The sequence below is a fragment of the Cornus florida genome, unplaced genomic scaffold (genome assembly GCF_030987335.1).
Source record: "Cornus florida cultivar Cherokee Brave unplaced genomic scaffold, ASM3098733v1 CherokeeBrave_3.0.0_Hap2_Chr10, whole genome shotgun sequence".
Lineage (NCBI taxonomy): Eukaryota > Viridiplantae > Streptophyta > Magnoliopsida > Cornales > Cornaceae > Cornus > Cornus florida.
This window is the reverse complement of record NW_026775580.1, coordinates 28,412,804-28,484,892: the sequence shown is the minus strand read 5'-3', so window position 1 is coordinate 28,484,892 and position 72,089 is coordinate 28,412,804. Positions and strand designations below refer to the sequence as shown.

The window sequence follows — 72,089 nt, the reverse complement described above, 5'->3', positions numbered from 1 at the left end:
AGTGGACATATAAGTGTAAATGAAATAAAACAGTGAGAGAGGTTTAAGGGTGGTCCTGAAAATCGGGTAGCACTCTCTTACTAAAGTCATTGTGATGTGCCTGATGAAATCAAACATACAGATATTAGAATATAACACATGGCATCCATAACAAAAGTATATATAAAGAAAATAGAGTACTGGATACATCAAAAGATCAAAGCCGACAAACCGGCTGCAAATATAATAAAGTAGCAGACTAGTAACATAGATATAGAACATAAAAAGATAGAGAGATAGGGAGTCTCAGGCAGAGGATGCAGGACTAGCAGGGTGATCTCCGCGAATTTCCCTGGATAAGTCAGCAAGTGCAGCCATGATCTCTACACAAAAGGAAGCAATGTCAGCTCTAATGGCAAGTAGGGTATCCTCCAAAACCTGCATTTGTGCTTCAAGGCTAGCTATCTGATCAAAAGCCTCAGATGCAGGTGGAGCAGAAGAATGGGCAGTCTGAGCTTGGGAGGACTCTGCAGGCTCATGTGTCCGAACATACTTTTGTTTAGTCATATCCTACAAAAAGGAAAATGAAACTTGCAATGGGAGTTAGTGCTAGAATAACGAATTGAAAGCACAAAACAGAGACATGCATGTCAAATGAGATAGATAAAACAGATAGATGACATGAATCTATGCAAGTGACAGGATATGAAGCATGCTAAACAATGTAAGTATGAAATGCATCCAATGTGGAATATCACAAGCATTAGGCATATATGAGATAGCATGAACATAATACATGATGAATGAAGTGTGTATATAAGGTCTGTGAAGTTCAATCGATCACAAAAAATATAAGATCGATCTCAAAACTTCGATTGATCTGAGAAATTGAAAAGGATGAGTTCGATCGATCTCTCAAGATCGATCTGAGATAGAAGTTCGATCGATCGAACTATGCGAAGATGAAAACTGAGAGGTCACAGATCTGTGACTTTGATGGCACGGGGGCCACACGAACAAGGTCGTGGGCCCATCAACTCATTAAATCATCAATCCTACTCACATAGCGTGGTCCATACTCCCAAAATGGATTCAAAATACAAAAATATGTATACGTATATATATAAATCTATATACACATATATATAACATGCTTCAAGCTTCATCAATGGAGGATTTGAACATTTAAGCAACCTAGATCTAGAATATAAAACATTTATGCATCAATTTGAAGCTTAGATTTAAAGACGGGGTTCGAATCTTACCCAAAATCGAGGAGAGAAGTGTAAATGCGAAGGGGGTGATGGAAACTCAGATCCGAGAGGAGAGAGAAGAGAGAGAGAGAGAGAGAGAGACGAAGCTCACTGGATCTCATCAGAGATTCGCCGGAGATAATGATGAAGATGGTTACACAGTGGCAATGGGAATGAAGGACTGAGGGTTTGGAAAAGGGTTGGATCGATCTAATGAATCGATCGTGAGACTCTCAGGTTCTATTTTTGTAAAGACTTTTCTCGTTCAATTCGATCAATCGAACAGAGATTTTAGATCGATCGAACTTTGATGATCTCTCTTCAAAGTTTTTTTGGAATTTTTGAAATTTTTGAAAAATTAAAAACCAAAATTAAAAATTAAAAATTAAAATTGAAAAATAGAAAATATTTTTAGATTGTTGAAAAATAAGAGTATTTTTGGATTTTTAAAATAAATAAAGTAAAAATCTTTCTCTTCCTTCTTTTTTTTTTTTTTTTTTTTTTTGAAAAATTAAGTAAATAAAAGAAAATCTTTTTTGTATTTTTTTTTTTTTTGGAAAATAAAATGAAATAAAGTAAAATAAAAATAAAATAAATATTTTTAGATTTTTGAAAATTAAAAAGTCAAAGATGGTGAGATGAAGAACTGAGATCGATCTGAACAAAATGTTTGATCGATCAGACAGAGAGCAAAAATATGCAGGTTTTTGGTTCAAAAATTTAGTTTAGTGTTGGAACTTGCAGATCGATCGAACTTTGAAGTTGGATCGATCGAAGAACTTCAGATCGATCTTGAAATGTTTTAGATCGATGAGACAGAGAGCTAAAAAATGCAGGTTGATCCAAGCTCAAAATTTTCTAAATTTTGGATCTCAAGATCGAGCGAACTTTGAAGTTGGATCGATCTAAGGTCTTCTGATCGATCTGAGAATAAGTTCGAACGATGGGACAAAGAGGTGATTTAGATACAGGTAGATACAGGTTGAAAAATTTTTTAAGTGTTGGATGCAGATGGAAGTTCGATCGATCGAACTCTCATTTGAGATCGATCGAACTTATGCAAAATGTTCAATCACAACATAAAAATTCATGCAATCCTAATCACAATTCCAGGCAATGCATATGAACCAAAAACAAGTATCTAGACTTCGCAAGAAATGAAATTTAAGATAGAAATGAGGGGGGAATAGGGTTTTGACACCCTACGAAATGTCGTACTAGTCTTTAACGTCTCTAGCAAGACGTTGAGCTCTTTTAGCCTGGATCAAAGATCTTGTTGTGCATCCCCTCCTTGTTGGGGTGATAGATGCTTTGAACTCCACCCAACAAATGGTTCTTTGAAGAATTTGTTGGATTAAGTTCAAAAGAAGCTTTTGGTCCCTTGTTAATGCAATTTTCTATGTTTTTATACGCTGGGTCAACTAGATGTGCAGCTTCCGAATGTCTTTGAAAGACTTGACCCTCGATGTAAGGTTTTAACCTCTGTCCATTAACCTTAAAAATGTTTCCCTTCTTCAAATTTTTGATTTCAACCGCCCTATGAGGTGCAACAGAGATGATTTCATAAGGACCCTCCCATTTGGTAATCAATTTCCCAGGAAAGAGTTTCAGTCTAGAGTTAAAAAGCCAAGCTTTTTGACCGGGTTCCAAAGACTTTTTCACAATATGCTTATCATGAAAGGCTTTGGTTCTTTCTTTGTAAAGTTTAGCATTATCATAAGTATTGTGTCTCAATTCTTCTAACTCACTCAATTGAAGTAGCCTATTCTCTCCGGCTTTATCAAGGTCAAAATTGAGCTTTTTAACCGCCCACAAGGCTTTATGTTCTAACTCAACCGGAAGATGGTAAGGCTTTCCATATACAAGCCTATAAGGAGACATGCCAATGGGAGTCTTATATGCCGTCCGATAAGCCCACAAAGCATCATTTAGCTTCCTTGACCAATCCTTCCAAGTGGTGCTAACCGTTTTCTCAAGAATATGCTTAATTTCCCGGTTAGACACTTCAACTTGTCCACTTGTTTAAGGATGGTAGGGAGTGGCTACCTTATGAGTGACGGAGTATTTAAGAAATAAATGCCTTAAGAATTGATTGCAAAAATGTTTTCCTCCATCATTTATTATAGCCTTGGCATACCAAAACGAGCAAAGATATTGGATTAAATGAATTGAATGACCACGGAGTGGTCATTTGTTTTGGTAGCACATGTTTCCACCCACTTGGAAACATAATCAACGGCAAGAAGAATGTATTGAAAACCATAGGACATAGGAAATGGACCCATTAAATCAATGTCCCATATATCAAAGATCTCAACAACAAGTATATTGGTCAAGGGCATCATATCTCTTCTAGACATTGTCCCCATCTTTTGACATCTCTTACATGATTTGCAAAAATTGTAGGCATCTCTATGAATAGTGGGCCAAAAGAGCCCACTTTGAAGAACCTTCAAGGCGGTCTTCTTTGCACTAAAATGCCCACCACATGCAAGAGTGTGACAAAACACTAGGACACTTGGAATTTCACTCTCCGGAATGCATCTCCTCACAATTTGATCCGGACAATATCGGTACAAGACAGGGTCTTCCCAATAGTAATTCTGGATGTTGGCAAAGAAATGATTCTTTTCGTTCTTCGACCAAGAAGTTGGTAGCTTGCCTACTGCCAAATAATTCACAATGTCAGCAAACCAAGGCATTTTTCCATTGGAAATTTGAAAGAGTTGTTCATCCGGAAAAGAGTCACAAATTGGTAGACTAGAGAAAGGCTCTATCGATAACCTAGAAAGATGATCGGCAACCAAATTTTTAGTGCCTTTCTTGTCCTTGATTTTAAAATCGAATTCCTGAAAAAACAAAATCCATCTAATTAACCTAGGTTTTGTTTCCCTTTTTGTCAATAGATGCCTCAAGGGGTCATGATCAGAATAAACAATAACCTTGGACCCTAAGAGATAAGAACGGAATTTATCAAGAGCATACACTACGGCAAGTAATTCTTTCTCGGTAGTGGAGTAATTCAATTGAGCTCCCGAGAAAGTTTTGCTTGCATAGTAGATGGCATAAGGAAGTTTACCCACTCTTTGTCCTAAAACTGCTCCTATGGCATAATCAGAAGCATCACATATGATTTCAAATGGCAATGACCAATTGGGAGGTTGCATGATAGGAGCAGATGATAATAATTCACGCAATTTATGAAAAGCATCTAAGCATGTTTGGTCAAAGACAAAAGGAGTTTCCTTGGCAAGAAGATTGCACAAGGGTCGAGCAATTTTGCTAAAATCTTTGATAAAACGGTGGTAAAAGCCAGCATGACCTAGAAAGGAGCGAACCTCTCTCATCGTTGAAGGTGGAGGCAATTCAGAAATAAGCTCAACCTTCGCTTTATCTACCTCTATTCCTCTCCTTGAGATAACGTGACCTAAAACAATACCCTCTTGAACCATGAAATGGCTCTTTTCCCAGCTAAGTACAAGGTTGGTTTCACGACATTTCTTAAGCACTAGATCTAAATTTTTGAGGCATGTATTAAATGAAGACCCAAAAACAGAAAAATCATCCATGAAAACCTCTAGATACCCTCCACCATATCCGAGAAAATTGACATCATACACCTTTGAAATGTGACGGGTACATTGCATAAACCAAAAGGCATCCGTCTATAACCAAATGTGCCAAATGGACATGTAAAGGTGGTTTTCTCTTGGTCTAATGGGTCGAGGGCTACTTGATTGTACCCCGAATAGCCATCAAGGAAGCAATCATATTGTTGCCCGGCCAATCTCTCTAGAATTTGATCAATGAATGACAAGGGAAAGTGATCATTTCTAGTGGCGGCATTCAATTTGCGGTAATCAATGCATACACGCCATGAATTGGCAGTACGCTTAGAGATTTCCTCACCTTTTGCATTCTCAACCACCGTAATCCCCGATTTTTTGGGAACTACTTGAGTTGGACTCACCCATTTGCTATCGGAGATTGGGTAAATGATTTCGACATCTAAGAGTTTGATAACTTCCTTCTTAACTACCTCCTTCATGTTTGGATTAAGTCTCCTTTGGGCATCCCTAAAGGGTTTTGCATCATCTTCTATAAGTATGCGATGCATACAAATAGAAGGGTCAATTCCCTTAAGATCCGCCACACTCCATCCTATGGCTTCCTTATTTTCTTTAAGCACACTTAAGAGAGCATCTTCTTAGTCTTTTTCAAGACTTAAAGAAATGATAACCAGAAGAGTCTCTTTTGGTCCTAAGAATGCATACTTGATATTGGAAGGTAGAGTTTTAAGCCCAAGAATTGGTGGAGAGACTAAAGATGAGACCGGTGGAGTGCTAGAAAGTGGAGGAAGAGGTTCTATTAGAGTTTTCTAAGATGGAAAATCTAAGCTTGCAACAGATTCCATGAGATTGCTTACTTCATTCATTGATTTTTCATCATCAAATCCACAACTTCCATACATTTCAAGAAGACAAGAAGCAAGAGGATCATCGGATAAAAGAGATGACAAACTATCCTCAATTGGTTATTTCATTACCATCGTTGGAATCGATTCCTCAATAACCTCATCTAACACATCAACAAGGCAACACTCATCTTCATCTATGGGATATCGACTTGCATGGAAAACATTAAGTTTGATCATCATATTGCTAAAAGAAAGGTCCATAATCCTGGATCTACAATTAATTATTACATTTGTGGTGGCAAGGAATGGTCCCAAGATGATTGGGATGTGGTTGGTGGGATTAGCAACCGGTTCGGTATTAAGAACTACAAAATCAACCGGAAAGTAGAATTTATCCACTTTGACAAGGCTGTCCTCAACCATGCCCCTGGGTGTTTTGACGGATCTATCGGCCATTTGAAACACCACCGAGGTTGGCTTCAATTCATTCAACCCTAATTGGACATATATGGAGTAAGGAATCAAATTAACACTTGCACCTAAGTCAAGAAGAGCTCTACGAATTTCATGGGTTCTAATTACACAAGAAATAGTCGGAGCACCGGGATATTTGAACTTAAGTGGAGTGTTTTGTTGAAGAATAAAGCTCACTTGCTCTGTGAGGAACACTTTTTTAGGGCTTGGTCCCTTGCTCTTCCTCTTTTGTGTGCAAAGATCTTTCAAGAATTTTGCATAAGGTGGAATTTGCTTAATGGGATCTAAAAGAGGAAGATTGATGTTGACTTGCTTATATCTTCCATCATGTCATGTATTTTCCCTTCTTGCCTCCCATAAGGCAAAGTTTCTTTTAAAGCATAAGGGAATAGAGCTTTTGGCTCACAAGATTTTGTAATTTGAGAGGATGATGGAGAAGATTGAGAATTCAGGTTAGGAACATTTTCATTCAAGGAAGTAGGAGTAGAATTAGGAATTGGATGGGTGACAACTTTAGGTTGCACCGATTCACTATCTTCCTTTGGTAGTTCAACCCTATTATCCACTTGCTTACCACTTCTCAAGCTTTGATATAGATTGAGAGTGGGAATGCAATAAGTTGGTATCCTTTTCTAAGCTACCCAAGGCCATCAAAACCTTATCTTCAAATGTAGAATTACTAGAAAGTGTTTGAGGATAATGAAAGCCAACTTGGGAATCATACATTTGAGGATATGAGAGGTCATTCATTCTTTGATAATGGAAAGAGGAAGAAACAAACTCTTGAGAACCTCCATTACTTTTATGAGGTGGAATGTATTTTCTTTGAAAAAATTTAGCTTGATAAGGGCTTGAGCTTTCATTCCATAATGGAACATATGCATTTCAATAAGGGTGAGCAAATGTAGCATTAACTTGTTCAAAGTGTTCATTAACAACATGTCCATGGGGACAATTAAAAGTAGTATACAAAACACTTAAACATGTCATACAAGGCTCATAAAGATGAGTTGTATGATGAAAAGGAGATGAATTGATAGCCAGCTTTTGATTCAACAAGAATTGATCGAGTTTTTGAGAAAAAGTTTTAACCTCGGCTACAATTTCCCTTGAACTTTCAATTTGACACACTGTTACACTTTTCTCCTTTTTATTAAAACCATGATCAAGCCGAAAAGTGTAATATTTGTGCAAAGAGTTTTCACTCATTTTTTCAAAAAGGTGCCAAATGTCATCTTCATGTTTTCCAAAATACGAACCTCCACATGAGGTATCAACTATATCCTTTTACATGTCGGATAGGCTTTCATAGAAGTATTGGACAACTTGCAATTTTGGAATACCATGATGTGGACACTTTCTTAGCAAGTCATTCAATCTCTCCCAAGCCTCATGCAACAACTCTCCTTCCCTTTGAGAAAATTCTCTAATTGAAGCACACATTACATTGGTCAAACTTACGAGGTAAAATTTTTTAGAAAACTCATTTTGCATTTGTGCCCAAGATGTTATTGAATTTACCCCTAAAGTATTAAACCAATGCTTTGCTTTATTTTTAAGCTTGAAAAGGAAGAGAAGTAATTTAAGAACTTCCTCCGGGACATCCATGTACCTCTCACGGTGGAACATAGTTCAAGAAATTCATTAAGATGCCTATATGGTTCCTCTTCATCTAAGCTATAAAAGAGTGGACACATTTGAATGGTCTCGGGCTTGATTTCATATTGATTAGCCTCAAAATTAGGCAACACAAAGTAAGTAGGTGCATGATATGCATGAAGATTATAATGATTATGAAGGACTATTGGAGGAATTGGAGCTTGAACTCCGGGGCCATGTTGATTAAGGGGTGGGTTTTGCATAAAACGTGGGTCTAAGTAGCCAAGATTACCCTCAAGATTTTCATGTGAATGCCTAAAATGTATGATATGATAAGGTCTATATAAGACTACAAGCAACACACAAATCACAACAAAACAAGCAAGTACTCCTCATTCGCAACAAATCAACAATCAATAAACTTCCTCCACATACAATGATCCCATACTCCCATGCTCAAACAATATGCAAGAAAAGTAAATTGCCTCCACGCGGGCTCACGATTTATCTAAGAATTTAAAAACTAGCCTCCACGCGGGTCAATGATTTAACTAAGGGATTGAGTAAAGAAAGTCTCACAAAGGTCCTTTAGCACTTCAACTCTAAATTTATAGCTTAGCTTAGCAATTTTTTTTAAAATTTTTAACACTTTTCCTTGCTTGAATGCTTCTTTGCTTGCTTCCTAGCTCAATGCTTCTTGTCAAAGATGAACAAACACAATAAGTAACAAAAGAAAAATAAATTAAAAAAAATAAAGTAAAGACACGATCAAAAGAGTACTAATTCCTAATGAATTCCATAACTACGACGTTGCCTAATCCCCGGCAACGGCGCCAAAAACTTGGTGGGTGTTCATGTCGTCATCCTACCGCACCACAAGCTTAAGAGACTGCGCATTGAGGTGAGGGCCAAGTTTTACATTTATAAAAGCTACTACTACCTTTACTAAAAATATACTTAGGCTGAGTAGGGATCGTCCCAAGGGATTAGAGTCGAATTTGGTTATGGAATCACAATTAGGGTTAGTAGGTCGAGTGATCAAACAAATAGTTGGTTGGTCGATTAAACTAGAGAGCAAATTAAACTAAATAATTGAATGCATAAAGTGTAAGTAAGAGAAAGAGATCTTGGGGTTTAGGGTCACCACCAAATAATGCTTTAATGCTTTTCTACACCCTTAACAAATGACTAGTAAGGGAAATGTGTGTTGCAATATTGATGTGTGTGTTTGTTTGGTTGATTCAATTAGCAAGGGTGACCAATTAAGCATACACTGTCTATTCAACATGTGAAAAACTCAATATATCTAGCAATTAAGTATATATTGTCTAAATAGCATGTGAAAAGCACAATATCTAGCAAGTCATTAATCCTTTCATTAAGCTCACAAGCCAAATATACCACAAGGTTAGAGACATATGCTACTTGCATTCAAAAGTATGGAACATCGAACAACAAGCATAGATTATCTTCCAATCTAACAACTATGTTACCACTACACTATAATTAAGCTAATGACATAAAATTAAACTAATTAAGCTAAGGGAGAGGCACAATCCATCAAGAAATGAGCATGAACCATTTAAAAAATTACAAGAGTATTCCTTTAAGCACAATGTTTTAACAATCTCTAGATCTATGGCATTAATACACATAGACATGCACCAATAACACAAGAAATAGAGACAAATACATGAACATCTATTCCAGCATACATAGAAATATGGATAGAATGAGATGATCAATTGGAAGCATTAAACCACATAACTCATTGAATAAACAAGATCTATATTTATATAAATGTCAAAACATGTATTACAACACTAATCCCTCAATAATACACAAAATCAAGATGTAGAAAGTATGTTTGGGGCTAACTCTAGCCCCAAGAGGATGTCTAGCCACTCATGGTAGTGCTTCTCCAACCCTCAAAGGCTAACTCCATGGTAAAGATTTGCTCATTGGTTGATGAAGAGTCTTCAATGGTGTCTCTAGCCTCCTCCTCCTCTAAACTTCCTCTCCAAGAGTTCTACAAGGTATGAGATGATATGATGTGATATGATGTAAAAAGTAATCATTATCCTTATATAGGTAGGTCAAATGACACCCAAAATAAGCTGGGGTCGTACAGCAAATATTCCTCAATGATTGGATAAAGGACAACTTTTTGTAAGCTGGAGATTTAACTTTTTCGCACTGGAGGAAGTTCGATCGATCGAACCTTGCACTTAGATCGATCGAATATAGCTGAGATCTATCGAACTTAGGTTGCATCGATCCTCAATAGCGGCGCTTTTTGGATAAAAACAAATCTAAGATATTTTGAAGATATTTTTGGGAAAAGGACAAAAGTGGTTAGTAGGGTGGTACAACTAGATAAGATCAATCATTTGGATAAGGACAAGGTAGTTCAATCGATCGAAGAATGATGTTGGATCGATCGAACTTTTGAGATCTCTGAAAATGTCATCATGGCTCTAATCCATCTTGAAGTGCTGAGATCGATCATGTTGGATCAATCGAACTTTGATCTGAGATCGATCGAAGATGTTGATTTTCACCTTTTTCTTCCTTTTGCTTCCACTTGGCTCCTTTCTTTGATGCATCCCAGAATTGCTTCATCTCTACTCTTATTTGGCTGAGTTAGCTTACTTTCGGGATAAGTGCCTGAAAATGGAAATAATACGAAATCAATCTAAAATGGTAAAGTAAGATAGATAAAGGTACTAGAATGCCTAAGCTTAAGGGGTTTAAATACGCACTTTTCAATGCTCATCAATCACCATCATCTTCTTCTTTTTATTAGTGCAAATCCTAATCATCAATATCCATTCAAACCACCATCTCCTCTAATTGTAAAATAACATTATCTCATACTCTTCTAGAAAAAAAAACCCAAAACCCTAAAATCAAAAGCCCTAAATTAAAAATGGTCATTACATGCCAAATATAGAGGATGGGGTGTGAATCATTGGAAAACTAGCTCAAAACCATTCAATTTAGGCTCAAGAATGACCTAATTCAGGTTTAAAATGAAAGAGATATGGCCATTTGAAGAAAAAAAAAAAAAACAATATGTGAAGTGATTTAATGAAAGCTTGAGCTCTGTAAAAAAATGCTCGAGCTATGAGAAAAATGCTCGAGCATAAATGGAGATATGGGAGATGAATTTCTAAAAAAATGGGAAGCTCAAGCTCAGAGAGCCATTGCTTGAGCTCCTGAGAAAAATGCTCGAGCTCAAAACCCCAGAAAATTCAATAGCCCAAAATGAAAAATGCATAAGGTCATGGGCACCTCCTTGGTACCCAATAAGGTTATAAACAAGTCCAAAATCCATCATAACCTTCATGAAAACATAAACCATGGCATAGGTATTGTAACAAGAATGTGCATGGAAATATATACAAGTGTGCAATTAATGATGAAAAACATATATATTAACATAAAAATGGCCTCGTGACCTCTTTACATTACTTGTTCAAATGAAACTATACAATATAGCAGCAAATATACGTATACATCAAATTAATCCTTCCAAAATAAATAAGAGATGTGTCATCCTTAATAGTCTTACCTCAACCTGAAGAAGGAATCAATGAGGGGTGAGTTTACAATGGTTAGTAAGAACTATGCTAGGTACATACACAAACTATGTTCCTTTGGCCTCACAAGAATAGCTCATGTCAACAATGTAAAGGGGCATGCTCCCTAACATCTAATTTCGGAAAAAATCCTAAAGGGCATCATTATAATCAATATATGAACCTCATCAAATATACAACATCTATTTCATTTCTATTAAGCATGTACATAATAAATGAAATAAAAAAGGTACTCAAGTCGCAACTACACATGGATGCCAACTTAAAACAAAATCGGGAATTGAAAATAATAACAATAAGCCAAGTTTCAACTGCATATAGATGCCAACTTAAAAATAGATTTGAAATCAACAAGAAAGAGATATCTCGATACATGCACCCTCGACCACACATATTGCATGAACCGGTAAAATGGTTCTTCTGGAATAAGACCACTGGTAACCAACCATAGTTGTTTTTGGGCTATTAACCATAGGGAACCACCCAAGTGGCTACTATAAAGTTGCAGAGCCCAAGCTCGCCTACGAGCATCAAGCCCTAGCTATCACGGATCAAACCGTACAAAATCCTCAAGAATGTCCCAAAATCATCATCCTTTTCCACAAGGTAAGCATATACCGATATATAACTAAATTGCACTTCACAAGCATACATAAGCTCATGCTATCATACAAATCATGTCCTAAAGTCCAATGCTATCATGGCATACTCATTAATGCAATGATTCCACATTAAGCAATATATCATTATACTTAAATCTACATAATTATTAGGGCATTTTATCAAATCTACTACAACATAAACATTAACATAATTATAATTCCAAAAGTAAGTTCAAAATATCATCCATATTGTAATGACCTGGTCATTTTCCTTCTTTTCTTTTTTTCTCCATTTTTACGGATTAATTTTTTTTGTTAAAATTTCCTTTCGCGTGACCTCACTCTTTGTGGTCAGAGTTGATTTTTGACTTCCTATGCTTTCATCCCAGTTGGTTTCCTTGTTATGCGTAGCTTTACTTTTAGAGAAAAACTCGCCGGTTGTTTCTTTTTCCCATAGGGACGTGGATGAAAAGATTCTTCAGAAATATTTTCGTTTCTTAGGGTATTTTTCATAAATATCTTTTCAAGGTATTTGATTTGGGAGTTTTTAGGAAAATATCTTTTGAAAGATATTTTCATTTTGGTCACTTGCGCAGTTATCCTTTTGTGTAGGGGCCTTTGTGCAATTAATGAAAGTTAATTGCAAAGTGTCTCCTTGGGGCTTAGATCCTCGTACGGGATTTAATTCCATATTTCATTGAGTCGTGTACTCTTAGAATTGTCTTGCGGTCGATCTCCCCAGTTTTTGAATTTTTTACGCCGATTGCTGTCGAACTTGTTCGGAGCATATCTCTATGCTCGGGACTCAGTTTTTGACACGGTTTCTTCCATTATTCATTTTTTCTCATTTTGGTTCTTTTTCGTTCACCGTGTTTTACCGTTTGAGCGTGTATGCACAAATTTCACTTTTCCGAGCCGGGCGGGACCCGTTCGAGGCACTTTTTAAGTTTTTCTATAAATAGGGGATGAGTGGGATACTTTTCATCATCCTCTTCCTTTCTTGGCTGGCAGCCATGGCAACCTAATGGCTGCCACCTTCTTTTCTCTTTTTGGCCTCTTTTCCCTTGGAATTTTTAGTTGATGCCTTAGGCTTTAATGTCGGCCTTGGCAAGGCCTTTGATTCCAACCAATTGGAATCCTGTTTTGGCCATTTTTTGAATTCGCATTTAAAGCCAAGTTTGGATTTTGGTGTTACCTCCTTAGGGTTTAATGTTTACCTTGTTGTCCCCAACAAAACCCTAAAGTTTCGTAGGATTCGGAGCGGTTCCGTTTCGGTGGGATTTGAGATTTCATCTCAAGTGAGGTAGGGGTTGTTATACATTTATTTCCCTAGTGTTTTAGTGTTTTTGGAGCTTACTGTATATTGTTTACATGTTTACTAAACTATTGTCTTGTATGTAGATTGTGAATCCTTGAAATGACTTAGGGTTTAGTGTTTTAAAAGCATATTTGGTGTATATATATGTATTGTTTGTCAAATTATAGTTTATATATATATATATATATATATATATATATATATATATATTGTATAGCTTAATTCATGATTTGAAGCATGCTTAGCTTATATATATATAATGTGTAGAGTTAACATGACAATTAGTGGCCTTGAGGTTATAGCTTATATGTTTAGTATAGCTTGTTTCATAATTCAAAGCCTTGGGAACATGTTTATCTTGCCATGAGTAAATCGTTTCATTTACTAAATTATTTGATTTTAGCGACATTTCATGTTTAGATGATAATATCTTGAAATGTAGTACATTTGGTTACCTTGAGAGCATGTTACTAGACTTGTGTAGAATTAGTACTTGTGGCCTCTTAAAATGGTAATTGGACTTAGCATGATATAGGATATCATTGTCTTACAAAGCTTGTTTAAATATATCTTGTGTAGGTATATGGCTTGTTTAGAATATTACAATTATTACCTTGAAAACTAATTACTAAATTGTAGCTTATTTAGTACTTGTGGCTTAGGATTGTAATTTGGCTCAATTGTTGTAAAATATTCTTGTTTTGTGTATAAATTACATATTGAAAACTTGACATGTCGTATGCCATTTAAACTTGAATTCTAAGATATGGTTTGTGTGGATTCAACCTTACTTGTGTATGGAAGATGGTTTTTATGCATTATTTGATTTTGTATAAGTTTGGTCTAACTTATTAATTTTGCATAAGTTTTGAACTTATTGATTTTGAAAGGCCTGTAAGGACAATTTACATGTGATAGCTAGAGTTTGGCTCTAGTACGGAGACAAGAGTTTCCTTAGTCATATAAAGTGTACAATATGTAGTACCTTGTGGGTTGTAATTGCCTATAATAACTTATACACGCACACACTAGGTAGTACCTTATGGGTCATAATTGCCCAGAATAACTTACTTGGTCCATGATCAAGTATCCTACTATTTCCACTATCTGATTTTTGCATTAAATTCCAAGTAGTTAATTATGAATTACTTGTAGTTTGTGAATTGGTGCTCGCTTTGCATATTTAAATCTCATTTAGTACACTTGAACTCATGTACTTGTTTGTGTATTTAAATCTCATTTAGCACACTTGAACTTGTATATTTGCTTCATTCATTTAAATCTCATTTAGTATATTTGAACTTGTATACTTGCTTCATTTGTATAAACCTCACTTTGTATATTGAACTTGTATACTCATTCCGTATCTTTAAAATTACATTTAGCATACTTGTGAATATGTGTGTGTATATATATATATATTGCATTCCGTTTCAATATTGATTTGTGTACTTGTGGACGTATACTTGCTTATATTGAATATTTAGCTTCATATTGTCTAGTGTACCTAGCATGTATACTTTTATATTGATGATGTAGTTTAAAGATAGCCTAGTATACTTGTACCGTGTATACTTGTCTTGTGCGTATTTCATTTAGCTTAGTATACTTGTGCTTATATACTTGATTTACGAGGTTCTCCATATTAATTGTATACTTGTGTATGTGTGCTTAGATATTGCATATCTCATTTTAATATGGTTTAGTATACTTGTAAGTGTATGCTTATATGTCGTGCATTGTGTTTCAACATTATTTTGTGTACTTGAGCATGTGTACTTGTATGTTTTCTTTCATTTCAATTGCTAGCGTAGCTTGAGATGATCTCCTAGTTCACCTTGGAATATAGACGTTAGGAGGAATGATCCCTTATGACGATCTATGTTGGACTTGCATGGCATTTGAATCTTCAGGGTATACGTATGCACTTCTTTCTACAAGTAACTTATTTACAACATCCCTAGGTTACCCTGTTTATTTTGATGCGTTTTGATGTATTTTAACAAGCATGTAAGTGTTAGCATGCATTGTTTTGTTATTTTAAGTTATATTGCATAGTTAGGTCAAAATGTCATTTTTACCTTGAGACTTGTAATGTGTGCCTAAGCACACTTTTTGAAATTCATTTCATGTATATAATATGAGGCCAAGGGCCAAACTTGATTTGGAATCACATGTATGCCATAAATGTTGAACTTTGCCTTTAAAGGCAATAATATGAAAATTAAAGGTTTTGACATGTCATTTTTGCATCAGAATGTGCATTGTGTATGAAAAATTTACTTTTTGGCATTCATTTAATATGTATGAGTGTGGCCAAGGGCCGAACACTATTTTATTTTCGTTTATGTGCCATGATGTTGTATTTCACATTTTTAAGCAATTTTCCACAAAAATGAGGTTTGATAGGTCATATTTTGCATTAGGATTATTCTAGAGCAGTAGGTCATTAGAACACGTCTTAAATGTCTTTTTACGTTTGCGTGCATATCCACATTTCACAAAAATATTAAAATTTTTGCTTTGGATCTATCATGGGGGCGATTTATGACTTTTTATGCAAAATTCATGCATTGGAGTATGAATTAAAGTTTCCTCTTGGTTTATCATGTTGTGGATGCTTATATGAGACCATGGAATGTTTTTAAAGTTGTTTCGGGACTTATAGAATGCATGTATAGCATTAGGTTTTGACCGAGTACCTTCCCCACACTTGAAAGCAGCTGATTTTGCTACTATCTGGTGCATCGGTCGGCTAACAACTTCTGTCAACCGGCTGATAGCCTTTCGTAGTCAATTCTAGTGAGTTTGCAACCTTGACAGGGCATTTCGGCCTACTGATCCTTGCTGTCAGCCGGCTGATGATTGAGTTTCGGCTGGCTGATCCTTGCCGTCAACCTGCTGATCCTCCCTGAAGCTTGATTTTTTTTTTCAATTTCTTAGACAGCTTTCTTGAGCCAACTTCAGAGGGTCATATCTCCTTCATTTCTGAACTAAATTGAGTGATTCTTGAGCCTAACTTTAAGAACTTGAAGTTAGCTTTCCAATGGTACCAATCACATATAAAAAATACAACCGTAGTGAGTGTTATGACAGTTTTAGTGAGATAGGGTCGTAGTATCTCTTAATTGGAAGGCGCCATTTTGTCCTATCTCCATATCTTTTCCGTTCGGACTCCGCATCAGGCGATTCTTGAGTCTAACTTTGTTCATTTTTTATTATCTATCCAATGGTATGCATAGTGGCACCCATTTCAGTTTTGAATGGCCATTTTGTCCTTTGTCCATTCCTTGGAGGGTTTTGAAACCCTAACTTCGGTCTTACTTCCGTTGAGTCACGAGGCTCCTCGAAAGGCCATTCTTGTGTCATAGGGATGATATACATCTCTAGAGACTTGTTTTTGTTTTGCTTCCGCATTTTTGGATCCGTTTTGGGTCATCACAGACTTGTAAAATTCAGGGTCGTCACATATATGAAATCTACAAAATCAATTAAACTCATTGTCTAATAACTTTAATCATAACAACGTGCCCAAGAAACATTCTAGGCATATAATTAAATAAATACGTCACTAATTATATTTTCTTAAAGCCTCTTTAACCCAAACATAGAATTCTAAATACACACACACACATACATGCGTACACAATCTAAACTCACAAAACACAAAGAAATCATAGCCTTACATACACAACACACCCCTACCTCAATTAGGATGAAAACCCCAATAATCACCAAAATGAAAGTGTTTCGTTTGACCTACAACTTCGAAGGGTCGAAGAGGATGACGAGGGGAACGATAAACTCTCCTACGGCCACCTCAAAATCTAAATCCGAACTCATCCCAAAATCCCAAAAATGCTTTGAACTCGAAACAAATACAAGGGTTTTGAAGCCCTTGGTGTCCCCGTTATAAAACCCTTATACGGCGTCGACAAAATCCAACTGGAATGAGCTCTTGAAGCTAATATCCAAAAAGGAAAGAAAAGAGAAAAGAGATGATGAAAAAGGAGAGAAAAATAATATTTCTTGCAATATACATATATTTTGTCCAAAATATCTCCCATGGGTCCCACCAATTTTAAAAAATTGTAAAAAGGCCCAAAATCAAAATATCTCAACAAATAACAATGCAAATGCCCCAAAATAAAATATGTCAACAAATAACAATGCAAATGCCCCAAAATAAATTATGATTTCCAATGTTCCCCAAATGAAATATATATGTCCATTAAATTTTAAAATAAATATGTGATACCCCCCAATTTTCGAATGTGGCTTGATCAAGTCCTCATTTAAAAACCAGGGGATATCAATGTTGGGATTTTATATGCTCGAGCATAGTAATTCCTATTTAAATTATATTAAAATATGTTCCTGACATATCTGAAATATTTATGATTTATATAATTGGTGAATTCAATGTATTTTGTTTCGATATTATGGAATTGATATTGTCTGCTTGATTATCAGAAATATTTATATATTTATTTGATGGCGATCAATATATTAATATAAATAGTAATCATAAATTATTCATAGTCGGTAATTATGGATGGACTTATTATTAACTAAAACTTGAACTGGATCCGCATTAGGTTGAAATATATTACAAGAGCTGTCATATGCAATTGCTCCCTATCACTGTCATGGCATTTGACTCTTAAGCATGAGAAAAGTATAGACTCTTTTATTAATTAGTAATTACTTTGATTTATTCGGCGGAATCTTCGGAATCCATAGACTGATACTTTGGGTAATTATGTAATTAATAGTTAGAGGATTATATTATCAATATTTGCATCATTACTACTTGTATTTATTTTGTATTAATTATAGTTGATCACAAAGTAAATTCGAAGGCCTTTGTGTGTTTTCAGACAAAATGATTTATTATATTTATTTATTTAAATTATTATTTTTGTCAAACAAATGTTTTATTGTGATTAAGGCGGAAATAATCAAAGGTACCAAAATAAATATATTAATTAAGTAGTCAGATTGATGACTTCATTTATCTGACAACTAATTATACATAGAGGGGTCAAAGTGAAACATTGACTTAAAGGCTATTTTTTATTTAATTGGAGTTCAATTAATTTCTTTTAATGGAGTAAAAATTAATTTTTGAATTAATTGAATTGGGTCCATGGACCGTACCAATTATTAATTCATTGTAACTAAAAAAATAATAAGCCTAAAGGATTCTCACTCATAGTCCAACTTGATATTGGAGACCTATTAGATTTGAGATATCACGTTAGTTTTAGAGATTGAGAAAAATATAATGTCTTTAATTATTATTTTTATGTTGCCTATATATACATGGAGTCCATGTATATTTTAGGTTACGCTTTGTAAAATAATTTTAGAAGACAAGAAAATATTTTCTCTTTCTAAAATTTTAAGGTTAGTGTTCTCATCTAATGGGCCACAAACTTAGCTTTCCAAGATCATTCATGGAAGCTTATGGGTGATTCCTAAAGGCAAGACCACTACTAAGAAGATGGAGATCCAAGGAGAAGGCATCTAGCAAGGGGATCTACAATAAGTGAGAACATTCACTTTAGATGAGAGATTTAAGGTTTACTCAAACCTTAATGTAAGTTTTCTATCCCTAAATTGAATGTATCATCATGTTCTTCATGCATAAAACTTATCTCTACACATGAATCAAGATCTTTATTTAAAAAACCCTCATAAAGTTTTAAAAACTTTCGTTTCCCCAAAAATCAAAACAATTAATATTTTAAAACAAGTATGGAATACAAATGGAATGAAATAAATATCGATGAAAGAAAAACTAAATAATAAATAATTATCCTCTAATACCAATACTCCAAACAAAGCTAATAAACCATAAACCTCCAAATTACAACTCGGGAATCCGTATATCAAGGACCCTAATAAAAATCCCATCACTGAAAGTAACGTCTACTAAAATAAAAAGTAACTTCTAAGTTTGAGAAATAAAATAAATATGAAATAATGTCCTACATCGATGATACGGAAGAGTAAAGATGAACTATCTCTGATCTCCACGAACAACTCTAAGACTGGTACTACTAAGGACCTGAAAAATAAATAGTGGGTCAGACCCACAAACAAGTTCCCTTTACTACGACTTGATCAAAGAACCGACAATTAATACATCTGTAGCTAAACTCATGCAATATCTACATTTAAGGGAACTTGTTTAGCTAGGGATGTATTTATCAAGTAGCCTAACTTATTAGCTATCTCAAATGATCTCATCACATACAAGGATAAATCTCATTATAGCTACATCTAACAATGGCACAACAACCACAAACACATACATACGGGAAAAGAATGATTAAAATCACAATACTATTTACTCATATTTAACAATGGTAAAATAGATAATTACAGTCATGTATTATGCTTGTAAATCATAAATACAAGAACAACAACAATGATTATACTCATAAATCCAACAATTACATTTAATTACCCAAATTAAATATTATGAAAGATTAATTTATCTGTGTTAGTTAATTTAATCCTTTCCATCAAACATCAAATCCCGAGAGTCTAATACAATTATATATATATTAGACTTGTGTCACTGTTCTCAATATTTATAATCATGCTCAGGATCAATTATATTCAAATCGGGGTCATTTGGAACACTTTTGAAGCAAATAAGCTCTAAGAGCCTAAGCACAACCTCCCTGAATGTGCTCAAGCATAGCCCTGTGCTCGAGTATAACCCTTAGTGCTCGAGCACTAGGTGTCAAAACGATGTTGTGCTCAAGCACAAAGTCACGGAGCAGTTTTGCAGATTCATTTTTTGGCCTGTAAATACATAGTTTAGGTCCTAAAAGCATGGTTTCTAAGTTTCATATGATTACCACTGATTTATATGATGAAAATACAAAAGACACATCAATTAAAACAAATTTCATGCATTAAATCAAAGAACTCTTCAAATTGAAACGAACACATATACACATGAAAACATGCAGTTGATGCAACTCATACATAACAATTAATTATCCCATTAAATTCTCTGATTTAAGCCTTAAAGTTTAGCATGTTATGGAGAGATTATAGATTCAAAGGGAAAGAGATAGATAAAGAACTTATCTTATGATTTTTGGATTAAAAATCAAACCCGAAGTTCTATACAATCGTTTTGGTCTTCTTCTCCAACTTCGGCAACCCTTGTCACCTTCGTTGTCCTTCTCCGGTTACTTTCTTCTTCATCTTCTCTCTCTCTCTCTTTCTCTCTCTCTTTCTCTCTCTAGATCTCTGCCTCTTTGTAACTCACATATATACAAAAACCCCTCTTCTTCTGACTAACACACACACACATATATATACTAACCCACAAATCCTAACATAAGTCTAACTAAACTAAAAATAAAAAATAATAATAGATAATAAATCCCTAAACAAATTATTTTACCAAATCAATATCCACTTGATATATACATACATACATATATATATATATATATATATATATATATATATTAACATACACATATAAATATATATATATATATATATATATAAATTAATATATACACCTTCTAATGGACCATATTAATTCTATATAACTTATCTAGGCCTTCTCCAATTAGCCCAAACCCATTCCTTTGGGTCAAATAACTCCAAGCCCAAACCATGATTAATTAAAATATATAAAATAAACCAATTAATTAAACAAGCAAATTGCACATAAACAAATAATGATAAGTAAAGCACATTAAATAATTTAAAATAACCTAATTAACCAAATAGCCATTTAATTCAAATAATTAACACTTAGCCAAATAAAATATTTAAAATGCAATTAAAAATATAAAATAAATGCTCTGAAAATTAGGGGTATTACAAAATAAATGCAAATTGTTGAAAAAATTTTCCCAAACACTTAACCCAGTCTGGTCCCACATGACCTGAAACTCAAAAATGTCAAAAAAAAAAAAAAAAAATGGAAAAATGGAAAAAGGGACAAGTCCTTAAATGGCGTCTGACGTGGCCGAGCGACGTGGCAGCTGATAGCTGGAATCTATCGCGCGTGGGTATGGAACAAACTAATTTGATGCATTGTGGCCGTGTGAAGAGTGTATACAAATAGGGGAGATTGGAGCTAACGTGCCTCAGCACGTATGGGCGTGTGGGAGCAAGTGTCAATGCGTGTAGAACCGAAAAGGATAGAAGACGCTTATGGCAGTGTGTGGCGGCACGTGCGGGCTTGTGTTTCGGCCTTTTTTGGTGGCGTCGTGACAGTCAATGTCTATACAATTGTTTGATATGATCAGAATGGCCATATGACTTGTAGATGACCAATTTCAGATGCTAGGCTGAATATGTGTTCCAAGGGTATTGGAGCTTAACCAATAATTCAAAGAAAATAAAATAAAAGGGAAGAAATAAGAGTGGATGGCTTTGATACCATGTTAAAGTAGAGAGAGAAAAATATGATTGTATTGATGTGTATAATAATGAACACAATAAGGATTTTGTAATGTTTCCAATTTTTACCATTTTTCATTTTCTGAAATTTTTTATTTTTTGAGGGTATTTTTGTCTTTTCTCGTTTTGCGTGCTGGACACCGTGGGGTGTGCTGGGTGTGTCAGAGTGTTGATTGTGACATTTCCTTGAGTTCAGGGCTCATGGATATGCACCGGTTGGACCGGAAAGTCCAGGGTGGAACCCGCTATCGGAATTGTTGTGTACAGGAGTTGCATCACCGGTCCATTGCATTTTATGCATAATTATTTTGTGCATAATTTTATGTTGTAAGTTAAATTGTGTTGTTTTAATATAATTAGAACATATACATATGTTTTGTGGTGGGAAATTAAAAACGAAAATATCTTAGTGGAGGGACCCACCCCTACTCACTTTTTTAATGGCCAAGAAGCCATTTGTGGCCTCATTTCCTCTCTCTCCCCAGCAGTCTCTCTCTCCCTCTTTTCTTTTCTTTTTTTTATTTTTCTTTTCTTCTAAATTTCAAACCTTGATTACTCTTCAATCGATGGGAGTTTGCTAGTGTTGTTTGCGGTAAGTCGGAGAACTCGTTGAGATCTATGCTTTGATAGAAGCAAATCCTTGTTTAGACAACCCTTGGAATTTCAAAATTTTGGGGCTTTTTGGGGCTTTCTTTAATTGGTTGAGGTAGGTGTAATGACCCGGCCTTTTTCCCCCTTTTCCATTTTTGGCGATTTTCTTTTTTCGTTTTTTCCCGTTTCTTTCATTTTTCCATGCATAACCTCATTTTTTGTGCTCGGATTTGATTCCAGTTTTGCATACGTCTATGATATTTAAATTCCATGACATCTACATTTTTACTTTTGTAGAAATGCATATTAAATGCTTACTTTCTTTGTAAAAGCCATGAAAACAAGACTTTTTGTAATTATCCATAACTTGAGGGGTTTTGGGTAATTAAGTAAAGTAATTATTTTTCGTCTTAAGGACCATTTTACAATTTAATTTGGAAGATATTTTTAAAAAGGACTTGTTTGCAATTTTTGAAAAGTGTGACAAGTGTCACACTCTCATTGGTCCACTTGTTGACATTTGTGTGGACATACTTTGATGCTTTGGATGATGACATGTGGAGGGTGGAGATTCACCCACTTGTTGGCCTAGGATTGGTACACTTGTTGGCATGGATGGTTGACAAATGTAGGTTCAATATTAAGTCTTGGAAGTTTACATAGGATGGTGACAAGTGTAGGCTTGAGATTAAGCTTAGGAATGAACCATAGATTCATGACAAGTGTAGATTCACCATTTAGTCTTGCATTGTGTGTGTGAGAGAGGTAGTGTAAGAGCACATAGTGAGTGGAGGATTTCTAACCCTTCCACTCACCACTTTACACTTTATCATTTTCATTTTCATTTTCACTTGTCTTCAAGAACCATAACCTAGCCACCATTGAAGAAAATCTTGGTTAATAGCTTTCTTCTTCATTTTGGCCTCCTTCCACTCACCTTAGACATAAAACCTTGGAAGACAAAAGCTTCCTCTCACTCCCCTCTTCATTAACTCTAAACTTGTTTTCCATTTTGAGCTTGGTTGCTTGGATTATAGAGATTCAATTCTCTATTGAGGTAAAGGGTGTTATCATTTATCTTCCAAGTGATTTTATTTGTTCCTATAGTGATATCTAAGTTATATGTTTGTCTTGTATTAAAATGAGAAATAAATGATTAATTGTGACTTGTATGTAATTCACTTTAGACTTGATAAATAACATGACCATGGCTTGATTCATAACTTATGTTAATTTGAAGTCATTTAGAGTTGTTTTAAAATCTAGAGGGATTAATGAATTAATTTAATTAATTTTTATTTATATGCTCCCATGACTTAAATCAAGTTTTAAAGTGATTTATATAATAACCATGACATGTACTACAACATATATTAAATTGAGCATGTTTGGATGAGAAGTGAAATCTAGGGAATTTAGTTGTTTTATTTAATTGTTTAAATTACGATTTTAAACTTATATCATACTTGTGAGGCTATGTTCTTATTGTTGAATGATATTGTTGTAATTAGTGGCAAATTGCATAATGATCATTCAATATTCTTCATGCCATTTTAGTTGAGAACTTAAGGCATGTATTGTGTTTCCAAAATTGATTTGTGCGTGTTGATGGCTTTACATTATATATATATATGTTATGTTGATACATATATGTAATGTGCACAAAATGTTAATTTTGGAAACTTGGGGATGTCGTTGTTATGACTATGGCTAGGGAATGATTCTAGTACGGGGGAAAGTCCCTCTACAAGTCTAGTGCGCACATAAGGAGGTTACCCATGGGCTAGTAACCCTAAAGTAACCACATTATCGTTTTGATCCGGCGTGACGTCCAAGTATCCACTTTGTTTTGATTTTGCATTTAAATTCCAAGTTGTTAACTTTGTAAAATTACTTCTCATTGTGTTATGTTGAAAGTTATATTGTCACTTGATAGCATGAATTAAATGGTATTGGATTGTAACTTGGTACAAAGATAAACCCATGCATTCCCTACGAGTAAACTTATTTACTCACCCCTAAGTTAATGGGTGTTTTGCAGGTAAAGAAGCCTTAGTGTGGGATGCACCCAGATATTTCTGGATAATTACGAGTTTACCCTTTTAGCTTTATTGCTCGTTTTTCTTTGTTTTGTCGTTTTTCCTTCGTCCGGAATCCGGATAATGAAATTCTTGAGTCCATCATCACTAGTTTTTCATTGTCTTCCTAGTGGTGTGCTCGATAGCACTTGGATCCATTTTTTTTGCAAAATGACCATTTTGCCCCTAGGTTCCTTTTTGTCCTTTTTGAAACAACATTTTCGCATTTGTTTTCCTTTAGGTTCCATGACCTCATTGAGGGTCACATTGGTGTCTTAGAGATGCATTGTATCTCTAGAGACCGTTGTTTCACCTTTCGCTTCCGCATTTCGGATCCGTTATCAGGTCATCTTTTGGTCATCACTGACGCACCGGGTTTACAAAACTTGGGTCGTCACAAGTGGTATCACAGCTCCTAGGTTAGAAAACCTTAGGACGATGAGTTTTGGGTGCATAACATGCTTTTGTTAGTGTACTTTGATTTATTAGCATACCTTTGATAACAAGTTTTTGGCATTATAACATGATTACATGTTTCTTGGTGACATACTTGTTATTATGATATGTCTTTATGTTTATATGCTTATATGTTTAAGAAGCATCCTTGTTTAACATATTGCTTAAGTGCTTAACTATTTAAACAGCCTTCCTTGATTGCCTTATCATGACCATATGTTACGTACCTCATCTTGCTTCGTATTTCTTACTTTCATAGTACGAGTTGCATTCGATCATAATAACTTGTGTTATTGTTGACCTCTTTCATTGCATATGTTTAGCATCATGGTTGTCACACGTGGGGAGTCTTCACGTCAGGGCGTTGAAGAGCAGGTGGATGACACCGAGTTTACAAGGGGTCCAGGGAGGCTTAGGATTCCAGTTCGTGGCACGGGTCCAAATCCACCACGAGTTCCGACTTACGAGGAGCAAATTGCACAGGGAATGGCTCTGGGGATGTCAGAGTCCATTCAGGCGATGTTTCGCCAACAAATGGCCGGGATACAGATTTCGGTACCGGCACCAGCACCGGCACCAGTTGCTAATGAGGCATTGGATTACTTCATGAAGTTACAGAGGGTAGATCGACCAGTTTGTAGGGAGTATGGATCCGCTTGCTTCAGAGGCATGGTTTGATCTCATGGTACGCAAGCTTGATAGCATGGCAGTACTTACAGACCGATTGAGAATCTCCTTGACAGCCTCTATGTTCATGGGAGATGCTGATATCTGGTGGAGGTCTATGACCAATATCCACGATGTGGAGGTGATGACTTGGGAGGAGTTCAGGACATTGTTTTTTGACCGCTTCTTTCCAAGGGCTATGAGGCATGATATGAGAGTGCAGTTTATAGGTCTCTATCAGGGCAAGATGAGTGTCATTGAGTATGAGACATGCTTCACTTCTCTTTCCCGCTATGCACCGGAGATAGTAGCCACCGATGAGCTCAAGGCGAAAAAGTTTCAGGATGGGTTACATCTTGATATTAGGCCACGAATTTCAGTGTTGGATCTGAGGACTTATGGGGAGGTAGTACAGAAGGCTATACTAGTTGAAGCAGAGGATCGAGATCAACTTAGGATCAAGGGTTCATATAAGCAGCCACGTGGAGAGGCTTCATCAATATCCGTTGGGGGTCAGTGGAAGAAGGCTAAGGTAGGGGACAGTTCACGCACTCAGGGATAGTCACAGCAGGCTTGGTCTGCATTTGCAGGTCCAGTATCTTCGGGGTCAGCCCGGGGAGTCATTTGTTACCACTGTCAGCAGCCGGGGCACATCAAGCCTCGTTGCCTATAGTTGCAGTCTTACGGCAGTCGTTCTCAGACTAGTAAGTCTTCAGCTTCGACGCAGGGACTTCAGGGGGTTTGTAATTACTGCAAGCAGCTTGGACATTTCAAGAGGGAGTGTCCACGCCTACAGAATAGGGCACAGAGTGGCGCAGGCCCACAGGCCACACCGGCACAGTCGACAGTTGCACAGTCAGGTTTCAGGGTGCCTCAAGCACCACAGCCAGTTGCACCAGTCAGTTCGTATCCGGGTAGGAACCCTACACCTACTGCTTCTAGACATCAGTCAACTTAGCAGGGCAGTTCACAGCAGTCGGGGGCTCAGGGAAGAGCTTACGCACTGCCACAGGTCGATACCTCGGTAGGGACTTCTACAATTCGAGGTATCTTTCCAGTTTTCAATTCTTGGGCTAGAGTTCTTGTTAACACGGGTGTATCACATTTATTCATATCTGCATCATTTGCATATTCTTTGGGTCTGGAGGTCACGCAGCGAGATGGTTTCCTTTGTGTTGACACACCAGTTGGTGGTCCAGTGTTTTTGGACCGTGTTTATCGGGGTTGTGCTATCGAGATAGCTGGACGGACGTTGGAGTTTGATTTTGTTGTTTTTGATATGACGGGTTTTGACGTCATTCTTGGGATGGACTGGTTGTCTTTCTTTCGTGCCACGATTGATTGCTTCCGTGGGTGAGTGTCTGTTTGCACTCCCGCGGGGGATTGTTTTCACTTCGTGGGAGATCGGAGCGATTCCCACCCGACGATGATTTTCAGTATCGGTGACTGGAGTCGCCACAGGTCCTACTTGGCTAGCCTGTTAGTTAACGAGGGTAGCAGTCTGGGCCGTGTTTTTCCGACAATTGTAAATGAGTTTCTGGATATCTTCCCAGAGGAGTTGACAGAACTCCTCCTCTTTGGGAGGTTGTCTTTGCCATTGATGTCATTCCCAGTACTGCACCTATTTCTATGGCACCGTACCGTATGGCACTAGCAGAGCTTGATGAGCTGAAAGCTCAATTGGATGATTTGAAAGCTAAGGGCTTTATTCGTCCTAGTGCTTCACCCTGGGGAGCACCAGTTCTTTTTGCGAAGAAGAATGATGGGTCTTTGAGACTTTGCATCGATTATCGCAAGCTGAACTATGTCATAATCGAGAATAGGTATCCTTTGCCTAGGATTGATGACTTGTTTGATCAGTTGAAGGGAGCGACATGCATTTCGAAGATTGATCTAAGATCGGGTTACTATCAGTTAAGGGTTAAGGATGAGGATATATCTAAGACCGCTTTCCGCACACGGTATGGCCATTATGAGTTTCTAGTGATGCCATTTGGTTTGACCAATGCTCCAGCAACTTTTATGGACTTAATGAACCGTGTTTTTAGTGACCATCTTGATCAGTTCATTGTAGTCTTTGTTGATGACATCCTTGTATACTCAGCTTCGGTGGAGGAGCATGAGTATCATTTGAGGACAATGTTGCAGATCCTTAGGGATAATCGGTTGTACGCCAAGTTCGAGAAATGTAAATTTTGGCTACCAGAAGTGAAGTTCCTTGGACATGTTGTGTCAAGGGGCAGTGTTGCAGTGGATCCAACGAAGATTGAGTCAGTGATGGATTGGGAACGTCCAAAGACAGTATTTGAGATTCAGAGTTTTCTTGGCCTAGCCGGCTATTACCGGAGATTTGTTAGGGATTTCTCTCGTTTAGCGGCACCTATGACTCGGCTTACCCACAAGGGGGTCAAGTTCGTATAGAACGAGGCATGTGAGTTTGCTTTTCAGGAATTGAAGGTCAGGTTGACATCGGTTCCAGTTTTGATCATTCCTGAACGTGGTTTAGGTTGTGTGATCTTTTGTGATGCTTTACGAGAAGGTTTGGGTTGTGTCTTGATGCAGACAAAGTGGGTGATTGCTTATGGGTCTCGACAGTTGAAGACTCACGAGTTGAACTATCCAACACATGATTTGGAGTTAGCAGCAGTTATCTTTGCCCTGAAGGGGTGGAGACACTATTTGTACGAGGAGAAGTTTGAAGTTTTCTCTGACCACAAGAGTCTCAAGTATCTCTTCTCTCAGAAGGATTTGAACTTGAGACAGCGCAGATGGGTTGAGTTTATGGAGGATTACGATTTTGAATTACAGTATCACCCGGGTAAGGCCAATGTGGTGGCCGATACATTGAGTAGGAAGTCACGGGGAACTCTTGCTAGCGTTTCCCTTCATAGATGGAAGATGCTAGAAGAGCTTGCAGATCTTGGTTTACAGTGTTATGAGGATGTTTCACTGGCTGTTTTGTTTAGCCTTGTGACTCAACCGGCACTTGTTAGCAGAGTTATTGAGGCACAGTTGGAGGATGAGGAGATAAAGGCCATCCATGTTCGGATTTCAGGCGGCGAAAATGTAGAGGGTTGGACCTTACATTCAGACGGTGGTCTCAGGTATAAGGGGATGATGTTTGTTCCATTGTCTTGTCGTGAGGATGTTCTTTGGGATTTCCACCACTCTAGGCTCGCGGTTCATCCTGGTGGTACAAAGATGTATCACAATCTGCGACGACAGTTTTGGTGGCAGGGCATGAAATGGGATGTTTCACAATTCATGGCTCGATGCCTTACTTGTCAACAAGTGAAGGCAGAGCATCAGCGACAGGCAAGATTGTTTCAACCATTACCAGTAGCTGAGTGGAAATGGAAGCATATCACTATGGATTTCGTGACGGGACTTCCGAGGTCTCAGGCAGGGAATGATGCCGTTTGGGTCATGGTTGACAGGTTGACTAAGACGGCTCACTTCTTACCGATGGCAATGACAGATAGTGCAGAGAGACTGAGTGGACTGTATGTGAGACAGATTGTCAAGCTTCACGGGGTTCCTGTATCCATTGTTTTGGATAGGGATCCGCGGTTCGCCTCTTACTTTTGGCAGAGTTTTCAGGAGGCTCTTAACATGGGGCTTCATTTTAGCACGGCATTCCATCCTCAGACTGATGGACAGTCGGAACGCACCATTCAGGTATTGAAGGATATGTTGTGGGCTTGTATCTTGGATTTTGGGGGTAGTTGGGAGGACTACTTGCCTTTGGTTGAGTTTGCCTACAACAACAGTTACCAGGCCAATATTAACATGGCACCTTTTGAGGCATTGTATGGCAGACCTTGCAGATCTCCAGTTTGTTGGACCGAGGTCGGTGATACTGTTGCCTTAGGTCCCAACATTGTTATTGAGACTACAGAGAAGATCAAGTTGATTCGGCAGCGGTTGGCTACCGCACAGAGTAGACAGAAGAGTTACGCTGACAAGAGGAGGCGATCATTGTCTTTTGAGGTAGGGGATCATATCTTTCTTAAGATTTCTCTGCGTAAGGGGCTCTTGAGATTTCGGCAGATTGGCAAGTTGTCGCCTAAGTTTATTGGACCATTTGAGATTTTGGAGCACGTCGGTGAAGTTGCTTATAGTTTGGCATTGCCGCCAGACCTAGATAGGGTTCACGACGTCTTTCATGTCTCTATATTGAGGAAGTACGAGCCGGACCCATCGCATGTTCTGCGGTAGACTGATGTGGTTGTTGATGAGGACGTGACCTACGAGGAAGGTCCGGTCCAGATTCTTGATTCACGGAAGCAGGTCTTGTGGACCAAGACCATTCCATTGGTTAAGGTTTTGTGGAGACATCACGGTGTTGAGGAGGCTACCTGGGAGCTCGAACAGGAGGTTCGCTCACGGTATCCCCATTTGTTCTCCTTTTCAGGTACGACTCGATTTTAGGGACGAAATCCTTTTAAGGAGAGTAGGTTGTAATGACCCGGCCTTTTTTCTCCTTTTCCATTTTTGGCGATTTTCTTTTTCCGTCTTTTTCCCGTTTCTTTCGTTTTTCCATGCATAACCTCATTTTTTGTGCTCGGATTTGATTCTAGTTTTGCATACATCCATGATATTTAAATTCCATGACATCTACATTTTTACTTTTGTAGAAATGCATTTTAAATGCTTACTTTTTTTGTAAAAGCCATAAAAACAAGACTTTTTGTAATTATCCATAACTTGAGGGGTTTTTGGATAATTAAGTAAAGTAATTATTTTTCGTCTTAGGGACCATTTTGTAATTTAATTTGGAAGATATTTTCAAAAAAGACTTGTTTGCAATTTTCGAAAAGTGTGACAAGTGTCACACACTCATTGGTCCACTTGTTGACATTTGTGTGGAAACACTTTGATGCCTTGGATGATGACATGTGGAGGGTGGAGATTCACCTACTTGTTGGCCTAGGATTGGTACACTTGTTGGCATGGATGGTTGATAAATGTAGGTTCAATATTAAGTCTTAGAAGTTTACATAGGATGGTGACAAGTGTAGGCTTGAGATTAAGCCTAGGAATGAACCATAGATTCATGACAAGTGTAGGTTCACCATTTAGTCTTGCATTGTGTGTGTGAGAGAGGTAGTGTAAGAGCACATAGTGAATGGAGGATTTCTAGCCCTTCCACTCACCATTTTACACTTTATCATTTTCATTTTCACTTATCTTCAAGAACCATAACCTAGCCACCATTGAAGAAAAGCTTGGTTAATAGCTTTCTTCTTCATTTTGGCCTCCTTCCACTTACCTTAGACATAAAACCTTGGAAGACAAAAACTTCCTCTCATTCCCCTCTTCATTAACCCTAAACTTGTTTTCCATTTTGAGCTTGGTTGCTTGGATTATAGAGATTCAATTCTCTATTGAGGTAAGGGGTGTTATTATTTATCTTCCAAGTGATTTTATTTGTTCCTATAGTGATATCTAAGTTATATGTTTATCTTGTATTAAAATGAGAAATAAATGATTAATTGTGACTTGTATGTAATTCACTTTAGACTTAATAAATAACATGACCATGGTTTGATTCATAACTTATGTTAATTTGAGGTCATTTAGAGTTGTTTTAAAATCTAGAGGGATTAATGAATTAATTTAATTAATTTTTATCTATATGCTCCCATGACTTAAATCAAGTTTTGAAGTGATTTATATAATAACCATGACATGTACTACAACATATATTAAATTAAGCATGTTTGGATGAGAAGTGAAATCTAGGGAATTTAATTATTTATTTAATTGTTTAAATAATGATTTTAAACTTATATCATACTTGTGATGCTATGTTCTTGTTGTTGAATGATATTGTTGTAATTAATGGCAAATTGCATAATGATCATTCAATATTCTTCATGCCATTTTAGTTGAGAACTTTGGGCATGTATTGTGTTTCCAAAATTGATTTGTGCATGTTGATGGCTTTTGTAACACCCCCACATTTTCCACGCATAAGTTGATCAGGCTTATACACGAAAAACGAGGGACATCAAAAACAATTGGCAATATACAAGCATGGAACACAAAATGATGATAATAAAAGAATTTAGACAGGAAAGGAACACTAAATAATACAACATCCATCCATCCTTTATTTAATACCGTACTTCATTACAACTTGGAAATCCTATGTCAAGGATCCCTAAATATAACCCTGAGAGTTCAACGTCAAAAGTAAATAAAAACTGAAACTGAAGTAATACATAAAACTTCTACCCTAAACTGGATCGTAAGAGTAGATGAGTTTGGATGGTGGTCCCACACTGCTAACCTCAACCTTGGAACGGGTACTGACCGTATCCTGAAATAACAACAATGGTGGGTCAACCCCACGAGCAAGTCCTCTCTACTATGACCCAAATCAGATAATCAAATAAATTAATCATTATGAATCGGTTGAGTACTATATCTGTATACATCCTAAGGGAACTATCCCATGTATAACATGACCTCAACCAGAATAGACGGTGATCACTTAGACTCACACTAGGTGGTTAAGTGTCGCCTTTCCCCACCCGGGAAATCAGCTATTATACATGGTGCACGGTACTGACAACACAGACTATAACGAACTACACAGTGATAACACCTCGCAAAGTACTGATGAATATACTGAGCATATAAGTTAGGCAACACATGCCAGCAATATTAATAAATATACCGAGTATGTTAATTAGGCAACACATGCCAATAATATTAAACCACATACCCCGACAGCCACACATCTGTCTATAGCAACGAATGCATAAGGTATAAATGAGTCTAAACTTATTAGCCAGCTCATATGGTTCTATATGGCAACACATCCATATAATATAAATGCGACATAATTAAACAGTCCATTTATTTCCTGAAATGCACACAGCATAATAATCATGGTTTATATATCATTTTACAGTATAAACATCCCATAATATCTAATGGCTAATATATATGACGATAACCGTGACATTATTAACAGTACTACTGAATACCATTTAATAAAACAATAACAGCATCTATAATAATGTTGATAAATGAATCACCTTCATATCCGTACAGTAAATGTGTCATTTAAGGTTTAGAAATATTAATCGGCCATAAGAATAAGTAACGGGTATTAAAATAATAATTTCGTGGCCCGTTAAACCCGTAAATACCAACACAGTACCTAAAAATCCACGTTTAAGGTTCTGGAATTTACAAAACAGGCCCTAGGGGTATTCTGGTAATTTCCAGCAGCTGTAGAGACCCCACACGCGCCCTCACGCACCTCCCAGAGCCTCCCCACGCGCAGCCCAACCTTCCCCACTCTCCCACGCGCCTCCACGCGCGTCTGGAATTAGCCACGCGCGCACACGCCCTCCTACGCGCGCATTAATGGTTCCTGCTGACGTGGCGTGTGCTGGTTGGTCGGTTGTACCGTTTCTATGTGGGCGCGCTACACTGGATTGATCTTAATGATCATCCTTTAATCCAATGGTCCCTGAATTGCGCATATCCTATTATTGTATACTATGCTACATAGAATCAATCTAGTGGTCAAAAGCTAATCCAACGACTGCTGATGTAAGTGTATGGGAACCCTTGTGCGCTGCCTCACACCGGATTACTCCGGTTGTCTTCCCCACTGCCAGTAACCGGAATCTCGCCGGAAAATTCGCCGGAAATTACAGAAAATGCCCGGAAAATTCCTAAAAATTCTAAAAAAAATCCCTAATGCCTTAAGGAAATATTTTTAGATATTTTGAACATCATAGGATAATAACTAATTATATACCATCCTAAATAATTAAAAATTCATTAATTTAATAAACTAAAAAAAAAATCATTTAATAAAATTTAAGCATGCTCTCAATGCCCCATCATAATCTAAATAATTTAAACAATTAATTTATGGATTCAAAGGGGAAAAATAGATAATAACTTACCTTTTTGGATTTAAAATAAATCCGCCGGTTGCGCGTAGTCGGGTAAATTCCCTACACCGGTCCAAGCTCCTTTCTTTCTCTCTCTTCCTTTCCACACTTTTACAATGGCTCACTAGAATTTATAATTTATTTCTAACTCCCTTTCTTTCCTTCTAAGGTAGGCTAGCTAATTTATATACAAATTATATAATATAAATATTACAAATATCTATTTTTGCATTTAATTAACCACATTCCCAACCATAAGGCTTTAAGGCTAGCAAGCCAAGTCAAGCAAGATGTCCTAAGGTAAATCCTATCCTAAGATTTAATTTTTCATCATTACATTGATTTAATACTAATATTATTATTACTAATATTATTATTAATAAAACTTTTATAATAATAATAATAATTATTATTATTATTAAACTATTATTATTATTATTATTATTACATAAGAATACATTATATCATTATAATACTTTATAACACAAATATAATACTTTAATTAACTAATAATGATTAATATAAGCATAACCAACAAATAAAATTATTAATAATAATACATGCATAATTAAATGAATAAATTTACTATTTTAACATACACAATTAATTTACATGCACATTTAAATGAACTTAATATAATAATGTAGCATGCACAGTAATAAGTAAAGAAATCCTCACATAAATGAATTTTTAAATAAACTAAACTCTTTAATAAAATACGGGGTATTACATTCTCCCCCCCTAATAACGGAATTTCGTCCCCGAAATTTACTACATACCTGTATTAAAAAGCTCTGGATACTTGGCACGGATAATATCTTCCCGTTCCCAAGTAGACTCTGTAGCATTATGATGACTCCACTGTACACGTACTAATGGAATAGTCTTCGTGCGCAGTATCTGATTCCTACGATCGAGAATACAGTAAGGTTGTTCCAAATAGGTTGCATCGGGTTGCAACTCAATCTCACCCACATCAATGTGTTGATATCGATCTTCTTCCCGTAGAAATTTTCGCAGCATAGATACATGAAAAACATTATGTACCCTATGAAGATTATCTGGTAGAGCCAGACGATAAGCTACTGCCCCAATCCGATCTGTAATCATAAAAGGACCCACAAAACGAGGCGATAACTTACCCTTTGACCCAAACCGCATTACTCCCTTCATAGGAGAAACCTTAAGCAAAACCTGATCACCAACCTTAAACTCCAAAGCACGAGTTCGACAGTCAGCATAACTTTTCTGTCTGCTTTGAGCTGTACGCATCTGATCCCTAATGATAGCGATCTTTTCTGACGTGTCTTTAATAAATTCAGGACCCAAAAAGCTGTTCTCACCAACTCCAAGCCAACAGACAGGAGACCTACACGGTCTACCGTACAAAGCCTCAAATGGTGCCATACCAATAGTTTTCTGATAACTATTGTTATAAGCAAACTCTGAAAACGGCAAATATTCCTCCCAATTGCCCTTAAAATCAAGAACACATGCCCGCAACATGTCTTCTAAAATCTGATTAACTCGCTCAGTCTGTCCATCTGTTTGAGGATGATAAGCAGTGCTAAGATAAAGTTCTGTACCCAAAGCCTGCTGAAAGCTCCTCCAAAATCCTGATACAAACTTCGGATCTCTATCTGATACGATGGACAATGGTACTCCATGAAGTTTCACCATTTCTGCAATATACAGCTTAGCATACTGTTCTGACGTAAAGTTTGACCGAACAGGCAGAAAGTGAGTGGACTTGGTCAATCTATCAACAATGACCCAAATAGAGTTGTGATTATGCTGTGAAGTAGGTAATCCCTCTATAAAGTCCATGGAAATACTCTCCCATTTCCACTCTGGTATGGGAAGTGGCTGTAACAATCCTGACGGTCTCTGATGATCAATCTTAATCATCTGACAGGTGCTACATTTAGAGACAAAGATAGCTATGTCTCTCTTCATGCCGGCCCACCAAAACTGGCGTTTCATGTCCTGATACATCTTGTCTCCCCTTGGGTGTACAGAGAACTGAGAAGTGTGTGTCTCTCTCATCACAACATTTCTCAAATTGTCAGCTGAAGGCACAATTAAACATCCCTTGTACCTCAATCCTCCATCAGTCCCTATAGAATAAAAAGGAACATCTCCGGAGGCTAACTCCGAAACCCAATCAATATACTGTTGATCTGAGAGTTGCGCTTGAATGACCTGATGAATGATAGAAGGAGTTACTACCACACATGCCATAAAAGCGTCTGCTAACTCATCAACAGTCTTCAAAGCATCCCACTCTGTTGCAAACAAAGCTGAAAGGCTGCCATAGGGTCGGCGGCTGAGTGCGTCTGCTACAACATTCGCTTTCCCTGGATGATACTGTATAGAGAAATGATAGTCTTTCACGAACTCCAACCATCTGCGCTGTCTTATATTCAGTTCCCTCTGTGTGAACAAATACTGTAGACTTTTATGATCACTAAACAATCGAAAAGTCTCCCCCAAAAGATAATGCCTCCAAATACGCAAGGCAAAAACCACTGCTGCGAGCTCTAAATCGTGAGTCGGGTAATTAAGCTCATGAGGCTTAAGCTTCCTAGACCCATAAGAAACTGGTCGCTCTTCTTGCATCAACACACAACCCAAACCCTTCAGAGAAGCGTCGGTAAAAACTAAATACTCGATTCCACTCTGAGGTGTGGCTAAGACAGGTGCAGAAGTTAACTTACTCTTCAATTCAGCAAAAGCAGTCTGACAAGAATCATCCCATACAAATGGTACATTTTTCTTAGTCAGATGAGTAAGTGGACCCGCAATTTTGGAAAATCCGTGGATGAACCTACGATAATACCCCGCCAATCCCAGAAAACTGCGAATCTCAGTCGGTGAGGTAGGCTGTCCCCACTCCATAACGGCCGCAACCTTGGCTGGATCTACTGCTAACCCTTCTTCTGACACTACATGTCCCAAAAATTTGACCTCTTTCCGCCAAAATTCACACTTCTCAAACTTCGCAAACTAATAATGTTCTCGAAGTGTCTGCAATACTGTGCGTAAATGTCTGGCATGGTCCTTCTCCGACTTAGAGTAAACCAGAATATCATCAATGAAAACAATGACAAACTGATCTAAGTATTCTCTGAATACTCTATTCATCAAGTCCATAAAGACAGCTGGAGCGTTCGTTAAACCGAAAGGCATAACACGAAACTCATAAGATCCGTACCTTGTTAGAAATGCTGTCTTTGGAACATCTTGTTCTCTGACTCGTAGCTGATGATAACCAGACCTCAAATCGATCTTTGAGAAGTAAGTAGCTCCCTTCAACTGATCAAACAGGTCATCAATTCTGGGCAACGGGTACTTGTTGCAAACAGTGACCTTGTTCAGTTCTCTGTAATCAATACAAAGACGAAGAGATCCATCCTTCTTCTTTACAAACAGTACTGGTGCTCCCCATGGTGAAGTACTCCTGTGAATAAATCCCTGGCTGAGCAACTGCTGAATTTGATCTTTCAACTCTCGCATCTCCACTGGTGCCATTCGGAACGGCGCCTTAGCAATAGGCGTAGTGCCTGGAGCTAAATCAATGACAAAGTCTATCTCTCGACTCGGTGGCAAGCCTGGAATTTCCTGGAATACATCCTGGAATTCCTGTACTACCGGGATACTGTCCCGAGATACCGCAGCCGCTTCCTGTGAGTCCTCCTCAAGAACGAATAAATAAGTGCTAGGCCCTCTATCAGGTTGTGGTACAACAAGAAGATACATCTCCTGTCCTGGTATAGAAAATACAATAGACTTTTCGTAACAGTTAACCTGAGCATGGTACTGAGATAACCAGTCCATCCCAAGTATAACATCATACGAATGCATATCTAACACTAACAAATTTGCAAGAAATCGAAGCCGGCCCATATCTATAAGGATATCACCGCTACACTCTCGTAAAATTGCGCCAACTCCCAATGGTGTATAAATATTAAGAGGTTGGTCACATAACTGAGTCGTCATACCAGATAAGATAACAAAAGATCTAGACACAAAAGAATGTGATGCACCAGTGTCAAACAGTATACGAGCAATTCTACCATGTATAGAAAACATACCCTCAATAGCCTGAGGAGCCTGCGCATTATGTGGCATGAAGTTATAAACTCTGCCATGATGCAACTGCTGTGGAGGTTGTCCCGGAGGAAATGGTGGTGTTGGAAGTGCCGGAACATTTTGAACTTGCCCACGTGGCATCGGTGGGGCCGGTAGAGGTAACGGCTGATTAGGTCTCGGCTGCCCATACTGTCCCTGCTTAGCTTTGGGACACATCTTGGCCGGATGCCCAATCTCTCTACAGTGATAACAACGTCCCGTAAAAGGACCTGCCTGCCTCCTCTGTTGACTTCCCGACCACTGTTCCTGTCCGGTCTGAGGTATCCCACCTTGTCTACCCTGATTAGGGACTCTATCCCTCTGCACATCTGGGTTTCCTTTGTTTTTCTTCCAAGGTTGATATCCTTGAAATCTGCCCCGATCATTGGACTTGGTACCACTACTGCTTCTTTTCTCCACTGTCTGGTAGTCTCGGTTAGTCCGCTTATCTCCCTTGGACTTCCGGTAATCACTCCTCATCTGGCAGTGCTGTAAAGCGGCATTAACCACCTGGATATAAGTAGTATATGCAGGACTCCCTATGATCACCACTTTAATCGGCCATATCAACCCCTTCACAAAGCAGTCTCGCTTCTTTTCTTCCGTATTGACCTCCTCTGGTGCAAATAATGACAAATTAATGAACTTCTGTTCATACTCAGCCACAGTCATATCCTCCTGTTGCAGATCCAGAAATTCAGTCTTCATCGCTGATCTTACTGACATAGGAAAATACTTGTCATCAAAGCGAGTCTGAAATTCAGCATACGTCAATCTGGTCCTCTCTTCGACAGTAGTAATAGACTCCCACCACTGCAATGCATTGCCTATCAGCATAAACGTAGCCAGCATCTGTTTCTGCACTTCGGTACAGATTACCATCCGAAGATGACGCTCGCTCTCCTATTTCCACTGATATGCTAACAAGACATCTGTGGACCCCGCAAACGATGGTGGATTCCCTCTGATAAACGAGTGACGAGTTTTGTCCCATGACATTGGCTGTGCCACTGGTTCAGGAACAGGTACTATCGGAGGAGGTTGCTGGTTTCGTAGAGCAGATGCTACTCCTGCTACCACAGCTCGTGCAATGATATCAGCAACTTGAGGGGAAAATTTCTGATTCTCATTTTGAGTTGGGGAAATACTGCGATGCTGGTTCGCATTTCTTGTCCCACGCCGAGACATCCTTCTTTTGAATTCAAAAAAAATCTAACATCAGTACATTATAATGGACCGACTAAAAGAATACAAAGAACCCTAATACTTAGGCTCTAATTATCAGAATACACAACGCGGAAGTATAGTAATCACAGATCCCTAAGACACTCGAACCTGGAATGCTCTGATACCAACTGTAACACCCCCACATTTTCCACGCATAAGTTGATCAGGCTTATACACGAAAAACGAGGGACATCAAAAACAATTGGCAATATACAAGCATGGAACACAAAATGATGATAATAAAAGAATTTAGACAGGAAATGAACACTAAATAATACAACATCCATCCATCCTTTATTTAACACCGTACTTTATTACAACTTGGAAATCCTATGTCAAGGATCCCTAAATATAACCCTGAGAGTTCAATGTCAAAAGTAAATAAAAACTGAAACTGAAGTAATACATAAAACTTCTACCCTGAACTGGATCGTAAAAGTAGATGAGTTCGGATGGTGGTCCCACACTGCTAACCTCAACCTTGGAACGGGTACTGACTGTATCCTGAAATAACAACAATGGTGGGTCAACCCCACGAGCAAGTCCTCTCTAGTATGACCCAAATCAGAGAATCAAATAAATTAATCATTATGAATCGGTTGAGTACTATATCTGTATACATCCTAAGGGAACTATCCCATGTATAACATGACCTCAACCAGAATAGACGGTGATCACTTAGACTCACACTAGGTGGTTAAGTGTCGCCTTTCCCCACCTGGGAAATCAGCTATTATACATGGTGCACGGTACTGATAACACAGACTATAACGAACTACACAGTGATAACACCTCACAAAGTACTGATGAATATACTGAGCATATAAGTTAGGCAACACATGCCAGCAATATTAATAAATATACCGAGTATGTTAATTAGGCAACACATGCCAATAATATTAAACCACATACCCCGACAGCCACACATCTGTCTATAGCAACGAATGCATAAGGTATAAATGAGTCTAAACTTATTAGCCAGCTCATATGGTTCTATATGGCAACACATCCACATAATATAAATGCGACAGAATTAAACAGTCCATTTATTTCCTGAAATGCACATAGCATAATAATCATGGTTTATATATCATTTTACAGTATAAACATCCCATAATATCTAATAGCTAATATATATGACGATAACCAAGACATTATTAACAGTACTACTGAATACCATTTAATAAAACAATAACAGCATCTAAAATAATGTTGATAAATGAATCACCTTCATATCCGTACAGTAAATGTGTCATTTAAGGTTTAGAAATATTAATCGGCCATAAGAATAAGTAACGGGTATTAAAATAATAATTTCGTGGCCCGTTAAACCCGTAAATACCAACACAGTACCTAAAAATCCACGTTTAAGGTTCTGGAATTTACAAAACAGGCCCTAGGGGTATTCTGGTAATTTCCAGCAGCTGTAGAGACCCCACACGCGCCCTCACGCGCCTCCCAGAGCCTCCCCACGCGCAGCCCAACCTTCCCCACTCTCCCACGCGCCTCCACGCGCGTCTGGCATCAGCCACGCGCGCACACGCGCTCCTACGCGCGCATTAATGGTTCTTGCTGACGTGGGGTGTACTGGTTGGTCGGTTGTACCGTTTCTATGTGGGCGCGCTACACTGGATTGATCTTAATGATCATCCTTTAATCCAATGGTCCCTGAATTGCGCGTATCCTATTATTGTATACTATGCTACATAGAATCAATCTAGTGGTCAAAAGCTAATCCAACGGCTGCTGATGTAAGTGCATGGGAACCCTTGTGCGCTGCCTCACACCGGATTACTCCGGTTGTCTTCCCCACTGCCAGTGACCGGAATCTCGCCGGAAAATTCGCCGGAAATTACAGAAAATGCCCGGAAAATTCCTAAAATATTAAAAAAAATCCCTAATGCCTTAAGGAAATATTTTTAGATATTTTGAACATCATAGGATAATAACTAATTATATACCATCCTAAATAATTAAAAATTCAATAATTTAATAAACTAAAAAAAAATCATTTAATAAAATTTAAGCATGCTCTCAATGCCCCATCATAATCTAAATAATTTAAGATTCAAAGGGAAAAATAGATAATAACTTGCCTTTTTAGATTTAAAATAAATCCGCCGGTTGCGCGTAGTCGGGTAAATTCCCTACACCGGTCCAAGCTCCTTTCTTTCTCTCTCTTCCTTTCCACACTTTTACAATGGCTCACTAGAATTTATAATTTGTTTCTAACTCCCTTTCTTTCCTTCTAAGGTAGGCTAGCTAATTTATATACAAATTATATAATATAAATATTACAAATATCTATTTTTGCATTTAATTAACCACATTCCCAACCATAAGGCTTTAAGGCTAGCAAGCCAAGTCAAGCAAGATGTCCTAAGGTAAATCCTATCCTAAGATTTAATTTTTCATCATTACATTGATTTAATACTAATATTATTATTACTAATATTATTATTAATAAAACTTTTATAATAATAATAATTATTATTATTATTAAACTATTATTAATATTATTAAACTATTATTATTATTATTATTATTACATAAGAATACATTATATCATTATAATACTTTATAACATAAATATAATACTTTAATTAACTAATAATGATTAATATAAGCATAACCAACAAATAAAATTATTAATAATAATACATGCATAATTAAATGAATAAATTTACTATTTTAACATACACAATTAATTTACATGCACATTTAAATGAACTTAATATAATAATGTAGCATGCACAATAATAAGTAAAGAAATCCTCACATAAATGAATTTTTAAATAAACTAAACTCTTTAATAAAATACGGGGTATTACAGCTTTACATTGTATATATATATGTTATGTTACTATATATATGTAATGTGCACAAAATGTTGATTTTGGAAACTTGGGGATGTCGTTGTTATGACTATGGCTAGGGCATGGTTCTAGTACGGGGGAAAGTCCCTCTACAAGTCTAGTGCGCACATAGGGAGGTTACCCATGGGCTAGTAACCCTAAAGTAACCACATTATCGGTTTGATCCGGCGTGACGTCCAAGTATCCACTTTAATTTGATTTTGCATTTAAATTCCAAGTTGTTAACTTTGTAAAATTACATCTCATTGTGTTATGTTGAAATTTCTATTGTCACTTGATAGCATGAATTAAATGGTATTGGATTGTAACTTGGTATAAAGATAAACCCATACATTCCCTACGAGTAAACTTGTTTGCTCACCCCTAAGTTAATGGGTGTTTTGCAGGTAAAGAAGCCTTAGTATGGGATACACCCAGATATTTCTGGATAATTACGAGTTTACCCTTTTAACTTTATTGCTCGTTTTTCTTTGTTTTGTCGTTTCTCCTTAATCCGGAATCCGGATATTGAAATTCTTGAGTCCATCATCACTAGTTTTTCATTGTCTTCCCAGTGGTGTGCCCTATAGCACTTGAATCCATTTTTTTTGCAAAATGAGCATTTTGCCCCTAGGTTCCTTTTTGTCTATTTTGAAACGACACTTCCGCATTTGTTTTCCTTTGGGTTCCATGACCTCATTGAGAGTCACATTGGTGTCTTAGAGACGTATTGTATCTCTAAAGACCGTTGTTTTACCTTTCGCTTCCGCATTTCGAATCTATTATTGGGTCATCTTTTGGTCATCACTGACGCACCGGGTTTACAAAACTTGGGCCATCATAGTAGGGGTTTCTAATCCACAATTTCTTGCACTTTTGTGAATTATTCTTCATGATTTGTTGTCTAGCATGCTAAATTGTGTTAATTTTCTTTTAAAATGATTAAATTGTTGTAAATAAAGCATGTGACCTTGTGTATTAGTTGATAATATATGAAATAGCTTGCTTGTGTGGTAATACTCCTTACCTATTATTTTTAAGTTGCTAGATTTTGTAATATGGAAGCATGTTAATTATTTCTAGTAATTTTCCTATAATGAATGTTATGTTGTTAATGTTATACTTGTTAGATATGAAATTGTCTTTTGGCATGGCATGAAAAGCATGGTACATTCATGCATAGCATGGGGCAAGAAAATGGGAAATGTGATTTGAAAAGGAAAGAAAATGATTTTTGGGAAAAAGATTTCAAAAGAGGTTTGTAAAAACCCGGTCGCCTAGGAGTTACCTAGGGTCTGCGGTGTTAGTGCGACCTAAAGGGGAGTAGGGTGACTGCCCTAGTTGGGTTGAGTTACCTGGACCCCAAATGATGCTATGGAGTTGCTATGGGTCAGGGACAGTTAGCCAATCCTCCTCTCGTGCTGCCATGGAGTTGCCATGGGACGGGTTTCACTAACGGTTTGGGAATGATGACGGAAAAATGGTTTTTTTTTTTAAATGAGGAGTGATATTGGATGACATTGTATCCCATTGCATGGCATAGTTCATTCATGACTTGGATTATTGATGTGATATTATGGTTATTTTCTCCTCCGCAAGGCGTGAACCCGTCTTCTCTATTTTTCTATTCATTATGTGGATTCATAGGGTCACAAGAGGTGTGTCTTAGGCACCTCCTACTGAGCCATTATGCTCACCCCTTTATATTAACATTTTTAAGGTCATGGAAAGGTGCCGGATGATAATCCACCACAAGCATGAGGAGAATAGAAGTGTGTTTGGCAACCTTTTTGTAGTCTTGAGCCCATTCTTTTGTAAAGCACCATTTTGAAATGTATTAAGTTTGTATAGCATGGCTATGTAATGTAACCATAAACCCTTGATACTATTTTGATGTAAATTGGGCCAATCGTAAGACCATGTTGACATTTCTTATTTGAATAGGGAAAATGATGCTGCATTGTATCAAATTGTTGATGTATGTAACCATGGTATGTAGTATATTATTTTACAGTGTGTTGGGACAGGTATAGAACAATTTCAAAGTCCCTACCAAGGCCTTTCTACATTTTCACATTCATAATAGTACAGTAGCAGTTTAACTGTATTTTTCTCAGCTTGCAGGCCATTTCGGTCGACTGAAATGGGCATTTCGATCGACCGACATTTCCAATAGCCTCACAAGTTTTTGGGCCACAACCGGTCGACCGGTTATCCATTTCGGCCAACCGGAATAAGCACTTCGGCCGACTAAAGTACCATTTCGGTCGACTGAAATGTAGGCCCTCCAATGCTCTTGTTCCACCATCTGTGGAGCCGTTCCCTCACCTTTTTGTAGTTCCATAGCGTATGAAATGAGCTGTAGATATGCACTGAAGGTGTCTTGTCATGTAGATTGACATTGGTGCCCTTAGGTGACCTCGGGTTGGGTCAAGGACCCGGTTAATAGTTCGGACCCACGGGTCTGGGTCGTTACATGTTTATATAGGAAAGGTTATGTATGGAGAACAAGCAAACCATATATATACATTTCTCACTATAGTTTTTCTCCTTTTCCACGTTTGGCCTTTATTGCTTAAGATAGGGTCCCGTCAATTTTAAGTTGCACAGTATGGCCGCTATAGTGATTTTTAAAGCTTAAAACCAAAATTGAAAGCCAAAACTTCATTTTGGAGTTGTGAAAATTCTTAACAAATTGGTAACTAGTTGTGGTTTTTTGTCAAATGTCAAAAATAAAAATAGTGTTACCAAATGTGTTTTGAACTGCAAGGCAACTCAAAACAAAATTTCAAAGTGTTACCAAATAGGCCCCTACTCCTTAGCATTTTAATACTACAGAACCTGTTTCTTTCCCTCACGTCGGTGCAGGACTCAACTTTCTTGTCGACATGGTTACGGACTGGAAAATCGACTTCCAGCATAATTTAGAGGCAACCAATACCCATATGGCTTCCTCTTTTGATGATGTTCAACAGGGACTACTCTCCCTTAATGACAAACTTGAAACTCTTACCCAGATTTTCACTCTTTCCACTCCTCCTGATAAAGCCTTGCAGGACCAACTAAATCAAATGACTCTTGATTTAGCCAAGCTTCAAAAAGCCAAACTGTCGGATCTATATCCTCCAGATCCTCCTGATCCTCCAGCTGCAGATCTTCCTTCCAAAGATACTCCGTCTGAAGAAACAGATCAACCCTCTGTTAACAAACCAACCAAAATCCGTTACAAAGTCAAACCTTTGTTTTACGGCCATGAAGACACTGTTGAAAACATCAAAGTTTTCTCAACACCTTCTTCATCCTCCTATCGCCGCGATGACTATGATAGCATCATAGATCAGCTCAGTTGCTTACAAGCACTATACGTCGATCCAAAGCTCACGTTTGATGAAAGCGCTCATATCATCACTCGTATACGACAGATCTCCTTACAAAACGAGAATCTACTTACTCACTTTGGTTACACCCCAAATGAGACCTCTAGTTCCTCTGACGAAGAAAACACATCTGAAGATGAGCAAATCTATGCTTTTTCAGATAAATCAGATTCTTCCGAAGAACTTGATGAAACTATTCAAGCCGATTCGATTCCGGCATCTTCCTCTTCTTCTGAGACACGTCTCGAAAAAGCTCCAAAGCCATCCAAAGGGAAAAAGAAACGTCAGGCTGATACGATTCTCGACGAATCCTTCTATGGCGACTTTCCTACTGAAGATTTTCTTCCAGCAGAAGAAGTCTCTGGTTCTGGTCAAAAGACCGACGATGAAAGCAAAGCTAAACCAGCCACAGAACCCAAAATTTATACCTCTTCGTATAAATACGACTTTTCTACAGTCCCTTCCACAGTCCCAACCTGGACACGAAAAGATGACCTCAATAAGTTCCCCATTTCACAAAATGGCACTTATCTTGATCTTACACATGTTCCTTATAAGGACCATTTAAAAACCATTGACGAATGGGCTCAGTCTTTAGCTATTCTCGTCAATAACTACAAAGGAACCTGGGAACGCCCCCGTTTTCTTGATTACCTTTCTGCAACCCTCCAAGGCGATGCTCTGGACTGGTTACGACAATGGGATCAAACTCCTCAAGGTAAACAGCAAAAGGATGCCCTGTTAAATAACTTCGATAAAATCGATGGCGTTTTACGTGGCTTTGTTAAAATCCTTAAAGAAGAATTGGTCGGGCATACTGGTGAGCAACTCCTCACAGATGATGCAACATGTGCTCTTTCGAAAATCGAATTATGCAATATTTGCCAATTCTCTGAATACGTCAAGCTATTTACCAAATACTTTCGTAGACTTCCCCCAAATGCGATCGAACATTGGTTACCCCAGTTCTTTCACAAACTTCCAAATCCTTGGGATGAACTTGCAACAAAAGGTTATCCCGATTTCCTCGTTCGCATCCAAAAGAACGATAATATCGGTTTCAGAACCAATTTTGTCTATCGTCTCATCAACGAAAAATGTCTTGAGACAAAAGCCAAAAAGCAGGTTAAAAACCAGATCAATGGCACTGCCGAAGGACAACGCTGCTGCGATAAGATTCTCCAGGAAACTTGGAAAATTGGATGCGCCCCTTACAGAGCTACTTCCTCAAAACGACCCAAACGCAAAAATTTTCGTTGGAAACAGTGGAAAGGTCGACGACCAAAAGCTTCTAAGAAATACGTTACCAAAGCCCCTCCCGCTCACAAACCTGTGACAAGGAAAAAGAAAGGATCAAAAAAATCCTCTAAAGCCCTAGAAACTAAAAAGGACTGCAAATGCTATATTTGCAATGAAGCTGGTCACTATGCCACAAATTGTCCCCAAAAAGGCAAGAAAGCCTCCAAAATGGTTAAACGTTTACAAACCGATAACCTATGTGTTGTTTATGGTAGTGATATCTCCGATCCCTCTACCATTTTGTATGAACTCTCCAGCAGTTTGTATTCTAGCAACTCATCTCGAACATCGCAAACTTCTACTGATGACGACTCAGATATTGAAAGTATCTGCATGATGAACGTTACTCCTTCTAACCCCGAAGAAAATACGAACATCAAACTTAGTGACCTCATTGGAGAAGAAGTCCAGTTCACTAATGAACAATTGATTCAGTTCGATAAACTCCAACGGATCAAAAAAGAAGAAGTGTACAAAACTTCCCGCTTTGCCATCTTTTCTAAACGCATTTTAGAACAATTTAGTGGCAATACAACAATTGACTATACAGCCAATGGTCAATGTGGTTTTAATATCCTCAGTAAGGATAAGATCGATCGATGGAAACAACAAAATCCCCTCGCTCGTTATATCCATATTGGACTTGTCCAGATCAAGATCACTTCACTTTTTCGACGTGGAACTGATCAACCTCTCATCGCTCTACTTATGGATAATCGTTTTCATAAACCCGTTGATGCCCTTATTGGCGGTGTTCAATCCAATCTGGTCAACAACCTTATTTGGTTTAAAATTAAACCAAATTACTTCATTTCTCTTTCGGACCCTAACATCGAAAAGGTCCTTCAAGTCAAACTCCAGTTGTCAAAACTACAAATGGATTACGATTCTCCCAGCCTAGGAATCCAGTGGAAAGTCCTCTACGAACTAACTAGAGAACCCGAAACTGCCACAGTTCCTACGCTTGACTCTAAACTAGTCACTCTGTTTGAACCCAGACCTTTTGATACGATAATTGAGCCTAAACTACTCAATTAGACCGATCTAGAGATCCCTAAAACTTGGTTATTTGATAACATCAATTCTGTTCCCAAGTTACGCATCACAGAACCCACTGTGGCTACAATACATGCTTCTGGTTCCAATCTTTATGTTACCAACAAAGCAAAACCACCTCAGCTACAACGATCTCTATCTGAGAGAAATCCTGGATGGGAAAGAATTCTTCCCCCAAGAAAGTCCGTCGAAATACCTCCTCGACGCCGCTTCACATGGACTGAAAAAGGTAAAGCCCCTATCAATCCTCACGATGCCCCATTTTTGCCTGGTTCCACACACAAAATGAACTCTGCAAAATTCTTCCATTTCCGCACTGGAACAGATGAAATTTTGATTGCTCCTTCGCAAGGCAAAAAACGAAAATACACGTATGTCAACGGTATCCTCAATTTCAAAGGTTATAAACCCTATAGCCTTTGTGTGTTAATCGATACCGGAGCAACTACCAGTTGTTGCCGCTATAATGCACTGCCATCTGAAAAATGGCAACAGATGAAGCACCCTATTGGTGTTCAAGGTATTGATGCTGAAGCCCCCTTAAACGTGATTCAGTTCAAGGCCAAAGATGTAGCAATCTGGCTTAATGATAAAAAATTCATTATCCCAAAGCTCTTGTGTTTCCCATACATGCATGGTGATTTTATTCTCGGATGTAACTTTATCTATAGTTATCTTCCTTTACAGTTAAATGAAAAAACCATTTCATTAACATTAAAAGATCAGACGGTCGTTGAAATTCCTATACAGGAAAATTTAGCCTCTGTTTGTAATGAAAAGTTCTCTCCTCCCAAAAGAGACTCAGACGCCTTGGTTCTACAAGATACCCATTGGCTCTATAACTCTCTTCGACAAAACTTCTCCGAAAATCCACTTACCTTGTGGAAAAGAAGTCCTCGTTTTTGTCGCCTACAACTCAAAAATCGCAATGTCGTCATTCGTGTTAAACCCATGATCTATCTACGTCGTGACATTGATGAATTTGATGCCCAACTACAAGACCTTCTTGAGAAAAAACTCATTGAGCGTACTCGCAGTCCACACAGTAGTCCTGCTTTTATGGTCAGAAACCATAGTGAAGTCAAACGTGGAAAAGCTCGAATGGTCATCAACTATAAAAGGCTTAATGAACACCTTGTTTTTGATGGATATTTCATTCCTCGCAAAGATGTTCTCATTAATCAAACTAGAGGATCAACCATCTTTAGTAAGTTTGATTGCAAAGCTGGCTTCTGGCAGATCAAACTGCGAAAGAAGTCCAAACCACTAACAGCGTTTAGCACACCTCACGGCCATTACCAATGGACCGTTATGCCTTTTGGTCTTAACACAGCCCCTCAAATTTATCAACGATGGATGGATTCAATCTTTAACGATCTTAAAGATTTTGTTGTTGTGTATATAGATGATATTTTAGTTTTCTCTAAAACAAGAGCAGAACATAAAAAACATTTACTCTGTCTTTCCGAAAAGCTGAAAAAGTATGGCATCATTTTATCTCCAACCAAGATAGATGTTGAACAAGAATCCATTGATTTTCTCGGATTAGTTTTAACCCATAAAGGTATAAAACTACAGGATCACATAATCATCAAGATTCGTGATTTCCCGGATAGTCTTCAGGATAAAAAGCAACTCCAAAGCTTTTTAGGCATATTAAATTATGGCCGCTCCTTTATTAAAGGGTTAGCTCAAAAGGAACTCCCTTTATTAAAAAAGCTACAGAAAAATATTCCCTTTGAATGGACCGATAATGACACCACCATTATCAAACAAATCAAAGCAGATCTGGTACAGATCCCTGAAGTTTATTTTCCTCAAACTGGTGATAAACTTATTCTCGAAACAGATGCTTCTGACCTCTGTTGGGGATGTGTTTTAAAAGCCATTCCTCAAGAAAAATGGACAGATGATACTCCCTCATCTCCAATGATTCGAGCTCGTAAAGCTCCAATTCCCAAACGCCTTCAAAAAGAAGAGCTTATTTGTGGTTATAATTCTGGCAAATTTAAACCAAATGAACAGAATTATATTATTTATGAAAAAGAACTTCTGGCAATTAAATTAGCAATTAAACGTTTTCATATTTATCTTGCTCCAGAAGATTTTATTATACGAACAGACAACCAAGCTGTTAAAGACTTCCTAATCAATAAAAGAAATTGCTTAGATGGTCGTCGCTTAAAATGGTATAATGTTATTGCTCAATATTCTTTTGCTATTGAACATATCAAAGGAACTAACAATTTTCTTGCAGATTTCTTAAGCAGACTTCCAGAAGTATCTAACACCGATATTTCTTCTCTCCTTCTCACAGATGGATGAGTATCCTAAGCCTAAGCCCGATAAAGAAGGTTGGATCACTGTTGCTAAAAAGGCAACCTCCAAACCATCTCCATCACAGCCACAAAAATGGTTTGTGGTTTTTGCAGGTCACCAGCCTGGTATCTATGAAAACTGGACCGACTGTCACAAACAGCTCCGTTCCTTCAATGGATCTTGCTTTAAAGCTTATGACACACTTATAGAAGCCCAAACAGTTTTCTATAATGTGGGCCAAGCCTCAAACAAAATGTTTTCAAAAAACCCAGACATTTTAGAAATTAACAATTTCTATGATCCTGGTCTTCCAAACAATTTGTATAACGAACTTAACATTGTTTGGAAAGCACATAAACTCGGTGCTAATAAAAAATTTAGACAGCATCTGAGTTCCCTTGCTGCTCTTATGGCTGAACAAACAGCCCTGACGACTGAGCTTAAACAGCTCTGCATACAAAGCTGTCTTTCTATTGACTGGGAAAAAGATTTTTCTCTTTCTCAAATAAATTGTTTTCTTAAACTTGCCCAGTTAATAGGAGAACATGAGTTCCCTGCTAATACGTTTGCCAAAATCAACCGTATTTGCCTCTTGGAAAAAGCCAGAGAAATCTTGCCTCCAGATATTTTTCGATTCGTTTACCGACAAATTGAAAATCATTATGCTATAATACAAACTTATTTTACTACCTATCATGAAGATATCAATACCTTTGATACTCTTTATAATGGAAAAAAGGTTCTTAAACTTGACTTTTTTATCATCCCAGGACTTGAATGGTCTATGGATCCAGTTGATTGGGGAATAGTAAATAAACTTACTTTTTCCTCGCATGATTCTTACCAGAATTTTCCAGCCATGATACGATCTATGATTTATAAAATAAGTCACCGCTGGAACTACAGTCGACACCTGACATTCTGGATTTCTAGTTCAATTGGAAGTTTCGAAAAAACTCGTTTCTTCCAACCATATCAAATCTGGTATCTCAAATTCACCGGACAGGATGATGACAATGATTATGAGCATCACAAACTGCTCAATTCTGAGGAACTTGCTAACAGCCTCGATCCTTATTATTATGAGATTCACAGTTTCTTACATCTGCAAGATACTGCCAGACGTGTTCTTGATGGATCATATTACCACCAGGAACCCATTTTGTATTGTTGTGATGGACGCAGACTCTTCATCACCACCATTCGTTGTTACTATGCGGATGTAAATGAAGGCGAACGCCAGGTCCAAACTGCCAAAGAATTCTTAAAAGATATTGTCAGAATGACTCTACTCGACATCCCTTCTCGCGTTAAAGATGGTGCTGAACATCTTAATCTTGAATGGGACATTGCAGATGCACAATCGCCTGCCAGTACCCCTCCTCTTGATGAATATGAACTCCATAATATCATCAATGCCATGGAAGGATGACCGACACTCTTCTCCAATCGACTGCAGCCTAATCCAGCACACGACAGAAGACTATCTTGTCTACTTTGTCTAAAAGCAAAAGTAGCCGAAAGTTGCCGACACACTATTCATAAACAGTGAAAGTTGCCGACACAAACAGTAAAAGAAAGATTCCTTCTTATCTTCTCCGGAACTGTTTACCTTTTGTAATATTATTTAAACCAAAGCTCCAGCATAGTTTTGGATATCTGTTTTTCCTCCTCTGTTTTCCCTCATTTGTTTTGAGGTTCTTTCATGTAAAGTTTGTTTTAATTTAAATTCCGCACTCTTTGTAATTGGTATCAGAGCCTATCTTCGATTCTGGACCACTGTAAGTTTTCTAAATAAAGTTTTCAGTTCAGTTGTGCTTATGAGATATATATCTTTGATGTTTGTCTACTGTTAAAAGCCCAGATTATCCTGTCTTTGCTTATTTGTCACTGTCTGTATGACCTTTTGACTCTGTTAAGCTGCTTACAGGACCCTTTGGTTTTAGGCACCAGGACAGTTTCCCCCAAACATCTAAATATCTATCACTATGGCACACACTACTTCTGTAAACTGTATACGAAACCTTGCAGGTCACGATATCGAAAATGAAAACTATCGTCATATCGCCCATTTTAATACTACAGAACCTGTTTCTTTCCCTCACGTCGGTGCAGGACTCAACTTTCTTGTCGACATGGTTACGGACTGGAAAATCGACTTCCAGCATAATTTAGAGGCAACCAATACCCATATGGCTTCCTCTTTTGATGATGTTCAACAGGGACTACTCTCCCTTAATGACAAACTTGAAACTCTTACCCAGATTTTCACTCTTTCCACTCCTCCTGATAAAGCCTTGCAGGACCAACTAAATCAAATGACTCTTGATTTAGCCAAGCTTCAAAAAGCCAAACTGTCGGATCTATATCCTCCAGATCCTCCTGATCCTCCAGCTGCAGATCTTCCTTCCAAAGATACTCCGTCTGAAGAAACAGATCAACCCTCTGTTGAACATCATCAAAAGAGGAAGCCATATGGGTATTGGTTGCCTCTAAATTATGCTGGAAGTCGATTTTCCAGTCCGTAACCATGTCGACAAGAAAGTTGAGTCCTGCACCGACGTGAGGGAAAGAAACAGGTTCTGTAGTATTAAAATGGGCGATATGACGATAGTTTTCATTTTCGATATCGTGACCTGCAAGGTTTCGTATACAGTTTACAGAAGTAGTGTGTGCCATAGTGATAGATATTTAGATGTTTGGGGGAAACTGTCCTGGTGCCTAAAACCAAAGGGTCCTGTAAGCAGCTTAACAGAGTCAAAAGGTCATACAGACAGTGACAAATAAGCAAAGACAGGATAATCTGGGCTTTTAACAGTAGACAAACATCAAAGATATATATCTCATAACCCCGAAGAAAATACAATGAACGTTACTCCTTCTAACCCCGAAGAAAATACGAACATCAAACTTAGTGACCTCATTGGAGAAGAAGTCCAGTTCACTAATGAACAATTGATTCAGTTCGATAAACTCCAACGGATCAAAAAAGAAGAAGTGTACAAAACTTCCCGCTTTGCCATCTTTTCTAAACGCATTTTAGAACAATTTAGTGGCAATACAACAATTGACTATACAGCCAATGGTCAATGTGGTTTTAATATCCTCAGTAAGGATAAGATCGATCGATGGAAACAACAAAATCCCCTCGCTCGTTATATCCATATTGGACTTGTCCAGATCAAGATCACTTCACTTTTTCGACGTGGAACTGATCAACCTCTCATCGCTCTACTTATGGATAATCGTTTTCATAAACCCGTTGATGCCCTTATTGGCGGTGTTCAATCCAATCTGGTCAACAACCTTATTTGGTTTAAAATTAAACCAAATTACTTCATTTCTCTTTCGGACCCTAACATCGAAAAGGTCCTTCAAGTCAAACTCCAGTTGTCAAAACTACAAATGGATTACGATTCTCCCAGCCTAGGAATCCAGTGGAAAGTCCTCTACGAACTAACTAGAGAACCCGAAACTGCCACAGTTCCTACGCTTGACTCTAAACTAGTCACTCTGTTTGAACCCAGACCTTTTGATACGATAATTGAGCCTAAACTACTCAATTGGACCGATCTAGAGATCCCTAAAACTTGGTTATTTGATAACATCAATTCTGTTCCCAAGTTACGCATCACAGAACCCACTGTGGCTACAATACATGCTTCTGGTTCCAATCTTTATGTTACCAACAAAGCAAAACCACCTCAGCTACAACGATCTCTATCTGAGAGAAATCCTGGATGGGAAAGAATTCTTCCCCCAAGAAAGTCCGTCGAAATACCTCCTCGACGCCGCTTCACATGGACTGAAAAAGGTAAAGCCCCTATCAATCCTCACGATGCCCCATTTTTGCCTGGTTCCACACACAAAATGAACTCTGCAAAATTCTTCCATTTCCGCACTGGAACAGATGAAATTTTGATTGCTCCTTCGCAAGGCAAAAAACGAAAATACACGTATGTCAACGGTATCCTCAATTTCAAAGGTTATAAACCCTATAGCCTTTGTGTGTTAATCGATACCGGAGCAACTACCAGTTGTTGCCGCTATAATGCACTGCCATCTGAAAAATGGCAACAGATGAAGCACCCTATTGGTGTTCAAGGTATTGATGCTGAAGCCCCCTTAAACGTGATTCAGTTCAAGGCCAAAGATGTAGCAATCTGGCTTAATGATAAAAAATTCATTATCCCAAAGCTCTTGTGTTTCCCATACATGCATGGTGATTTTATTCTCGGATGTAACTTTATCTATAGTTATCTTCCTTTACAGTTAAATGAAAAAACCATTTCATTAACATTAAAAGATCAGACGGTCGTTGAAATTCCTATACAGGAAAATTTAGCCTCTGTTTGTAATGAAAAGTTCTCTCCTCCCAAAAGAGACTCAGACGCCTTGGTTCTACAAGATACCCATTGGCTCTATAACTCTCTTCGACAAAACTTCTCCGAAAATCCACTTACCTTGTGGAAAAAAAGTCCTCGTTTTTGTCGCCTACAACTCAAAAATCGCAATGTCGTCATTCGTGTTAAACCCATGATCTATCTACGTCGTGACATTGATGAATTTGATGCCCAACTACAAGACCTTCTTGAGAAAAAACTCATTGAGCGTACTCGCAGTCCACACAGTAGTCCTGCTTTTATGGTCAGAAACCATAGTGAAGTCAAACGTGGAAAAGCTCGAATGGTCATCAACTATAAAAGGCTTAATGAACACCTTATTTTTGATGGATATTTCATTCCTCGCAAAGATGTTCTCATTAATCAAACTAGAGGATCAACCATCTTTAGTAAGTTTGATTGCAAAGCTGGCTTCTGGCAGATCAAACTGCGAAAGAAGTCCAAACCACTAACAGCGTTTAGCACACCTCACGGCCATTACCAATGGACCGTTATGCCTTTTGGTCTTAACACAGCCCCTCAAATTTATCAACGATGGATGGATTCAATCTTTAACGATCTTAAAGATTTTGTTGTTGTGTATATAGATGATATTTTAGTTTTCTCTAAAACAAGAGCAGAACATAAAAAACATTTACTCTGTCTTTCCGAAAAGCTGAAAAAGTATGGCATCATTTTATCTCCAACCAAGATAGATGTTGAACAAGAATCCATTGATTTTCTCGGATTAGTTTTAACCCATAAAGGTATAAAACTACAGGATCACATAATCATCAAGATTCGTGATTTCCCGGATAGTCTTCAGGATAAAAAGCAACTCCAAAGCTTTTTAGGCATATTAAATTATGGCCGCTCCTTTATTAAAGGGTTAGCTCAAAAGGAACTCCCTTTATTAAAAAAGCTACAGAAAAATATTCCCTTTGAATGGACCGATAATGACACCACCATTATCAAACAAATCAAAGCAGATCTGGTACAGATCCCTGAAGTTTATTTTCCTCAAACTGGTGATAAACTTATTCTCGAAACAGATGCTTCTGACCTCTGTTGGGGATGTGTTTTAAAAGCCATTCCTCAAGAAAAATGGACAGATGATACTCCCTCATCTCCAATGATTCGAGCTCGTAAAGCTCCAATTCCCAAACGCCTTCAAAAAGAAGAGCTTATTTGTGGTTATAATTCTGGCAAATTTAAACCAAATGAACAGAATTATATTATTTATGAAAAAGAACTTCTGGCAATTAAATTAGCAATTAAACGTTTTCATATTTATCTTGCTCCAGAAGATTTTATTATACGAACAGACAACCAAGCTGTTAAAGACTTCCTAATCAATAAAAGAAATTGCTTAGATGGTCGTCGCTTAAAATGGTATAATGTTATTGCTCAATATTCTTTTGCTATTGAACATATCAAAGGAACTAACAATTTTCTTGCAGATTTCTTAAGCAGACTTCCAGAAGTATCTAACACCGATATTTCTTCTCTCCTTCTCACAGATGGATGAGTATCCTAAGCCTAAGCCCGATAAAGAAGGTTGGATCACTGTTGCTAAAAAGGCAACCTCCAAACCATCTCCATCACAGCCACAAAAATGGTTTGTGGTTTTTGCAGGTCACCAGCCTGGTATCTATGAAAACTGGACCGACTGTCACAAACAGCTCCGTTCCTTCAATGGATCTTGCTTTAAAGCTTATGACACACTTATAGAAGCCCAAACAGTTTTCTATAATGTGGGCCAAGCCTCAAACAAAATGTTTTCAAAAAACCCAGACATTTTAGAAATTAACAATTTCTATGATCCTGGTCTTCCAAACAATTTGTATAACGAACTTAACATTGTTTGGAAAGCACATAAACTCGGTGCTAATAAAAAATTTAGACAGCATCTGAGTTCCCTTGCTGCTCTTATGGCTGAACAAACAGCCCTGACGACTGGGCTTAAACAGCTCTGCATACAAAGCTGTCTTTCTATTGACTGGGAAAAAGATTTTTCTCTTTCTCAAATAAATTGTTTTCTTAAACTTGCCCAGTTAATAGGAGAACATGAGTTCCCTGCTAATACGTTTGCCAAAATCAACCGTATTGGCGTTCCCCAATCAACTGGATCCATAGACCATTCAAGTCCTGGGATGATAAAAAAGTCAAGTTTAAGAACCTTTTTTCCATTATAAAGAGTATCAAAGGTATTGATATCTTCATGATAGGTAGTAAAATAAGTTTGTATTATAGCATAATGATTTTCAATTTGTCGGTAAACGAATCGAAAAATATCTGGAGGCAAGATTTCTCTGGCTTTTTCCAAGAGGCAAATACGGTTGATTTTGGCAAACGTATTAGCAGGGAACTCATGTTCTCCTATTAACTGGGCAAGTTTAAGAAAACAATTTATTTGAGAAAGAGAAAAATCTTTTTCCCAGTCAATAGAAAGACAGCTTTGTATGCAGAGCTGTTTAAGCTCAGTCGTCAGGGCTGTTTGTTCAGCCATAAGAGCAGCAAGGGAACTCAGATGCTGTCTAAATTTTTTATTAGCACCGAGTTTATGTGCTTTCCAAACAATGTTAAGTTCGTTATACAAATTGTTTGGAAGACCAGGATCATAGAAATTGTTAATTTCTAAAATGTCTGGGTTTTTTGAAAACATTTTGTTTGAGGCTTGGCCCACATTATAGAAAACTGTTTGGGCTTCTATAAGTGTGTCATAAGCTTTAAAGCAAGATCCATTGAAGGAACGGAGCTGTTTGTGACAGTCGGTCCAGTTTTCATAGATACCAGGCTGGTGACCTGCAAAAACCACAAACCATTTTTGTGGCTGTGATGGAGATGGTTTGGAGGTTGCCTTTTTAGCAACAGTGATCCAACCTTCTTTATCGGGCTTAGGCTTAGGATACTCATCCATCTGTGAGAAGGAGAGAAGAAATATCGGTGTTAGATACTTCTGGAAGTCTGCTTAAGAAATCTGCAAGAAAATTGTTAGTTCCTTTGATATGTTCAATAGCAAAAGAATATTGAGCAATAACATTATACCATTTTAAGCGACGACCATCTAAGCAATTTCTTTTATTGATTAGGAAGTCTTTAACAGCTTGGTTGTCTGTTCGTATAATAAAATCTTCTGGAGCAAGATAAATATGAAAACGTTTAATTGCCAATTTAATTGCCAGAAGTTCTTTTTCATAAATAATATAATTCTGTTCATTTGGTTTAAATTTGCCAGAATTATAACCACAAATAAGCTCTTCTTTTTGAAGGCGTTTGGGAATTGGAGCTTTACGAGCTCGAATCATTGGAGATGAGGGAGTATCATCTGTCCATTTTTCTTGAGGAATGGCTTTTAAAACACATCCCCAACAGAGGTCAGAAGCATCTGTTTCGAGAATAAGTTTATCACCAGTTTGAGGAAAATAAACTTCAGGGATCTGTACCAGATCTGCTTTGATTTGTTTGATAATGGTGGTGTCATTATCGGTCCATTCAAAGGGAATATTTTTCTGTAGCTTTTTTAATAAAGGGAGTTCCTTTTGAGCTAACCCTTTAATAAAGGAGCGGCCATAATTTAATATGCCTAAAAAGCTTTGGAGTTGCTTTTTATCCTGAAGACTATCCGGGAAATCACGAATCTTGATGATTATGTGATCCTGTAGTTTTATACCTTTATGGGTTAAAACTAATCCGAGAAAATCAATGGATTCTTGTTCAACATCTATCTTGGTTGGAGATAAAATGATGCCATACTTTTTCAGCTTTTCGGAAAGACAGAGTAAATGTTTTTTATGTTCTGCTCTTGTTTTAGAGAAAACTAAAATATCATCTATATACACAACAACAAAATCTTTAAGATCGTTAAAGATTGAATCCATCCATCGTTGATAAATTTGAGGGGCTGTGTTAAGACCAAAAGGCATAACGGTCCATTGGTAATGGCCGTGAGGTGTGCTAAACGCTGTTAGTGGTTTGGACTTCTTTCGCAGTTTGATCTGCCAGAAGCCAGCTTTGCAATCAAACTTACTAAAGATGGTTGATCCTCTAGTTTGATTAATGAGAACATCTTTGCGAGGAATGAAATATCCATCAAAAACAAGGTGTTCATTAAGCCTTTTATAGTTGATGACCATTCGAGCTTTTCCACGTTTGACTTCACTATGGTTTCTGACCATAAAAGCAGGACTACTGTGTGGACTGCGAGTACGCTCAATGAGTTTTTTCTCAAGAAGGTCTTGTAGTTGGGCATCAAATTCATCAATGTCACGACGTAGATAGATCATGGGTTTAACACGAATGACGACATTGCGATTTTTGAGTTGTAGGCGACAAAAACGAGGACTTCTTTTCCACAAGGTAAGTGGATTTTCGGAGAAGTTTTGTCGAAGAGAGTTATAGAGCCAATGGGTATCTTGTAGAACCAAGGCGTCTGAGTCTCTTTTGGGAGGAGAGAACTTTTCATTACAAACAGAGGCTAAATTTTCCTGTATAGGAATTTCAACGACCGTCTGATCTTTTAATGTTAATGAAATGGTTTTTTCATTTAACTGTAAAGGAAGATAACTATAGATAAAGTTACATCCGAGAATAAAATCACCATGCATGTATGGGAAACACAAGAGCTTTGGGATAATGAATTTTTTATCATTAAGCCAGATTGCTACATCTTTGGCCTTGAACTGAATCACGTTTAAGGGGGCTTCAGCATCAATACCTTGAACACCAATAGGGTGCTTCATCTGTTGCCATTTTTCAGATGGCAGTGCATTATAGCGGCAACAACTGGTAGTTGCTCCGGTATCGATTAACACACAAAGGCTATAGGGTTTATAACCTTTGAAATTGAGGATACCGTTGACATACGTGTATTTTCGTTTTTTGCCTTGCGAAGGAGCAATCAAAATTTCATCTGTTCCAGTGCGGAAATGGAAGAATTTTGCAGAGTTCATTTTGTGTGTGGAACCAGGCAAAAATGGGGCATCGTGAGGATTGATAGGGGCTTTACCTTTTTCAGTCCATGTGAAGCGGCGTCGAGGAGGTATTTCGACGGACTTTCTTGGGGGAAGAATTCTTTCCCATCCAGGATTTCTCTCAGATAGAGATCGTTGTAGCTGAGGTGGTTTTGCTTTGTTGGTAACATAAAGATTGGAACCAGAAGCATGTATTGTAGCCACAGTGGGTTCTGTGATGCGTAACTTGGGAACAGAATTGATGTTATCAAATAACCAAGTTTTAGGGATCTCTAGATCGGTCCAATTGAGTAGTTTAGGCTCAATTATCGTATCAAAAGGTCTGGGTTCAAACAGAGTGACTAGTTTAGAGTCAAGCGTAGGAACTGTGGCAGTTTCGGGTTCTCTAGTTAGTTCGTAGAGGACTTTCCACTGGATTCCTAGGCTGGGAGAATCGTAATCCATTTGTAGTTTTGACAACTGGAGTTTGACTTGAAGGACCTTTTCGATGTTAGGGTCCGAAAGAGAAATGAAGTAATTTGGTTTAATTTTAAACCAAATAAGGTTGTTGACCAGATTGGATTGAACACCGCCAATAAGGGCATCAACGGGTTTATGAAAACGATTATCCATAAGTAGAGCGATGAGAGGTTGATCAGTTCCACGTCGAAAAAGTGAAGTGATCTTGATCTGGACAAGTCCAATATGGATATAACGAGCGAGGGGATTTTGTTGTTTCCATCGATCGATCTTATCCTTACTGAGGATATTAAAACCACATTGACCATTGGCTGTATAGTCAATTGTTGTATTGCCACTAAATTGTTCTAAAATGCGTTTAGAAAAGATGGCAAAGCGGGAAGTTTTGTACACTTCTTCTTTTTTGATCCGTTGGAGTTTATCGAACTGAATCAATTGTTCATTAGTGAACTGGACTTCTTCTCCAATGAGGTCACTAAGTTTGATGTTCGTATTTTCTTCGGGGTTAGAAGGAGTAACGTTCATCATGCAGATACTTTCAATATCTGAGTCGTCATCAGTAGAAGTTTGCGATGTTCGAGATGAGTTGCTAGAATACAAACTGCTAGAGAGTTCATACAAAATGGTAGAGGGATCGGAGATATCACTACCATAAACAACACATAGGTTATCGGTTTGTAAACGTTTAACCATTTTGGAGGCTTTCTTGCCTTTTTGGGGACAATTTGTGGCATAGTGACCAGCTTCATTGCAAATATAGCATTTGCAGTCCTTTTTAGTTTCTAGGGCTTTAGAGGATTTTTTTGATCCTTTCTTTTTCCTTGTCACAGGTTTGTGAGCAGGAGGGGCTTTGGTAACGTATTTCTTAGAAGCTTTTGGTCGTCGACCTTTCCACTGTTTCCAACGGAAATTTTTGCGTTTGGGTCGTTTTGAGGAAGTAGCTCTGTAAGGGGCGCATCCAATTTTCCAGGTTTCCTGGAGAATCTTATCGCAGCAGCGTTGTCCTTCGGCAGTGCCATTGATCTGGTTTTTAACCTGCTTTTTGGCTTTTGTCTCAAGACATTTTTCGTTGATGAGACGATAGACAAAATTGGTTCTGAAACCGATATTATCGTTCTTTTGGATGCGAACGAGGAAATCGGGATAACCTTTTGTTGCAAGTTCATCCCAAGGATTTGGAAGTTTGTGAAAGAACTGGGGTAACCAATGTTCGATCGCATTTGGGGGAAGTCTACGAAAGTATTTGGTAAATAGCTTGACGTATTCAGGGAATTGGCAAATATTGCATAATTCGATTTTCGAAAGAGCACATGTTGCATCATCTGTGAGGAGTTGCTCACCAGTATGCCCGACCAATTCTTCTTTAAGGATTTTAACAAAGCCACGTAAAACGCCATCGATTTTATCGAAGTTATTTAACAGGGCATCCTTTTGCTGTTTACCTTGAGGAGTTTGATCCCATTGTCGTAACCAGTCCAGAGCATCGCCTTGGAGGGTTGCAGAAAGGTAATCAAGAAAACGGGGGCGTTCCCAGGTTCCTTTGTAGTTATTGACGAGAATAGCTAAAGACTGAGCCCATTCGTCAATGGTTTTTAAATGGTCCTTATAAGGAACATGTGTAAGATCAAGATAAGTGCCATTTTGTGAAATGGGGAACTTATTGAGGTCATCTTTTCGTGTCCAGGTTGGGACTGTGGAAGGGACTGTAGAAAAGTCGTATTTATACGAAGAGGTATAAATTTTGGGTTCTGTGGCTGGTTTAGCTTTGCTTTCATCGTCGGTCTTTTGACCAGAACCAGAGACTTCTTCTGCTGGAAGAAAATCTTCAGTAGGAAAGTCGCCATAGAAGGATTCGTCGAGAATCGTATCAGCCTGACGTTTCTTTTTCCCTTTGGATGGCTTTGGAGCTTTTTCGAGACGTGTCTCAGAAGAAGAGGAAGATGCCGGAATCGGATCGGCTTGAATAGTTTCATCAAGTTCTTCGGAAGAATCTGATTTATCTGAAAAAGCATAGATTTGCTCATCTTCAGATGTGTTTTCTTCGTCAGAGGAACTAGAGGTCTCATTTGGGGTGTAACCAAAGTGAGTAAGTAGATTCTCGTTTTGTAAGGAGATCTGTCGTATACGAGTGATGATATGAGCGCTTTCATCAAACGTGAGCTTTGGATCGACGTATAGTGCTTGTAAGCAACTGAGCTGATCTATGATGCTATCATAGTCATCGCGGCGATAGGAGGATGAAGAAGGTGTTGAGAAAACTTTGATGTTTTCAACAGTGTCTTCATGGCCGTAAAACAAAGGTTTGACTTTGTAACGGATTTTGGTTGGTTTGTTAACAGAGGGTTGATCTGTTTCTTCAGACGGAGTATCTTTGGAAGGAAGATCTGCAGCTGGAGGATCAGGAGGATCTGGAGGATATAGATCCGACAGTTTGGCTTTTTGAAGCTTGGCTAAATCAAGAGTCATTTGATTTAGTTGGTCCTGCAAGGCTTTATCAGGAGGAGTGGAAAGAGTGAAAATCTGGGTAAGAGTTTCAAGTTTGTCATTAAGGGAGAGTAGTCCCTGTTGAACATCATCAAAAGAGGAAGCCATATGGGTATTGGTTGCCTCTAAATTATGCTGGAAGTCGATTTTCCAGTCCGTAACCATGTCGACAAGAAAGTTGAGTCCTGCACCGACGTGAGGGAAAGAAACAGGTTCTGTAGTATTAAAATGGGCGATATGACGATAGTTTTCATTTTCGATATCGTGACCTGCAAGGTTTCGTATACAGTTTACAGAAGTAGTGTGTGCCATAGTGATAGATATTTAGATGTTTGGGGGAAACTGTCCTGGTGCCTAAAACCAAAGGGTCCTGTAAGCAGCTTAACAGAGTCAAAAGGTCATACAGACAGTGACAAATAAGCAAAGACAGGATAATCTGGGCTTTTAACAGTAGACAAACATCAAAGATATATATCTCATAAGCACAACTGAACTGAAAACTTTATTTAGAAAACTTACAGTGGTCCAGAATCGAAGATAGGCTCTGATACCAATTACAAAGAGTGCGGAATTTAAATTAAAACAAACTTTACATGAAAGAACCTCAAAACAAATGAGGGAAAACAGAGGAGGAAAAACAGATATCCAAAACTATGCTGGAGCTTTGGTTTAAATAATATTACAAAAGGTAAACAGTTCCGGAGAAGATAAGAAGGAATCTTTCTTTTACTGTTTGTGTCGGCAACTTTCACTGTTTATGAATAGTGTGTCGGCAACTTTCGGCTACTTTTGCTTTTAGACAAAGTAGACAAGATAGTCTTCTGTCGTGTGCTGGATTAGGCTGCAGTCGATTGGAGAAGAGTGTCGGTCATCCTTCCATGGCATTGATGATATTATGGAGTTCATATTCATCAAGAGGAGGGGTACTGGCAGGCGATTGTGCATCTGCAATGTCCCATTCAAGATTAAGATGTTCAGCACCATCTTTAACGCGAGAAGGGATGTCGAGTAGAGTCATTCTGACAATATCTTTTAAGAATTCTTTGGCAGTTTGGACCTGGCGTTCGCCTTCATTTACATCCGCATAGTAACAACGAATGGTGGTGATGAAGAGTCTGCGTCCATCACAACAATACAAAATGGGTTCCTGGTGGTAATATGATCCATCAAGAACACGTCTGGCAGTATCTTGCAGATGTAAGAAACTGTGAATCTCATAATAATAAGGATCGAGGCTGTTAGCAAGTTCCTCAGAATTGAGCAGTTTGTGATGCTCATAATCATTGTCATCATCCTGTCCGGTGAATTTGAGATACCAGATTTGATATGGTTGGAAGAAACGAGTTTTTTCGAAACTTCCAATTGAACTAGAAATCCAGAATGTCAGGTGTCGACTGTAGTTCCAGCGGTGACTTATTTTATAAATCATAGATCGTATCATGGCTGGAAAATTCTGGTAAGAATCATGCGAGGAAAAAGTAAGTTTATTTACTATTCCCCAATCAACTGGATCCATAGACCATTCAAGTCCTGGGATGATAAAAAAGTCAAGTTTAAGTCAACATCCAATGGGCTGCCGACACGTGTGTGAGTGTAGAGACATGAAGGGCAAAATTGTCATTTAAAATCAACAATTTCAGTTTAATAAAATATTTTTCACAATAATTTAATGATTCTGTTACCGAAATGGGGCAATGTGATAGTTTTTGTTAGTTTAAGGATTTTTTAATAATTGAGGAGGTTATATATCGTTTTGACAAAGAATAGGGAAGTTTTATGATTTTAGTTCTATAATATAATATATATTATAGTATATACATGATAATAATAATTTTTTGCTCATTTTAATCAAAATAATTATCATGAAATCACTAATTTGGAACTTTTATTTAGATGAATGTTGCTTTTGTTTGTTAAAACTTTATATTATTTTTTAATTAACCTATTATATATTTTAAAATAAGTTTAGAATTCAATTCTTGTAAGAAAAATAATTTCAAAACTACCCCACCGTCATCTGATGTTTTGTCTTATTCCATCGTCACTTGTAATTTTTAGGCGTGTCCAACCGTATTTCATGTATATCGGTGTCAAACACGTGTCTTATCCATGCCGAATAGGTTGTTACCGGAAAAGAGATCTAAAGAAAACATGTTAAGATCTTCAGTTCTTTATGAGAAGTGAACAAAAAGCAAAATTTTCATGGTTTAAAGGCTTTCACTTGATTTTGTTGTTCAATTGATTGTTTTATAAGTATGAACTAGTAAAAGTATGATCTAATAGACAAAAGCATGCATTATATAATACATCTTTTGATTAGATCGAGAACCCTTTAATTACAATAAGCACAAATTGAGAGCAGATAGTGCATAGGTTCACAAGTTCGTCTATGAACACAAAGAAATAGAACACAATAACCACCTTTAAGCAACTAACTTTATGAATTTTTATGTCTGCTTTTCTTTAAAATTTATCCATAGCAAATCTGCAGTTTTTGCTTCATTGGAGCCTCAAATTCCTCTAAGCCTGTTGTTGGGAAAATAGGAAAAGAAAAAAATCAGCATTAGTTTTCAATGAATATTTCTAATTATTCAGATACAAATCAAATATTAGAACTACCAATAGAAGAGTAGTATAAGTTATACTGTTTGTGGTTAAATGCGCTTGATCAGTAGTGAAAATTGTATCTTTTGTGTGTGTTTGTATGTGTGTGTTTATTGAACTACAAATGCTGCTGTAAGTTTCAAATTGATCCAAGAAAACTTGCTGTGGGCAGGGCTGGGATTAATGAATGGTAAAAGTAATGTGTGAAAAAAAAAAAAAAAAAATAGTTGCATCATTAGGTGATCCCTATCAACACAAGAAGCACTGACTAATTTATTGTAACTTGTAGGTGTGCAAGGTGGATCAAATAAACAAAAAATTAATTTCAAATAAGATATATAAGCATGAATTTAAATTACTTTAATTATGAGTATTTTCAAATAAGATTTATAAACAATGCAAGCAAGAACAAAATTCATGGAAAGAGAGGATTTGATATACAAGTGGAGAAAAACCAATGTTATACCTCTTTTCATGACCAAATCCTCCTCATCTGTTGCTCCCACTGGCGCCATAATTGGGTAAAGGTACTTGATCAGACTCTATCTGCATGATATCCTTCACAAGTATTTCATAGTGTCTCTTCACTTCGTCCACTGATTTCCCACCCACAGCCCTGGCTACATTGTACCAGCGGTCCGGTGTGTCCTTGTCATATAAAGCCAGGGCCTCTTCAAATTGCTTGTTCTGCTTTAGCGTCCAGAAGGAGGAGCTGGAAGTACGCGAACAAGTGAGAGAACTCGACGCCATTACTCTTTTTAGTGAGTTTGGATATCAATGGTTAAGGTGCGTCGGTGAATGCAAGAAAAGGAATGTGTTAGGGGCAACTGACTGCAATGCTAGCTCCTTTTAAGCAGGAGGGAGGTAGTAGGGGGAATAGATTTTTTATATAAAAAAAAAAAATCTTCAAAGGGAGTGACAAAATGTGATTCGTTTTCACAGGAACCATAGCATGTTGCAAGCTAGGCTGAGGAGGACAAGAGGTGGAAGGACAGTCAGTGAAGACTGTCAAAGGACAACCTCTTAATGAATTTGTGTAGTCCTTTTCTTTGCTTTTTAATATCATCAGCAAGTAGATTTTTTTTTTTTTTCCCGAGAATTTCACCCAACTGGTCGTTGGGATTAATTGTGCTGAGTTGTTGTATGATTCAGTACATTAGGGTATTAGGCTTTGTATTGTTATGGGAGAAGACTAATGGTATATTGGGGTCAAGGGCTTGAGAGACTGAGAAGTTGTACAATATCCAGGGTATTGCAAAACTTTTCATTTCTCTTAAATTTCTAGAATATCTGGGTATAACGTACTCTTGGGTCTCCTAGCGGTTGGATGTAGCGGTAGAGCTCACCTGATAGATGATCCAACGGTTAAAGGAGGGTTTGTCGATCCCTCAATTGTAAGCACACCCATTAGGATAGATCATGGACGCGTCAAATGAATTCTTACATCCCACACAGAAATACATTGATGCTATATTTGAGATCACTAAATTGACCGTTTGGATTTTGGAATTGGAGAAAGTTTAATTAAATTTTTGAATTAAATTTGCTCCAATTCCAAATCTAGAATACCAATTCGATACATCCAAATGCAACATAAGATATTCTATGTCATTGTTGCATGGAAATTTGTTGTACTACAGCGACATGCAAGGGCAGTTGGAGCCTTAGGCGGCTACATAAAGCCCCAACCAATAGAAGGCCCCCAAAAAAATATATTTCCTTAGGTAATTTATTTTTTTAAAAAAAATTTCTTCTTCTCAACCAATAGGCGGAGAGGCCCAAAATTTTATTTCCTTATTAAACCTAAACCAATAGCACTAATAGTAGGCTCAAAGAATTAACTCCCAATTTCTATTAATATATTGCATATTAAAAGTCACTTTTTATATTATTGGTCTAAGACCTCAAACTATATTGAGCCCACATTGCCTAATGCTAAGTCTTGCATTGTCTAAGATGATTATTCTTCTGAGAATGAAAAGGGGAATGATAGAAAAATATCCTCTAGTTTTCAATCATCTTTCATATCTCCAGGACATAAGATTTAAAGATTCAAACCCTACTAGCCCTCCAAACCTTTTATCCAAAGCTAACAATAGTGGTGGGTCTGTACTCTTTGTACTGTATAGTTGCCATCAAAACATAAATATCCCAATTCTTCATTCTCTATCAAGATGATATCAAAAGATGTGTGGAGGGAGAATTCCCGACCAATTGAAGTAGGACATCTGTGCAAGTAAAGAACCAATGAAGAATTGACACGTAGACAGGCCCAGAATAAAAAGAGAAAGTATCGGTCCATTGGTCTGTAAACCCAATTAAGTTAAAGCAAGAAGCCCAAGCCCAATACCAAAGTTGAGGACACAACGGCCTAATACCAAAAACTTGTAAACCAAGAATAATATATAAAGAAAAAATAATTATTTAAGGTTCGAATTTGGTAGTTAGTGAATTCAGTATAAGAGCCGTGGCCTTATTCGGTCCTAAATCACTATTCATTAAGAAATAGAAACCAAATACATGCATTGAACATATATAATTTACCGGAGGAAGCACAAAATTGCATTTGAAATGGTGGTTCCTTCCCTCTATAGTGAATGTTTTGTTCTACTGTACTATATTTTCTCTTCTATCACTTGCTCATTTCTCTCGTGGGTACGTGGTATCATTCTAAAACCTAGGCTCTGTTTTTTCTATATAAAATATCTTTTTCGAAATATATTTTTCTTCTTTAGGCAAAATTTTTTTACTTTTTATTTTTTGATATTTGGCAAAAGTATAAGTTGAGTCCATAAATAAGGCATGTAAAATAACTTGTCGGAAATTGATTGATAAGTTAATTTTGTTTGATTTTAACATTTTTCTTTTCTTTTTAAATATTTTACGATAACTAACACCACAAAAATAAAAATAAAAAATATTTTACATCCAAAAAAACAGAGCCCTAGTACAAAATGGGATTTTTTTTTTTTTTCCTAATTAAAAAAAAAAATGGGAATACACTCCCTTTATTCAGATTGCTTGACATTGGTTATGCAGATTTTGATGATAGTTAATATTTTTAGAGGCATCGGTCTTGAACTTACAGAGTTGACTCGCTGCTTCATCAAATTGACTTGAATTAGAAACAATTCACATCAAGAATGTGAGAATTAATTAGGAGGTATCTAATAAATTATTTCTAGCTTCGTAAGAACTAAAAACCTAGTAAAAAAAAAAATGAAAAAATGGAATATATTCTCATGAACATAGAATTACAAACAGGTTCCTTAATTCCTTTTGGGTTAGTTTCATTTCAACAAAGAGCTTTATGTTCTCAATTGTCTCTATTTATGAATATTCAGGCTACCTTGTGACTCTCTGGAGTAGAATTTTCTTTGTTGAACTTTGAACAAGTCTTCCTCGCCGCCGGTGGTAGATTTTGAGCCTAAAATATGAGCTAGTGGACCCTAGGATTCAGAGGGTTGAAGTGTTCAGGATCCTCTAATGCAGCTATGTGGAACCTATATAAAAAAAGAAGTTAGCCCTTGTAAAAGGCTTGTCTCCTGCCTTTGTAAACACCTGTTACAAAAATCGTGACTTGACTAGAGAATGCAAAGTATACAATATCTGCACAATGTGAAACCCTTACTGTGAACCACTTCGGCGTTATGAATCTGCTAGTCTTTTAGATTTGTATATCACAATCCTTAATTTCTGTAGGTAAACATTTTCATTTATTAGAAGATGTATGAAGACCACATTTTTCACTTTTTCCTTGAGATTGGTCCAGTTTGAAAAGTGAAAATGCTCATGTCATTGTAATACTAATAGGTGTTCACAATTCGAAAAAAGGGTTGGTGGCTTCGTATAACAACTTGCTTGGATCCTTGGCTTGGAGAGACTACTCATGTGCATGTGGATTTATGGTTCTGCTCGTAGTTGATCGATTTTGTGAATGCCTACTGAATTTGTATGTATGTATACACCATTTATATATATATATATAAGAGTAGGTGTATTCCGAAGAAGTTTTCACCAACAATTTATGACTTTACCCGTTAGATGGAGAGGTGTGCCGAACGGCCGAGTGCAAGCTCACGTAGGAGCTCTCTCATAATAGCATTTCCACCTTTTTAGATCCTTATCATTGAGAAAACCATGTCCCATTTTTCTCGTAAGAAACAAAGGTTTCTGGGCTATGTGGTCCTTCTCTATGATTGGAGATATTAGTATTATCATATGGGGAAATGTTTTTTTATTTTTTATTTATAGACTTTAATATAGGCCTTGTTGCTTTAGTTGAACTTAGTCTTCTTTTTTGGGACAGCAAACTAGTGACTTCTCAGGAGTTGGAAGGAGCCCACAACCAATAGGTGGACCATTTATCCGTGGTAGAAAAAGCTTGAGAAGCACTACACACCGGGAGGGAATCTTTGATTATTTCTTATAGTTGAATCTACATGGGAAAGAATTAAAAATAATAATAATAAATGGTTCTTTTTTTATGGAATTAATGTTCCAAAAGATAAAGGAGATAAGACCATGAGTTTTCACATAACTAACAAATTTAGTAACTGTTTAGTTCTTTTGTGATCATATTTTGTGATTGATATGCCCAGTTCCTGAGCCTACAAACTAGAATTTGTAGAAAATGTCAATGGTACTACTTTGTGGGTCCAATTTTAAGGGATGTCTTAAAGGGAACTGTACGCTAAGGATGGATCAATATGGTACTTCAACTTCTTTGAGAATTTATAATACGTGTAATGACCCAATATCCTAGGAAAGAAAACCAGAAAACAAATCTCAAGTTTGTGTAATGCTAGTTTAAATAGCCATGCTAAGAGTTGTTTTTTTCTTTTTTCTTTTTTCTTTTTTCTTTTTGAAATGTTAAGCAATTGTATGTAAATATGTAACAAATGTACAAAAGGCCCATATAGGAAGCCCAAACGGCTTATATAGTAAGAAAAGCAAAGGATAAAAAACATCCCTCGATGGCCGATAGCAGCCCAACCCGCAAAACATGAAAAACAAGTCCAAACAAGCTGGCCCAGAACTAGAAATTTGAATAGTTGTTGCTAAAGGATATCCATATCGTCTTAGAGTTAACGCTCCTGCATGGTTGAGAAGGAGCTATGGAATGGAAATCATGCCTTATAAGGTACTTTATTTAGAAAAATACTCCCTTTTTCCCTTGTCCAAACCATTGTTACAAAAATGTGGGGCTTGAAAGGATTGGAGGAGGTCCTTGCAAATGATAAAGGATTTTTCTGCTTCAAATTCTCAACTAAGAGGGATTGTAACAACATTTTGGCAAGTGGACCTTGCATGATAGCTGGGAAACCTATGATGCTAAAGAAATGGCAAAAGGAATGGAGCTTAGTAAAGACACCTATAAGATTCTGCCTTTGTGGGTTAAATTCTACAATATTCCTTGGGAATATTGGATAACTAAGGGATTCAGTCACATTGTGAGTGCTGTGGGAAGACCATTGTTTGTTGATGAACTCACTGAAACAAAGAAAAGGCTAAGCTATGCTAGATTGTGTGTGGAAGTGGATGCTTTTAAACTCTTTGTAGAATCCTTCAAGCTCAAACTTGATGATGGTAGATACATTGACATCATTGCTGAATATCAATGGAAACCAATGGTCTGTACATCTTGTATGAGCTTTGGGCGCAATGAATCTAACTGTATTATTAAACAGACCATTGGTCAGTCTTGGTGGGCTCCAAGGTTTGAGCTTGTGATTGATGGTCCTTGTCCCTCTAAACCTCAGTCCACTCTTGGGAGACAGTAGGATTTTTTATCCCACTATTCACCTTATAAAGTATGACGGCCCAAGTTTTTCAACCCGGTGCATCAATGATGAACCAAAAGATGATCCGATAACGGATCCGAAATGGGGAAGCAAAAGACAAACAACGGTCTCTAGAGATACAACATGACTATAAGACACCATTGTGACCCTCAACGAGGTCACGGGACCCAAAGGAATCAAATACGGAAACAACATTTCAAAAACGGACAAGAATGCACCTTAGGGGCAAAATTGTCATTTCCAGCCTAAAAGTGGGTGCCACCGAGCACACCATTGGAAAGACAATGAAAAATCAATGAACTTAGACTCAAAAATCGCTTGATTCGGAGTCCGGATGAAGAAGATATGACTAACGGAAGAAGAAGGGGCAAAACGGTCAAAAAGATGGCAACCAAGAACATCTAACCGGCTAGGAGACCTTCCTAACTGGTTAGGAGGACAAAAATCACGAGAATTACACTACCCACACTCATCTAACCGGTTACGAAACCCCTCGTAACCGTTTAGATGTGAAGGGGCAGTAAGGGTTCGACCCAAAAACTTGGCAGTAGGGGTTTTCCGGGGAAAAATGAAAATTTGAGGGCCAAGATGACATTTTCTGGAAAAACTCAAAGAAGAAACCCCCCTCAAAATCGAGTTTTCTACGTGATTTGCAAGAAAAATCAAAAAATACGCAATGTGAAATGCCCAAAATTCCCTCCCAAGAAAACTGGTCCAGATAGTCCAAAAAGCTGCTAAATTTAAAAATTAAGAGCTGAACTTCGGATGCGATTTCCGATGCCAAGATGGCATTTTCTGGAAAAACACAAAAAAGAACCCCCCCCCCCCCCCCCTAAAATCATATTTTCTATTCAACCGTGTGAAGAACGGAATTTTTTTCCCAAAGAAAATTCCCAAAATACCCTTAGGTCAGAAAATGCAACAAAAGTGTAAAATGAGTCCGTAGGAGGCTCATTTCACCAAAGAAGAAGCTTTGCCTGAAAACGACCATGCACGCAAATGTAACTTACCTAGTAAGATGTGCTACAATGGTCCATGGCCCAAAAATATGGCCGATGCAAAATATGACCCCCCAACGGCCAAAATGCCAAAGATGAAGTTTGGAACGAAAACTTGGAATTCAAAACTATGAAATGGTTTCAAAATGCCGCTTGGCCCTTGACCACACTTCATACATGGTGAATGAATGCTAATGGAAGAATCAAAATGGAATTCCCACACTCAATGCAAACATGGTGAATCAAAAACTCAATATTTTACAATACTTTCATAATATTCCATAAAGTCAAAATTTACATAGGATACAATTTACATGTCATTGGCCTCCAGCCTCATCTCATACATGTCAAATACATCGTAAAGAGTGTACTCATGTACACATTACATATAAGGAATCAAATGTACACATGTTGACATATAAGACTACAATTGGCATTCCAAACCAACCTTCACAAAAGTGGAAGTCTCCAAGTCCACAAACCATCCAAGCATAATGAAGACCTCAACTTTGATTCTTGCACCTGAAATATTCCCCAGTATCGTAGGGATGAGTAACATAAAGCTACTCGTAGGAAATGAGCATGCATCGACCTACGTTTTACAAGTTGCATAATTTAATCATTGTGGTTCATTCCACCTAACGTCTATGTCAAAGGTGAGACTCAAGGAGCATCCTAGGTACCTAAGATCATTTCTAGCATCAATCACCTAA

General features: G+C 37.6%; 1 protein-coding gene and 1 long non-coding RNA gene across 2 annotated transcripts; both read right to left on the bottom strand.

Moving 5' to 3' along the window:
- Window positions 1–31,566: 31,566 nt before the first annotated feature.
- Window positions 31,567–37,799, bottom strand: LOC132279479 (uncharacterized). Its single transcript, XR_009471325.1, has 2 exons — window positions 37,503–37,799; window positions 31,567–31,808 (listed from the first exon to the last, which is right to left on the bottom strand). It is a non-coding gene; the product is annotated as an uncharacterized LOC132279479 (long non-coding RNA).
- A 26,467-nt stretch (window positions 37,800–64,266) lies between these two features.
- On the bottom strand, window positions 64,267–65,612 carry LOC132279269 (protein RADIALIS-like 3). Its single transcript, XM_059781198.1, has 2 exons — window positions 65,041–65,612; window positions 64,267–64,496 (listed from the first exon to the last, which is right to left on the bottom strand). The coding sequence occupies exon 1, from the start codon at window positions 65,322–65,324 to the stop codon at window positions 65,064–65,066; it is 261 nt and encodes an 86-aa protein (XP_059637181.1). The 5' UTR covers window positions 65,325–65,612; the 3' UTR covers window positions 64,267–64,496; window positions 65,041–65,063.
- Window positions 65,613–72,089: the final 6,477 nt, after the last annotated feature.

Bases quoted from the DNA above. Each gene is read 5' to 3' on its own strand.
- LOC132279269 (XM_059781198.1), bottom strand. From the start codon at position 65,324: ATGGCGTCGAGTTCTCTCACTTGTTCGCGTACTTCCAGCTCCTCCTTC.